Here is a 72,089-nt window from a genome sequence, read left to right on the forward strand (position 1 = left end):
AGCTTTCTTGTGAGCACAATTTTACAAGACATCGACCTATTTTAACTATTAAAATTGATCGTGCTTGGTTCTTAACCCTAAGTGAGCATGCACTTATCTTTATTATAGATTTTAACGTCTATCTCGTTTTATGACGTTGAAAATAACCTGTAACATGCATCTAACATGCTTTATATAACAATTATATAATCATCCATTCCATGCAATAATATAACAATTTATATCTATGACTCATGGAACCCTAAACATGCATACTATACATTATAACACTTATAACATACTTGGAATGCATGAAACATGCTTAGCCTATGGTGGGATTTTAAATCTATATGACATACTTTATGCATATACATGTTCTATTCAATTAAAACATACATTCATAATGCATAATTAATTAAACACACTAAAGTGGGTTGGTTTTGGCATTTTAAAGCAAGCAATTAACTAAATTATTACATTAATAATTAAAAATAACTTGAGCCGCTCCCGAGGACCACGAACTGGGCGAACCAACCTTTAAAAATGTTGAATCGGACCCCAACGGCAGAAAAAACACCCGAACCGCCTCTTCCATCTTCTTCAGTTCTATTTGATATCTCTTCCATTTTCGATCAATTACAACCTAAAATGGACTCTAATGAGTCCATAATTATTACATACCTTTTTTCATTCATTAAAGCCCATACACATTAGGCTTATTACAATAATTGTATCAAATGAAAGCATAAAAGAAAATGCCAAAACAAAAACCATCCACTTTAGCAACCACAAATTTCATTCATGAAATGATACCCACCATGATCAAATTAATGTAAATAAAGTGCCTAAAACATGCTCTGATATCAATTGATGTTATTAATATAACACATGCTGAAGCAATTTGGATCTTAGGCAGTTTTAGAACATCAATTATAGTAAATAACTAGCATGTTCATAAGTATTAAAACTTAATGAGTTTAGATACTAACCTTTTGTAGTTCAAACTCCTTTTTCCTCACAAACCGGTTTCGAACCACCACTAGTGTCTTCTCTACTATTCTCCGGCCTTAGAACGGGATTGTGGAATTCGGTGAGTGACTAAACTTGGGAGGGATTTAGTATATGTGAAGAGAGTGTTTGTGAGAGGTTTTTTTCTCAAGGTTTTTCACCAAGAAGAAGAACACCTTCCATGTACCATGATCACTCTATTTAAAGAGTCATGTTTGCATGTTCATGCAAATTTGAGATCACCAAATTTTGACACTTAAAATTCCACTCAAATGTTTGGGATGATGTGGAAAGCATGCATATTTGAGTTAACCAAATTTTGACACTCAAAATTCCACTCAAACTTGTGGGGTTTATTTGGCAAGCATGCAAGTTTGGTTAAACCAAATTTTGACACCTCAAAATTCCACTAACATGGATTTTTCCATTAAATGAAGTCAACATTTTGACTTTCTTCATTTTAATTCAACAATTAATTTGAATAATGAATTTCAAATTAAAGTAACATTAAATGATTAATTATACTATTTAATTAATTCAAATACCAATCCCAATCAATTCCGACACGTAATTGATTAAGATATTATCGAATGAAAAGAAAATCAGTCTCAACAGTAAACGACATTATAAAGTGAGAGTGGTTTTCTTCATGGTCCGATCTTATGCAATACTCATTGCATAGGACGCCCCCACTCACATGTCTCCACATGTACAATTTAGTGATCACATTGTTTATATCATATACAAAAGTGGGCCGCATCCATAGTGTCCCCAAAATAAGGTACTCAACCTTATCCTTATACTATAGATCATTTTGACTATATATACTTGAACTTGATCCACTCTTATGTCTCTACATATAGTTCAAGTAATCATACTATAGCCAGAGTGTTCTTAGTTTATTGGATTTAGATTAATGATCGTAAAATTCACTTTATTCAATAACAATCTTTACTGAATAAACAACAATAATAACTTTATTGAAATAGAATATGTTTTTGTTTACAAACTATGAGTTTTAGGACATAAAACCCAACATGGACCTCGTCTAATTTTAATTTTGGGGGTGTGATAACTATCTAAAAGGGGAGAGTGGAGAGAATGAATGCTCAAGGATGAGCAATATTTTAATTTTGGGGGTGTGATAACTATCTAAAAGTAGAGACATATCAAGTCTTTTTGGAGTTAATATTGCACTCTTATTCACCATTTTCTCATTTATAACCCCATTTATTCTACTTAGTGAGCATGAAATTATTTATTGCGGTCCAACGTGAAAAAAATATGATTTGGCATAAATCGATCTTAATTGTATTTTAATTGAGTTAGGTGGTAAAATTTCAGACATTTATGCTAAACCATGTGGGAGTAGCGAATTTGGAAACAAATGGGGGATGACATGGAAATGATAAATCCACGTCAGCAGTCCAAGTGGGTCATTGACTACCCAATGAGGAACATCCTATGTGTACTACTTATTTCTTTTCAGCCCTAAAGGGGAACCCATGCTCAATATAAAAGGATAAGGAAGACCAAGAAGAGAAGAGCCACATTTTGGGGAGAAAATCGAATTACACAGCAGCAGCTTCTGCTGCAGTGAACTGCTGTGAAACTAGAGAAGAAGAAGAAAACCCTAATCCAGCAGCTGTAGACAGCGTAAGGAAAAGGAGACCAACATGGATTGATTAGGGCAAAGAGGTGGACGTGAGAGCTCAAGAGAAGGAAACTTCCATTGACGAACGTCAACAAACCGAGATAACTCTCTATTTCCTTATTCCATCAATTTTACATGATGAAGATGCGGATTTCTTTGTTAATTTAGTTTGTATGGAAAGCTAAACTTAATAGGAGGCGATAGAGTTTTATATAGTTTAAGTATGTTGACGGTATGATTTTAGTTTATTAAAGAGTTGTTGTTAATGATTTACATGTACGTTTAATTAGCTACTTTACATACATAGTTGTTCTCTTATTCTGGAGAAGAGAGTGAGCAATGAAATCCTCTTTAATACTCTAGTTCCATAGCAAGGAGACTTGAAGGGTAATAGAAGGGTTAGGAATAATTCTTCTCCTAGAGCCTTGTTAATAGAAATTACAAAGATTATGGAAATAATCACCATTCATGACCCTCGGAAGTAGGCTTGAGAATCTATTAAAAGAAACTAAAATCTACCACAAAACTCAACAACTTATCTATTTAATCTCTCTTAGCCGAACCTTCCTCGTTATAGTTGATTTTCTCATCATTTTCTGTTTTTCGACAGCAGTGGCACTCTGTTTTAGTTTTGTTTAAATAGTTAAATCTCCAACACCCATTTAAATGTTACTCAAAAACTCACTTAATTTCCAGCGATAAAATTAACCAAAAAGATAGGTTCCCTGTGGAATCGATAATTTACTTATTACTTGCTACTTGTGATAGTGTATAATTACACTTATTCTTGTAAATTTTACATCACAAAGCATGTTGGAAAGACTACATTGGTCTATCGAGATAGTTTTCATGCCTAGAATCGAGTACCCACTACAACATTAGAAAAAAAAAAAGCGTAGGTGAAATATGTCAAGTCCTCACATATCTCATCATGTTTGTTTGTCTTCTATCTTTTGCTTTATCATTTTCACTTTTCCCACCCATTTTCATCACATTATTGATGAATATGGATTTCCACTTTCATCTAATTATTTGTATATACATTAAGAATTGTACTTTGAATATGTAAATTAAGCTAGGATGACAGAGTTCATGTAAATTGTAAGGGCTAAAGTCATTAAGAGTAGGAATGGTATCAGAGCCAGGCTCTCAATTTTTGTGAGGGAAGAGGAGTTACTCGATCTTTAAGAATGACAGTGTAAACCAGGAGGATGATAAGAGAGATTCAGAAGAATTTTGAGTATGTGATAGCTGAGCGAATAGCCCTTGTGTTCCAGGTGGTAAGACGCGGGAAGCGCAATAAGTCCGTTGGCAAGCTTGGGTGCTTAGTCATATGAAAAATTATGAAGAAAATCTTATCTACAACCTGACACCTTTATCAGAGACAAAAAAAAAAAAAAAAAAAAAAAAAAGATTGACAACTTGTCAGCCACACAGTGAAGGCTCACATGTGAATTATCAGTGTTTGTAAATTATTAGTTTGCTTTATGTCTTTTCGAAAGCAGATCTTGCAGGGTCCTGTCCTGTTAGATTTGATATTATCTCTTAGTTGGTGTTTTTCAAATTTACGTTCAAATCCGAAGTCTATAAAACGACTTCATCAATGTAAGGAGAGCATCGATCAGCCGATAGCTCTCTCTTAAATATCAATTGAAGAATTCAGAGAAAAAATATTCTACTCTATCTCTTATCTTATCTATCTTCTTATGAACGAATTTCTGCGAAAGCTCAGAAAATCAAACCATTTCAAATGTTCTACCAATGAAGAAGAAAGTTGAAATGAACATAGAAGGGGAGAAAATCTCACAATCTCAAATACAGTCAATCAAGAATATCAGATTACCAGGATCGAAGATCAACTCCAAAATTGGACTATTCCAAAGGTAGATCCTAAAACTATCTACCAAATCTCAACCTTCAATTTTACTCAAAGATCATGCATCAAATTCTCAGAGAAAAACATCCCAATTCATAGCAATCGGGAATCTCTGAATCTTTTTTCAAAATCTCTTATACTCCAACACCGTGAAGAGTTTAACTATCTTCACGTCGGTCTTGTCCAAGTCGCTGTAAAACCATTGTTCAGACTTGGGTTAGATATCCCAGTCCTTATATCCTTACGAGATAAGAGACATGAAGATTTCTCAAATTCTTTATTGGGAATGGTTCAATCCAATCTAAAGAATGGACCAGTCTATTTCAATTGTTATCCAAATTTTACTTTGTCGCTCCACGACCCACACATATTATCAGTCCTCATGCTGGACTTTCAATCAAAAAATTTGAACATCAAGGCTGAAACTCATTCTTCAGTCGTCATATTCAGGGTTTATTACAAACTCATGAATACAAATATTTCTCCAAGAGCATTAAGATCCTTGCCAAAAGAATCAACCATGCTCATAGAGGCAAATATTGGAAAGTCCTCGGTGACTGTTCCAAAAACTCTTTCTTGGGATCAAATAACCAGAAATACTCTCTGGAAAATAGAAGATGCTAATCTTCCGAGGAAAAAGGAATCTCAAAACCCATTACAAATCATCGAACATGACGATGGAAGCGTTGAAATAAAATTCAGCGAAGAACTCTCGTCAGAATCAAAAGTAAAAGAATTCTTAAGTTCTAGACCAAGTACGTCGGGAGTTTCAAGATCAACGTATGACCCCTTAAAGGTAAAAGAGGTCAGTTATGATAAAAAATGTGCATCAATCCACTATGAAGATGGCTCAAGATCTCCAACCCATACGGATATGGATACTCAATCCGTCTACGAAAGTCAGCTAAATGTCATTACGGCTGATTTATAGATAGACAAAGAATAATTGAAGGCAGATTTTATGTCAGCTGCCAACTCTTCAAAGAGAAAAGCTTTCTTCCAAACCTACAAAGAAGCTGAGCGAAGTGAATTAAGAGCTCAATGGTATTCTCATATGGAAACCATAAAAGAAAACATATCATTCTTCGAATGGTTTGAATAAAATATTTTGAAAATATGCATTTCGACTCAAAGAAGCTGGAAGACTACCAGAAAAGGCGAAGTATGTTCAAAACATCATCCGTAGGAAAAAGTCGAATTTGACAATTATTACGGAGAAAGGGTCAAACCTAGTCCTTTCAAAACTATCCCAGAAGGACTAGAAAAGGGCAATCCGACCCTAAAAGATATCAAGAATATCCAGCATCAAAATAATTATTCAAATAAGATTTTATCCACGATCTCCACCCAGCTTGAGAGTATCGAGGGGAAAATCTCAAAAAATTCTGGTACTCTGCAAGAACATGCAGGCAGCTCTGTACCAAAAGTCGATGAGTCAATCCCAATACTCAAACCGGTAAACCTCGACGTATTTACAAAGAGGATTTCAAAAGAAGAGGCCGCGATGGCCAAAATAGAAGAAAAGTTGGATAGAATCCTAGATCCTGGGATAACACATCAGGATTCATCTGTCAATGTCGCTAACAATGACCACGAAATTCAAGAATTCGAAGACGTGATTTTAGATGAGGTAGAAGAGCCTCTCCACAATTGAATTGAAACAATCTCCAGGAGAAGTCAAAATAATACCAGTAATCAGAAAAACTGGTATCCTCAACCGTCTTTTTCGGATATTCAATTCGAAAAAAAGACTCTACAAACTCAAGCTCATTACGATGGTCTAGCAATCAATGAATAGAATATTGATGGATTGTCCGACTATCTGATAATGAATGTTGTCAATGAAATGATGATGGTCGCAGGCGCGTATAAATTACAGGGCCATAAATCCGACCATCAAATAGCTCAAGTTTTAGTGACCGAATTTACCTGGCAACTCAAGGACTGGTGGGACAAATATCTTGATGAAGCAACTCGCCAACATATATTAAGCCACTATGTCATTAGGCCAACTACTCAAATCATCAAAGAGGAAGGTCCATCAACTAGGACCGAAGTACAACATGAAAGGGTAGAGGATGCTGTCAACACCCTCATTTATACCCTTATAGAATTCTTCGTTGGCGACCCCTTGAAATTCCAGGAAAGATCTGCCGAAATACTCATGAACCTGAAGTGCCCCACCTTAGGAGATTTCAGGTGGTACAAAGACATGTATTTCTGCAAAGTTCTTATTAGAACAGATAGTTCGTTGGAATTCTGGAAAGAGAATTTTGTCAATGGACTACCAAAACACTTCTCAAGAAGGATCAAAGACGGTCTTAAGACAAAGTATAATGGAAAAATTCCATGGCAGACTTTGTCATATGTGTCAATAGCATCCTTTGTCATAGAAGAAGGACTCGGACTTTGCAATGAGTCAAAGATTCAAAACAAGCTCAATTCATCGATATCAAATAGAAAAGAGCTTGAAAGATTTTGCGATCAATATGGATGCAAGGGGATAGAGGCCCCCTCAACCTCCAGAAGTCAGAAGGTTAAGACGCATCCAAAGCCTTATAATTCCTACACGCCCAGAGAAAAGTATCGGAACAAACCAATACAATCTAAAAAGCCAACATATAAAAGAAGAAAGTATACTCCTACAAAAACCCATAGAGGAAAGAAAAAGCAAACTTGCTTCAAATGTCGAGAAGAAGGACACTATGCTAACGAGTGTCCGATAAGAGGAAAGATCAATGAGTTGGATATAGATCAAGAGCTGAAAAATCAGCTACTACGACTTGCTCTAACCGACTCATAACAATCAAGCGATGGAGAAATCCTCGAACTCCAAGAAGAATCCGATTCATATTCTAGCACAGAATATGAATCAGGACAAGAAGGAAAAAGGACGTGCGAAGGATGCATAAATGTCCTTACAAAGGATCAAGAAATTCTACTCGAAGTAGTAGAAAAAGTTCAAGATCCAGAAATTCAACAGAAAATCGCTCAACGACTCAGAGATGCCATGACAATCTCTAAGCCACCTGAAAGGGAACAAAGAAATCCCTACAGACTTCAATCAGTTCTCCAAAGGTTTGAAAAACCGAGAGAACTCACTACTCAATACCTACAAAGAGAAATTAATAATCTCAAACAAGAAGTACAGGCCTTAAGTTTTGAAACCAGGTCAGAATCCTATATCCTTGCCAAGAAGTTCTTAATCTTCAGGAACGGCTGCCCGAACGAAAGGAAACGGCACAACCGAACCTGGATGAGGATGACTTTCAAAGTTTCTTCGTTTGAGCCGTCACCACTTCTCAATATCAGAAATGGTATGCTCTCGTTACCTTAAAAATTTATGATTTCAATTTCAAAAGATTATGAATGATATTTTCAATCCTTTTCAAGACTTTTCAATTATTTATGTTGACGATGTTCTGATTTTTTCTCAAAACATCGATCAACACTTCAAGCATCTTCAAACATTTTTTACAACAGTCAAAAGAAGCGGTTTAGTTGTGTCTAAACAAAAAATTAAACTTTTTCAAACAAAGATCCGTTTTCTTGGATTTCAAATTCATTTGGGTCTCATTAAATCCATTCAAAGATCCATTGAGTTTGCCTTAAAATTTTTGGACCAAATTACGGATAAACCCAACTACAAAGATTTTTGGGATGTCTCAATTATGTGTCTGATTTCATTCAAAATATCAGACTCATTTGCAAGCCACTTTTTGAAAGACTCAAAAAGAATCCAAAGCCCTGGACTGAAGAACACACCAAAACAGTCCAAAAAATTAAATCTCTTGTCAAGTCAATTCCGTGTTTACCGCTGATAAACCTAAAGGCTAGTTTAATAGTGGGACCGACGCATCCAATATTGGATATGGAGGAATCCTGAAACAGTCTCTTGACAAGAAAGAATCCATTGTCCGTTTCCATTCGGGAATATGGAATTCTACTTAAAAAAATTACTCAACCGTGAAGAAAGATATACTTTCAATACTACTTTGTCTACAAAAATTTCAAAGCGATTTAATTAACAAAAGCTTCGTTATCAAAACAGATTCAAGGGCATCTAAATTTGTTTTAGAAAAAGATGTCAAGAATCTTGTGTCTAAACAAATTTTTGCTACATGGCAAGCCATTTTATCTTGCTTCGACTTCCAAATTTTGCCTATAAAAGGGGTCGAAAACCCCTTGGCACATTACCTCTCAAGAGAGTTCATACTCTCGAAGAAAAACTCTCCCTAGCCAACCTCCTTCTCCAGTGATGACCGGTGAGAAAGCAACAAAAAAAGGGAAGAAGCCCATTGCTTCTTCAAACACACCTACTCCAATGACGTCCGATAGCTACGCAATGGATGCTGGTTTCACATTGGTGACCAGGTCTAGAGCAAAGCTTTCTAAAAAACAAGCGAAGGTTATCACTCCGACGAGGCCTTCTACCTCTTCAACACGGCCATCTACCGCTACTCCATAGAGACCTACTGTCTCTTCCACTTCAAAGGGACCTTCTGTCCCCTCAACCTACTCGGACGCGGTTGTTCCCGTTCGATTTTCTCCAGTTCCTTAAATCAGGACCTATTTTCAAAAATTTGTGTCTATACCAGAAGCCCTGGTAGAACCAGAATACGACGACCCAAAAATCAGAGAGGTCGTCAAGAAAGCCTATCCATCGGGATTCTTCTATATCCCGGAAGATCTTCATAAGACCAGACGGTTTTATGAATTTATTTTAGTCGACACAAAATCTGTCGAAATTACTCATATTCCGAGTCGCGATGATCCTTAAAAAATCGCATACTCGAAGTTAAAAATTTTCAAAGTCATGAATCCGACGTACTGGAATCAAGATCTGTACACGGAAAAGACTTTTTCAAAATCGTTTGTTCCTCACTCCTACTCATACAGAGACTATCAGATGACATGGTTCAATGTCATTTGGTATCAAAATTATGAGCACTCATGGTTTATCCAATTTTGCTAGAATGCTTATAAAATTCATTATCCATTTTGGTTCATCAAAGGGTGGAAAATCTTTGGATCAACCAAAGATATATTCCCCGTTCCAAAAGAGGAATACTTCCACTTCTTTATTCAAAATATATTCAAAACCCCAATTCCATTAACCATGCGCTTTTGTGTATACTTTCAAATTCCTTGGATTTTAACTTGGAATTTTCAAATAAAAGAAACGGAAGACAAAATAAAGCAGGTCTTCAAAACTATTAAAATCAAATGGTGGGATAAATATACTTATACCCACGCAGATATCAAAGCGGTAAAGGTCTGGCTATTAGAGAATGGCCACCTTCAGGATTTATCCAAGAAGAGGACCTCCGAATTCCTTAATTCAAAGTCAAAGCTACTCGCTGCATTAGCTCAGACAACTTCGGAAGCTGATTTTCAAAAGCTTCTTCAAGAGGCCGCATCAGTCAGTTCGACATCTTCTCCTTCTATTGTAGAAGAAGAAGAGGAAGACACAATTTATGATCTTATCCATTCTTGGATTCTCAACCACCTCCGTAAATATCATCATCAATGACTGAATAGTCGTTAAACTATTTGTAAAAAAAAAAAAAAAAAAAATTAAATTGGAGGTGAAATATGTCAGGATGAAACATATTTTCTCACATATCTCATCATGTTTGTTTGTGTTCTATCTTTTGTTTTATTATTTTCACTTTTTCCATTTTCATCACATTATTGATGAATATGGATTTCCACTTTCATCTAATTATTTAATTATTTATATGTACATTAAGATTTGTATTTTCAATAGGTAAATTAAGCTAGGATGACAGAGCTCATGTAAATTGTAAGGGCTCAAGTCACTAAACCCTCAACTCCAACTTGCTTCACCATTGGTTCCTCAGCAAGAGTCTCAGAATCTTCTTGAGTATCCGCTACAACATCACTATGTGAATCTTTCAGCAATTCAACATCAGCTCCCACTTGCTTCACCTCTAATTTCTCATCAACAATCTTAGGAGTTTCTCGAGTATCTGCTACAACATCACTCTGTGAATTGTTCTGCAACTCAACCTCAACTCCCACTGGCTTCGTTGTCCGGGTACTTTTCTTCAATTCTCTGGCAGACTTTGTGAAGCTAACTTGTTTCTGTTTCCTCATAATGCAGTTCTCACAAGGACTCATATCAACAGATTTCAGACCTTCCAAAAATATCTTCCGGCTATGTCCAATTCTATTGTGTCATATCAATTTGAAACACTTCAGCAGCAGCAGCTCTGTTCATACACCCTGCAGTAGGGTATAAAGTTTCAGATTTTGTGCCACGTGCTACCATCATAGCACCCTTCACAATCTTCCACGAACTCTTACCAAACTTTGTTGCATAACCTGTGCTATCCAACTGACCAATAGAGATCAGGTTCTTCTTGAGACTAGGAATATATCTAACATCCTTTAATGTCCACTAATTTCCTGTCGGAGTTTTTATGCAGACATCCTCTTTTACTTTGATCTTCAAATCTTTATTGTTGGAAAAATACACATCTCGAAACTTCAAGACTTGAAATTTCGAAACAACTCTTTATTTTGAGACGAATGAAAAGACACGCCTGAATCCAAAATCAGAGACTCAATCGGACTATCCACGCTAAGGATTAGAACCTCCCCAATGTCTTCTGGTAAATTTATCGAATCATGGTCATTCTCTGCTTAAAGTTGAAATCTTAATAAGAACCATACGGTGAAAAAAAACTAAACCGGGGTTAATATTTTTTGACATTATTGTGATGAGTGTAACTCTCATAGTATGATATCGTAATTGCACACTATAGAGTGTTCATGAGTTGCATTAGATTTTGTTGAGACATTTTTTAGATCCAGTTCCATTATTTGACGTAAATTTTTTAACCTAAGCAACCCTTATTAAATAATGGAATCAACCCACACCAATGAATATTTGTGTTAGGTTGGGTAAGACCGGGTCATTTGTTTAAATTTTCTTTTCAATAAAAATAAAATGTTAATTTATTAAAAAAATCTATTTATTTATTTTAAATCATTGAATTACATTTTTTAATTCAATCTCAATATATATTTTGAAAAATCACCCTCTAAATACTTCAAAAAATTATTTTAAGAGATTATAGAATAATTAATAAAAAAATTAATTGAGTTTTTTAAACACCCATAAATTGATTACTTACTCACCATTGTTTAACTCATTCATGCTACTCTCTGGTGGAGTTTCCATAAGACCCCTAACGAGTTTCAAATGTATATTTTTCAATTAAAAAATCTGTTATCAAACATGGTTCTATTTTTATTGTAAACAATGAAGGAGAACTCGTTACCAAACATGTCCATAATTGCCTTCATTCACAACAAGAATATAAAATATTGAAACGTCATCCTTGTTCATCAACTTTAAATTTAAAGGACCATTGCATTACACTTTAGAACCGGTGTTACTGCTAACAACAGATGGTTAACAATAGCTCCCATTGGTGGTTTTGAAAATAACTAAAATATTACTCATAATAAATAAAAAAATATACGAGCTTAACATGGTGGTGGTTACCCATTCCAATATAACAATAATATGTTTCTTTAGTTTTAGTGGGTGTAATTGACAATGGAACCTAATTTTACTCATATAAAAGTGGAACAAATCCTTCACAAATATTCTCATATTTACAAAATGAATTCATTTTCAACACTTTCACGGTCTCTCCTATTGTCATTGTTCTTTGCTACCCTTTTTACTAATATCGATGGAAAAATCTTCCGAAACCCACCGATTACAGTAAACATAACAAATGTTCTAAGAAGTCAGGATCAGCTCACTATTCACTGCAAATCTGGTGATGATGACTTGGGAGTCCATCATCTCCCACCTTTGAGCGGTTACGCTTTTAGTTTTCGACCAAACTTTTGGGGCTCAACACAGTTTAACTGCACCTTCCAGTGGTCTGGCTGGTCGCATTACTTTGATATATACAAGGATGATAGAGATAGAACCAAATGCAACGATACTCTATGTTTGTGGTTAGTGGTTGAACATGGTATTTGTATGTTCAACTATAAAACCAAATTGTATGATATTTGCTACACATGGCCGGCTAAATGAATATAAAAAATCGATATATCCGTGATTAGAGGGTTTTGATTATGATATTATAATAAATCGATATAAATTTGATACGGTGTATTAGTTTTAATGAATTATATTATTAAGATTTGTTAAGGTATTTCAATGCATAAAATACTTATTTATTAATTTCTTCCACTTTGATCTGAATTATTTGCCCTCATTTATCGAAATCTCCCATCATTTTTTCGAACATAAATCAAACTCAAATATGACAAGAATACAAAACCAAATTAACTTTCTTTCTTTTTTTATTAGTTATAAAATTTAAACATCTCATTAGCTTTTAATGTTATGTTACTTGTCTATATTATTTCGATGAAAATGGGTCTAATTTCAATGTTGGCGCGGTCTCGAAGAATATCATTATTTTTATTTGCTAATCTATTTACTATGGAATTATCAATTGAATTTATAGCCACCCAATCAAAATAATTCATTTTATAAGCTTGTTCAAATTGACATGATTAGTGTCACGGTCTTACATCAATCACATAATGGAATTTGTTTATTACGACTCTCAAGTGGTCCGATGGGCGACACTGCATAATAAACTCAGTTTAGTTTGACCCGCAAATGCTTCCACTAATGAGAAACTGTCGTATTATAGTAGTTTGACCCATACATTTTGACCGTTTGCAAATAAGGTATGAACTACCCTAAGCATAATTTAGTAGATACGGTATGAATTAAGATCACAAAGTTCGGTAGTTCAATTTCTTACTCCTAAAATGTTGAACTTAAAAAAAATGAAAATTTAGAGACCTTTTGGACATAGTCTTAGGTTTACGGACCAAATAGATATGAAGTTGAAAGTTTGTCGTGGACTAAATGTATAATATAGATAACTTTGAATGTCCAATACACTTTTAGTCTTACCTAATTTTAAAACTTCATCATAAAGTATGTATTCCATCTTATTGGAGGTCCTAATGATGATGAAAGAGATGTCATTCTACAAATGGGTCAAACCCTTACCTTGTTTAAGATATTTGAAGGTGGAGAATATAGGGCTTGGATTCTTTTCTCCGACTAGTCTATGAATCCACAAGTAATGAGAGTCGAGATGGTCACTGTTGAGAGTCGAGATTCGATATGGGTCAAACCCCTTACCTTGTTTAAGATCTTTGCTCCAATAGGCTGAGAGTCGAGATTCGATGGATTTTGTGCAGATGGTCACGGTTGATCATCTGATTCTTGTCATAATGGCAGTTTCGTAATTATCCATATCTTCAGGGGTCATTAGGTAGTTTGTCACGTTCAGAATATATTATTACTATTTTTCTAAAAAAAAAATCCATAATTTTCCTAACAATTCTTCATCCCTTCTTGGTCATTATTAAGACTGATGTCCTTGATCAATCCTCTCAATTTCTTTTCTTGCATTCATTGGGTCTTACATGGATGGCTTTTCTTCATTTTTTGGTGTGTTACATTGGACAAGGATAAGTAGGTAAACAAAGAAATGGTGCAAAACTATATTACCCGTAAGGATATCTAACTATGGTTCATGACCTAAATGACCTCCCAATGCTATTAAATTATGTGGTTGACCTTATTATGTGATGTCTGAAGATGTGAAGACGTTTGAAAGTTATTGGAACACGTTGATTAGCAAAACCAAGAATTACAGATAAAATAACCAACATGCCCCTAGGACTACTTATTTAAATTCAAGGTCTATATGTGCTCCAAATGACTTGCTACTTCTTTTGAAGGCCTATTCGTAAGAACAAGGAGTTATGTTCAATGGTTCATGTTTATTAGAGCAAGCTTGGAACCTAAAGCAAGTTAGGACCAAAGAAACACCTAAAGGAAACACCTCAAGACACAAAAGTCAAGACCCTTATAGAATCCTCTAAGGAATTCATTAGGAATGTATGACCTTCTAGAACAACCCATGTTTGTTATTACGATGTATTCATATATTTACGAATGCATGTTATAACTTTTGCCTCAAGAAATTATGAACCTTAGAAACTTACAAGATTGAGAATCAAGAACAATATAGCAACTTTCAAAAACTATAGAGAGGATGCTTTATTGAATCCTAGAATAAATGCAAAATCTAAGCAATAGTTGGGTAAGATAACCATTACCTCATATACTGAAAACTCTGAAAATACTTTACAGGCTCTTTCCTATTATCGATGTTACTCCCTTCCCTTTTTCATGTTAACTTCTTGACAGTAATGGCCTGTCCAGAATGCATCACTGCCTTGTATACAGTCTCGCCATAAGCACATATCTCGTGAAAAGTAATAGTGGCCTCAATTAGATCTTGGGAAGAATTTCTTTCCTTAGGTGGGAAATAGACATCCAAATCCATAGATTTTCTTTCCTTGTTTTGCTCCATTTCGAATGGATGTCTCATGCAATATAAGATTATCATAATTAGAACAATAGAAACTCCACCTACCTTAAAAGATGGAGACGATGAATCTCCATTGCAGTTGTCAAGAGGTCCACCACAGAGCCCCTCTTTGTTAATGAATCTACTAGTGGGCATGTTCTGAAAATAAGTTTTTGAAGGGATCGGATGTCTCACGTTATGCTATATTGCCATGCCGTAGCAAAATTAGTAGATTTGTACGCAAAATAGATGATTGTTCTTCAACAACGTATAGTTTTTACGACTAAAACTTCTATTTCAAATTTGTTAAATTTTATTTTTCTCTTTCCAACATTTCTTGTAATATTAACTAAAATTTTGTTTGTCAAGAAAAACATATTAGTTTGATTAAAATAATAATAAAAAAAAAAGCTTAGACAAAAAATCAATTGAGTAACTACTAAATTTATGTAATATTATATTACAATTAGTAGAACAAAAATATATTTATCCATATAATAATTAAAAAAGAGGTTAAAGTAATATTCTTGTCAATTTATCTCAAATTCCATTTTATTTTACTTTTTTTTTCTTTTTTACTTTGAATTTATTAAATTTGGTTGAAAAAGTAATTTATGAATAAGTGTGACTTCTAAGTAAATTATGGGTACATGAATCACCTAAGATCACATCCTTATAAGAGCGACCGTGAGGATAAGATGACTAAGAAATGTTTAAAAGACATGAAAGTCACTACCTATACAACCAAGGAGCACCTTTCTTTATGGTAGCTCAATCATAGTACCACATGGTTAAGCATGCTTTACTCGGAGCAATTATATGTTGGGAGACCTTTTAGAAATTTTCCTAGGATGCATGTGAATGAGGACAAAGTGATAACTATATAAAAGTAGAGTCATATCAAGTCTTTTTGGAGTTAATATTGCACTCTTATTCACCATTTTCTCATTTATAGCCCCATTTATTCTACTTAGTGAGAATGAAATCGTTTATTGCTGTCCAATGTGAAAAAAATATGATTTGGCATAAATCGATCTTAATTGTATATCTAATTGAGTTAAGTGGTAAAATTTCAGACATTTATGCTAAACCATGTGGGAGTAACGAATTTGGAAACAAATGGGGGATGCATGGAAATGATAAATCCACGTCAGCAGTCCAAGTGGGTCATTGACACCCAATGAGGAACATCCTATGTGTACTACTTATTTCTTTTCAGCCCTAAACGGGAACCCATGCTCAATATAAAAGAAAAAGGAAGACCAAGAGGAGAAGAGCCACATTTTGGGGAGAAAATTGAATTACACAGCAGCAACTTCTGCTGCAGTGAACTGCTGTGAAACCAGAGAAGAAGAAGAAAACCCTAATCCAGCAGCTGTTGACAGCAGAAAGAAAAGGAGACCAACAAGGATTGATTAAGGCAAAGAGGTGGACGTGAGAGCTCAAGAGAAGGGAACTTCCATTGACGAACGACAACAAACCAGGATAACTCTCTATTTCCTTATTCTCTTTCCTTATTCCATCAATTTTACATGATGAAGATGCGGATTCCTTTGTTTAATTCAGTTTGTATGGAAAGCTAAACTTCATAAGGGAGGCGAGAGAGTTTTATATAGTTTAAGTATGTTGACGGTATGATTTTAGTTTATTAAAGAGTTGTTGATAATGATTTACATGTATGTTTAATTAGCTACTTTAGATACATTGTTGTTCTCTTATTCGGGAGAAGAGAGGGAGCAAAGAAATCCTCTTTAATACTCTAGTTCCATAGCAAGGAGACTTGAAGGGTAATAGAAGGGTTAGGAATAATTCATCTCCTAGAGCCTGTTGGGTTTTATGTCCTAAAACTCATAGTTTGTAAACAAAGATATATTCTATTTTCAATAAAGTTATTATTGTTGTTTATTCAGTAAAAATTGTTATTGAATAAAGTGAACTTTACGATCATTAATCTAAATCCAATAAACTAAGAACACTCCGGCTATAGTATGACTACTTGAACTATATGTAGAGACATAAGAGTGGATCAAGTTCAAGTATATAGTCAAAATGATCTATAGTATAAGGATAAGGCTGAGTACCTTATTCTGGGGACACTATGGATGCGGCCCACTTTTGTATATGATATAAACAATACGATCACTAAATTGTGCATGTGGAGACATGTGAGTGGGGGCGTCCTATGCAATGAATATTGCATAAGATCGGACCATGAAGAAAACCACTCTCACTTTATAAAGTCGTTTACTGTTGAGACTGATTTTCTTTTCATTCGATAACCTAGGTAACTCGGTTTTAATCCTGAGCTAACCATGAACTCCTGTTTATTCGGAATTATCCTTAGATTTGCATGGGTGAGAGTGGCTCTAGTTCGCCGACTCAACAGGCCTCCCATTTCAGGGGTAAAACTGGGTGAATGGCTGGAGACGAGGGGTGCAAGACGGAATTCACTCCTACCCACTTTTAGGGATAGAAGAAAGGTAGTTCCCTTAAGCACTGACTCCAGGTCTTGAACAAGGGGCCCCACCCTCTCATTGGCCTGAGAGGGATTCGGTTTACTGGTTGGACCACAAACCAATTGTTTATTAGAGGATCAGTGAGACATAAGGAACAAGAAGTAACTTCAGGGGTAAAACGGTAAATTGACCCATCTCTAGTTACGAACAACCTGTGAAGGATCGACTTACTAATCATGGTTATATCAGATGGACAGAAATATATCTATAGTGAGGGGAGTGCAACTACTAGGCTATAGTGGAGTGTCCTAGTAGTTAACGAATGTTGGTTAACCAGGTTAATGAGTTTAATCGGTTAATCTTGAATCGTTGGAGCCCATGATCTATAGGTCCATTAGGTCCCTCTGCTAGCTCATATCGGACTAAACCATAGAACAATGTGACGAGTGAGTTCGAAGTGTTCGAATTCAAATTAGGGAATATGCGTTACATATATACGATATATTTAACCGCAATTTTATTTTATTTACGAATTAAACGAAAAGAGAGAATCTGAGATATTTAAATAAGATTTAAATATCTTAATCAATTATGTGTCGGAATTGATTGGGATTGGCATTTGAATTAATATTAAATATTAATTAAATAGTTTAATTAATTATTTAATGTTACTTTAATTTGAAATTCATTATTCAAATTAATTGTTGAATTAAAATGAAGAAAGTCAAAATGTTGACTTTCATCTCATTAAAATGAAGAAAGTCAAAATGTTGACTTTCATCTAATTAAAATGAAGAAAGTCAAAATGTTGACTTTCATCTAATGGAAAAATCATGTTAGTGGAATTTTGAGGTGTCAAAATTTGGTTTAACCAAACTTGCATGTTTGCCAAATAAACCCACAAGTTTGAGTGGAATTTTGAGTGTCAAAATTTGGTTAACTCAAACATGCATGCTTGCCACATAATCCCAAACATTTGAGTGGAATTTTAAGTGTCAAGATTTGGTGATCTCAAGTTTGCATGAACATGCAAACTTGACTCTTTAAATAGAGTGATCATGATACTTAGAAGGGATTCTTCATCTTGATGAAAAACCTCTCACAAGCACTCTCTTTCACGTATACAAAATCCCTCCCAAGTTTAGTCACTCACCGGATTCCACAATCCCGTTCTAAGGCCGAAGAATAGTGGAGAAGACACTAGTGGTGGTTCGAAATCGGTTCGTGAGGCAAAAGGAGTTTGAACTACAAAAGGTTAGTATTTAAACTCATTAAGTTTTAATACTTATGAACATGCTAGTCATTTACAATAATTGATGTTCTAAAAGTGCCTAAGATCCAAATTGCTTCCGCATGTGTTATATTAACACCATCAATTGGTATCAGAGCAAGTTTTAGGCACTTTATTTACATTAATTTGATCATGGTGGGTACCATTTCATGCATGAAATTTGTGGTTGCTAAAGTGGATGGTTTTGGTTTTGGCATTTTTTTTATGCTTCCATTTGATACAATTATTGTAATAAGCCTAAGGTGTATGGGCTTTAATAAATGAAGAAAGGTCTGTAATTTTTATAAAGTCATTAGAGTCCACTTTAGGTTGTAATTGATCGAAAATGGAAGAGATAAACAAGCTGAACCGAAGAGGATGGAAGAGGCGGTTCGGGTGTTTTTTCTGTCGTTGGGGACCGATTGAACGTTTTTAAGGGTTGGTTGGTCCAGTTCGTGATCGTCGGGAGCGGCTCAAGTTATTTTTAGTTATTAATGTAATAATTTAGTTAATTGCTTGCTTTAAAATGCCAAAACCAACCCACTTTAGTGTGTTTAATTAATTATGCATTATGAATGTATGTTTTAATTAAATAGAAAATATATATGCATAAAGTATGTCATATAGATTTACAATCCCACCATAGGCTAAGCATGTTTCATGCATTCCAAGTATGTTATAAGTGTTATAATGTATAGTATGCATGTATTAGGGTTCCATGAGTGATAGATATAAATTGTTATATTATTGCATGGAATGGATGATTATATAAATTGTTATATAAAGCATGTTATAGGTTATTTTCAACGTCATAAAATGAGGTAGACGTTAAAATCTATAATAAAGATAAGTGCATGCTCACTAAGGGTTAAGAACCGAGCACGATCAATTTTAACAGTTAAAAGGGGTCGATGTCTTATAAAATTGCGGTTACGAGAAAGCTCACCTGGCACTATCTTGTCTAAGGCTGAAGGTACTTAAGTTGACGGTTTACGGAACACCTACTACCTGGAGATCGGACCAGTACTAGAGCTTAGTTAGCCGAGTTTTATGAGCATGCTTAAGTGATTTAAGATTTAGAAAAATCACCTAGACTTAAGTTATATTTAATTAGCCGGAATATACTTCAGTAATGAGTATACCCAACCATCTAAAATACTTAGTGGGAGGAAAAAGGTGTATAAGATACATCGTTTTCTCTTCACGCTCTCTGTAAAATTCACACAGTGAGATTCATGCTCGGCCTCGTGTCGCCCTGGGAGCGTCCTCCATTCGAAAGATATTTGCATGAGTCAATAACAAGAGGAATTGAGAAAGTATTTATAGTAAGTGGGAGAAGGAAGTCAACACGTCCTATGGTCTCCACCACTAGGTTGCACCGTGAGATTCCCATGTTCCGCCTGCATGTTGCCCTAGAGCAACTACCCATTCGGAGGGTCGTAACATGGGAGTCGGAACAACGCAAACTCAAGAAATGGATAGGATTTCTTAGGTCCATTCCCAACTTTGGCCTTTTCATTCGATAGCGTTGTTGGGACCGATCTCTGAGGTCTGAAATTGGTGGGTCACACTTGCGAAGAATTACTATGAGTTAGTATATTCTTGACCAAAATAGCGATAACTAAAACATTATAGGAACAAGAGTTATTCTGGGATTAGTGTTTAAGTCAAGAATGTCTTGGTTTAGTGAATGAGTGATTGACTGCCCCTCGGTAGCAGTTGCTCTAACTCACTAAAGTATCGTTGCAAATTAATAATGATTTGGGTACATTATTACATTTGCTAAAACTGATTGGATTAAACAGGATTAAAGTCAAAATCACTAATAGAATTTTCTTTATATCACAGCATGACAAACTCAATAGTACAATTACTCGCTTCTGAGAAATTAAATGGCGACAACTACACAACTTGGAAATCAAACCTAAACACAATACTGGTCATTGATGATTTAAAGTTTGTTTTAACTGAGGAGTGTCCTCCAAACCCAAACTCAAATGCAAACCGAACAGCTCGGGATGCATATGACAGATGGATAAAGGCAAATGACAAAGCCCGAGTGTACATTCTAGCCAGCATATCTGATGTCTTGGCTAAGAAACACGATGTTATGGGTACTGCTAAAGAGATTATGGAATCTCTAAAAGGGATGTTTGGACAACCGTCCTTCTCCCTTAGACATGAAGCCATAAAATACATTTACAACTGCCGTATGAAAGAAGGGACCTCAGTTAGAGAACATGTCTTGGACATGATGGTCCATTTCAATGTGGCAGAAGAAAATGAAGCTGTCATTGATGAGAAGAGTCAAGTCAGTTTTATCATGATGTCTCTTCCGAAGAGCTTCTTCAAGTTCCGCACCAATGTGGTTATGAACAAAATAGAATATAACTTGACTGCTCTTCTCAATGAGCTACAGACTTATCAGTCCCTCTTAACAAACAAGGGACAAACAGGAGAAGCAAATGTTGCTATCTCCAAGAAATTACTACGAGGATCGTCCTCCAAAAATAAGTCTGGACCTTCAACTTCTAAAAGTGTTTTGATGAAGAAGAAGGGAAAAGGGAAAAATAAGATTCCTACTAACCGCAAGAACAAGGTTCAAAAAGTAGATAAAGGAAAATGTTTCCATTGCAACGAAAACGGGCACTGGAAGAGAAACTGCCCAAAATACCTTGCAGAGAAGAAAGCCGAAAAGACACAACAAGGTAAATATGATTTACTCGTTGTAGAAATGTGTTTAGTAGAGTATGACAACTCAACTTGGATACTAGATTCAGGGGCGACTAATCATATTTGTTCTTTTTACCAGGAAACTAGCTCCTGGAGAATGCTTGCGGACGGCGAGATAACACTCAGGGTTGGAACAGGAGAGGTTGTCTCAGCAAGATCAGTAGGAAATTTAAAGTTGTTTTTTGGAGATAGATTCATTATATTAGATAATGTACTTTTTGTTCCTGGAATGAAAAGAAATCTAATATCCATCTCTTGTTTATTAGAACAGTTGTATAAAGTATCTTTTGAAATCAATGAAGTGTTCATTTGCAAAAGAGGTATTCATATTTGTTCTGCAAAACTAGAAAACAACTTATATATGTTAAAACCGAGCAAAACAAAAGCTATTTTAATAATTGAGATGTTTAAAACAGCTGAAACTCAAAATAAGCGACAAAAGATTTCTCCTAATACCTATCTTTGGCACTTAAGACTAGGCCACATTAATCTCAATAGGATTGAGAGATTGGTTAAAAGAGGACTTCTAAATAAGTTAGAAGACAATTCTTTACCTCCATGTGAGTCTTGTCTTGAGGGTAAAATGACTAAACGATCATTTTGCGAAAAAGGCTATAGAGCCAAAGAAACCTTAGAACTCGTGCATACAGATCTCTGTGGTCCAATGAATGTCAAAGCACGAGGAGGGTATGAATATTTCATCAGTTTTATTGATGATTATTCAAGGTATGGCTATCTTTACCTAATGCATCACAAGTCGGAAGCTCTTGAAAAATTCAGAGAGTATAAGACTGAGGTTGAGAATCTATTAGGTAAAACTATTAAAACACTTCGATCAGATCGAGGAGGAGAGTACATGGATTTAAGATTTCAGGACTATATGATAGAACATGGAATAAGGTCTCAACTCTCAGCCCCTGGTGTGCCTCAACAAAATGGTGTATCAGAAAGGAGAAATAGAACTCTATTGGACATGGTTCGGTCCATGATGAGTTTCGCTCAATTACCCGATCCGTTTTAGGGATATGCAGTGGAGACTGCTACATACATTTTGAACATGGTTCCTACTAAGAGCGTTTCAGAAACACCTTATGAGTTATGGAAAGGGCGTAAAGGTAGTTTACGTCACTTCAGAATTTGGGGATGTCCAGCACATGTGTTGTTGCAAAATCCCAAGAAATTAGAACGTCGTTCAAAATTATGTCTATTCGTACGATACCCCAAAGAGACGAAAGGAGGTTTGTTTTATGATCCTCAAGAAAATAGAGTGTTTGTATCAATGAACGCTACATTCTTAGAGGAAGATCACGTAAGAAATCATCAACCTCGTAGCAAACTAGTATTAAGTGAGATTTCTAAAGAAGTTACTGATAAAACAACAAGAGTTGTTGATCAAGCTGGTCGTTCAACCAGAGTTGTTGATGGAGCTGACACTTCTGGTCAATCACATCCTTCTCAAAAGTTGAGAATGCCTCGACGTAGTGGGAGGGTTATAACTCAACCCGATCGTTACTTGGGTTTGATAGAAACTCAAGTCATCATACCTGATGATGGCGTTGAGGATCCATTGTCCTATAAACAGGCAATGAATGATGTTGATAGAGATCAGTGGATTAAAGCCATGAATCTTGAAATGGAGTCAATGTACTTCAATTCAGTCTGGGAACTTGTAGATCAACCAGATGGGGTAAAACCTATTGGTTGTAAATGGATCTATAAGAGAAAACGAGACCAAACCGGTAAGGTACAGACCTTTAAAGCAAGACTAGTAGCAAAGGGTTATACCCAAAGAGAGGGGGTGGACTATGAAGAAACCTTCTCACCTGTTGCTATGCTTAAATCAATTAGAATACTCTCGTCTATTGCCACATTTTATGATTATGAAATTTGGCAAATGGATGTTAAGACAGCTTTTCTAAACGGCGATCTTGAAGAGAGTATCTATATGGCTCAACCAGAGGGGTTCATTGAACAGGATCACGAGCAAAGGGTTTGCAAGCTTAAAAGATCCATTTATGAGTTGAAGCAAGCATCTCGATCCTGGAACATAAAGTTTGATACTGCGATCAAATCTTATGGCTTTAAACAGAATGTTGACGAACCTTGTGTTTATAAAAGGATAGTCAACTCTACAGTAGCTTTCCTGGTGTTGTACGTTGACGATATCCTACTAATTGGAAATGATGTGGGAATTCTGACTGACATTAAGCATTGGCTGGCGACACAATTCCAAATGAAAGATTTGGGAGAGGCTCAGTTTGTTCTTGGAATCCAAATTGTTCGAAATCGCAAGAACAAAACACTAGCTTTGTCTCAAGCATCGTACATCGACAAAATGTTGATTCGATATAAGATGCAGGACTCCAAGAAAGGATTATTACCTTTCAGGCATGGAGTTCATTTGTCGAAGGAACAAAGTCCTAAGACACCTCAAGAAGTTGAGGATATGAAACACATTCCCTATGCATCAGCGGTCGGTAGTCTGATGTATGCCATGCTATGTACCCGACCCGACATATGCTATGCTGTGGGAATTGTCAGCAGATATCAGTCCAATCCGGGACGTGCTCATTGGACTGCCATTAAGAATATCCTCAAGTATCTTAGGAGAACGAGGGACTATATGCTAATGTACGGTGCTAAGGATCTGATCCTTACAGGGTACACTGACTCAGATTTTCAGACCGATGTAGATACAAGGAAATCGACATCAGGATCTGTCTTCACTCTGAACGGAGGAGCAGTAATATGGAGAAGCATAAAGCAAGGTTGCATTGCTGATTCCACCATGGAGGCTGAGTATGTTGCTGCTTGTGAAGCAGCAAAAGAATCTGTATGGCTTAGGAAGTTCTTAACTGATTTGGAAGTCGTTCCAAATATGCATCTTCCCGTCACTCTTTATTGTGATAACAGTGGAGCAGTTGCAAATTCAAAAGAACCAAGAAGCCATAAGCGAGGAAAACATATTGAGCGCAAATATCATCTCATAAGGGAGATTGTGCAACGAGGAGATGTGATCGTCACACAGATAGCTTCAGAACACAACATTGCTGATCCATTTACAAAGCCCCTCACGACTAAAGTTTTTGAAGGGCACCTAGTGAGTCTAGGACTACGAGTTATGTAATCTAGGGCAAGTGGGAGAAAAGGCATGAGTATGTGATGCCCTAGTTTATTGTATTTCTCTCTACTCAACGTTATAAAACTCCACTAGAGTTTTAGTCCAAGTGGGAGTTTGTTGGGTTTTATGTCCTAAAACTCATAGTTTGTAAACAAAGATATATTCTATTTTCAATAAAGTTATTATTGTTGTTTATTCAGTAAAAATTGTTATTGAATAAAGTGAACTTTACGATCATTAATCTAAATCCAATAAACTAAGAACACTCTGGCTATAGTATGACTACTTGAACTATATGTAGAGACATAAGAGTGGATCAAGTTCAAGTATATAGTCAAAATGATCTATAGTATAAGGATAAGGCTGAGTACCTTATTCTGGGGACACTATGGATGCGGCCCACTTTTGTATATGATATAAACAATACGATCACTAAATTGTGCATGTGGAGACATGTGAGTGGGGGCGTCCTATGCAATGAATATTGCATAAGATCGGACCATGAAGAAAACCACTCTCACTTTATAAAGTCGTTTACTGTTGAGACTGATTTTCTTTTCATTCGATAACCTAGGTAACTCGGTTTTAATCCTGAGCTAACCATGAACTCCTGTTTATTCGGAATTATCCTTAGATTTGCATGGGTGAGAGTGGCTCTAGTTCGCCGACTCAACAGGCCTCCCATTTCAGGGGTAAAACTGGGTGAATGGCTGGGGACGAGGGGTGCAAGACGGAATTCACTCCTACCCACTTTTAGGGATAAAAGAAAGGTAGTTCCCTTAAGCACTGACTCCAGGTCTTGAACAAGGGGCCCCACCCTCTCATTGGCCTGAGAGGGATTCGGTTTACTGGTTGGACCACAAACCAATTGTTTATTAGAGGATCAGTGAGACATAAGGAACAAGAAGTAACTTCAGGGGTAAAACGGTAAATTGACCCATCTCTAGTTACGAACAACCTGTGAAGGATCGACTTACAAATCATGGTTATATCAGATGGACAGAAATATATCTATAGTGAGGGGAGTGCAACTACTAGGCTATAGTGGAGTGTCCTAGTAGTTAACGAATGTTGGTTAACCAGGTTAATGAGTTTAATCGGTTAATCTTGAATCGTTGGAGCCCATGATCTATAGGTCCATTAGGTCCCTCTGCTAGCTCATATCGGACTAAACCATAGAACAATGTGACGAGTGAGTTCGAAGTGTTCGAATTCAAATTAGGGAATATGCGTTACATATATACGATATATTTAACCGCAATTTTATTTTATTTACGAATTAAACGAAAAGAGAGAATCTGAGATATTTAAATAAGATTTAAATATCTTAATCAATTATGTGTCGGAATTGATTGGGATTGGCATTTGAATTAATATTAAATATTAATTAAATAGTTTAATTAATTATTTAATGTTACTTTAATTTGAAATTCATTATTCAAATTAATTGTTGAATTAAAATGAAGAAAATCAAAATGTTGACTTTTATCTCATTAAAATGAAGAAAGTCAAAATGTTGACTTTCATCTAATTAAAATGAAGAAAGTCAAAATGTTGACTTTCATCTAATGGAAAAATCATGTTAGTGGAATTTTGAGGTGTCAAAATTTGGTTTAACCAAACTTGCATGTTTGCCAAATAAACCCACAAGTTTGAGTGGAATTTTGAGTGTCAAAATTTGGTTAACTCAAACATGCATGCTTGCCACATAATCCCAAACATTTGAGTGGAATTTTAAGTGTCAAGATTTGGTGATCTCAAGTTTGCATGAACATGCAAACTTGACTCTTTAAATAGAGTGATCATGATACTTAGAAGGGATTCTTCATCTTGATGAAAAACCTCTCACAAGCACTCTCTTTCACGTATACAAAATCCCTCCCAAGTTTAGTCACTCACCGGATTCCACAATCCCGTTCTAAGGCCGGAGAATAGTGGAGAAGACACTAGTGGTGGTTCGAAATCGGTTCGTGAGGCAAAAGAAGTTTGAACTACAAAAGGTTAGTATTTAAACTCATTAAGTTTTAATACTTATGAACATGCTAGTCATTTACAATAATTGATGTTCTAAAAGTGCCTAAGATCCAAATTGCTTCCGCATGTGTTATATTAACACCATCAGAGCCTTGTTAATAGAAATTACAACGATTATGGAAATAATCACCATTCATGACCCTCGGAAGTGGGCTTGAGAATCTATTAAAAGGAACTAAAATCTACCACAAAACTCAACAACTTATCTATATTTAATCTCTCTTAGCCGAACCTTCCTCATTATAGTTGATTTTCTCATCATTTTCTGTTTTTCGACAGCAGTGGCACTCTGTTTTAGTTTTGTTTAAATAGTTAAAATCTCCTACACCCATTTGAATGTTACCAAAAAACTCACTTAATTTCCAGCGATAAAATTAACCAAAAAGATAGGTTCCCTGTGGAACCGACAATTTACTTATTACTTGCTACTTGTGATAGTGTATACTTGCACTTATTCTTGTGAATTTTACATCATTTTATTATATATATCGACAAGCGATCAAGTTTTTGGCGCCGTTGCCGGGGAACCTAATTTAGTTATTTTACTTGTTGTAGATTTTTGTGAGCTGGAGCCAACAAGAAGTCATAGTAAGCTGAGTTTTCCTACTGCTGTATTTACTGCTGAAGAATTGAGTTTACTGCTGTAGAATTCTGTGTATGAACCCAACTACGGGTTTGGAATTTATTTTGGATCCTGAAATAGAGAGAACATTTAGACGAAGGTTGAGGGAGAAAAAGAAAATGACAGAAGAGAATATACAGCAAATGGCCCAACTAAATCAGGAGTTTGAAAATCCAGTGATGATGGCTAATCAAGAGAGAATTACTGCCAATGCCATTCATTTAGCAAATGACAGAGAAAGAGCGATCCGAGCATATGCACACCCAGCTATGGAAGAGCTAAATCCGTGCATCATTAGACCCGAAATACAAGCAACCACGTTTGAGCTAAAACCTGTGATGTTTCAAATGCTGCAAACCATTGGGCAATTTCATGGACTACCGTCGGAAGATCCTCACCTACACCTAAAGTCATTTTTGGGAGTTAGTGACTCATTTCGATTTCATGGAGTGGATAAAGATGTGATTAGACTGAGCTTATTCCCATATTCATTGAGGGATGGTGCTAAATCATGGTTGAATACCTTAGCACCGGGAACAATTGATTCGTAGAATAGTCTAGCAAAGAAATTTTTGATCAAGTATTTCCCACCCACGAGAAATGCACGGTTCAGAAATGATATTGTTACTTTTCAACCGTTTGAAGATGAGACACTAAGTGTAGCTTGGGAGATATTTAAGGAGATGCTTAGAAATAGTCCTCACCATGGACTACCTCATTGTATACAAATGGAGACTTTCTACAATGGATTAAATATTGTTACTAAACAAGTAGTTGATGCTTCCGCCAATGGAGCTATTTTGTCAAAGACATACAATGAAGCATCTGAGATTTTAGAGAGAATAGCATCTAACAATTGTCAATGGGCCGATGTGAGAAGCAACCCAGGAAGGAAGACTCGAGGAGTACTTGAAGTTGATGCTTTGTCCTCTATCAATGCTCAACTAGCTTCGGTGACTAATATTTTACAAAATCTAGCGTTGGGGCAAGACTCCTTATATCAAAGCACCAATCCATACAGCTGCTGTAATTAACCAGACAGCAGCCGAATCTTGTGTATATTGTAGAGAGGAACACACCTTTGATCAATGTCCAAGCAATCCGACCTCAATTTTCTATGTCGGGAATCATGTTAGTCAAGGCAACCCGAAAAATAACCCCTTCTCAAATACTTATAATCCGGGGTGGAGAAATCATCCAAATTTCTCATGGAAGGGACAAGGCTCGTACAACCAACAAATGCCCCCTAAAGAAAATTACCCTCCGGGTTTTGGATTACAAAATCAATTGACATATGGTTCTCAATAAGCCACAACCCAAGGGGAAGGAACTAGCCAAGCTCAACACATACCGAGAACATCGCTTGAGAGCCTAATAAAGGAATATATGGCTAAAAATGATGTTGTGATACAAAGTCAACAACCATCATTGCGAAATTTCGAAGTTCAAGTAGGTCAATTAGCAAATGAGTTACGAAATAGACCTCTTGGTAAGTTGCCAGCAGACACCGAAATGCCAAAAAGAGAGGGAATGGAACAATGTCAAGCAATAGAGTTGAGAAGTGGGAAAGAAATACCCAGCAGAGGAGAAAAAATTAAAGAACACGGTGATAGTCGCTCTCAAGAAACTGCTGGTGCACAGCAGAGAAAGGAGAAAGCTGCTGTGCAAGAAATTATGCAGAAATTATGAAGCCTCCTAAAGCACAAACATCAGTCAGCAGTGGACAAGAAAGCAGAATATACACACCAACACTTCCTTTTCCACAAAGAATAAAAAGAAAGAAGGAAGAAGCCCACTTTGAGAAGTTCATGGGCATATTTAAGGAAATTCACATAAATATACCATTAGTTGAAGCTTTGAAGCAAATGCCAAATTATGTGAAATTCTTGAAGGATGTGCTCACCGGTACCATTGAATGAAGAGTGTAGTGCAATATTGAAAAACAAGATTTAATCTAATGCCGCTTCATTCACAATTCCAATATCAATAGGAGGGAAGAAGCTAGGTCGAGAATTATGTGATTTGGGATCAAGCATTAATCTAATGCCGCTGTCTATTTACAAAAAGTTAGGTATTGGTGAAGCTAGACCAACTACAGTCACTCTTCAACTAGCAGATCGATCTTTCAGTTATCCCGAAGGAAAGATTGAGGACATCTTAATTCAAGTTGACAAATTCATATTTCCGGCAGATTTTATCATTTTAGATTATGAAGCCGATCATGATGTTCCAATTATTTTGGGGAGGTCATTTTTAAAGACCGGAAGAACATTAGTCGATGTCTACAAAGGAACCATCACGTTAAGAATGGGTGACCAAAAAGTTGAATTTAACATCAATGACAGCATGAAATATCCAGCAGTGACAGAAGAATGCTGAGCAGTGTATGAATTGATAGAACAACCAGCGACCGAGGAATGGGATGATGGGGAAAGCGGGCAGGAAGAAGACAGCAGCTGGAATGACAGAATAGAACAGTTAGCAGTTTTAGGTGAATTCAACAGAACTTTTGAGTCACTAGCATGTGAGGGAAGAAAGAGTTCACCGATGAGACCATCTATTGAGGAAGCGCCGTAGCTGGACTTGAAACCACTACCACCTAACCTTAAGTATGCTTATTTAGGTGACAAGAAGACACTACCCATCATCATCTCAGCGACACTATCCTCGACTCAAGAGGATACGCTCCTAGAAACATTGAAGAAGCACAAGGGGGCGATAGGTTGGACATTGGCGGATATAAAAGTAATTAGCCCTTCACTATGCATGCACAAAATACAATTGGAGGAAGGAAAAGTTAAGTCCATTGAGCAACAAAGACGATTAAATCCCATGATGAAGGAGGTTGTTAGAAAGGAGATTCTCAAATGGCTAGATGCTGGAATAATTTATCCAATTGCAAACAGCAGCTGAGTCAATCCTATTCAATGTGTTCCGAAGAAAGGAGGGATAACAGTAATGGCAAATGAGAACAATGAGTTGATCTCCACTAGAATAGTGAATGGATGGAGAATTTGCATGGATTATAGAAGGCTAAACAAAGCGAAACGTAAGGATTATTTTCCCTTACCATTCATTGATCAAATGCTTGATAGGCTTGTTGGAAAGTCACATTATTACTTCTTGGATGGTTATTCGGGATACAATCAAATTACAATCAGTCCAGAAGATCAAGAGAAAACTACATTCACATGCCCATATGGAATTTTTGCTTTTAGACGAATGCCCTTTGGACTATGTAATGCTCCAGCGACATTTCAACGTTGCATGATGGCCATTTTTACAGATATGGTAGAAACATTTATGGAGATATTCATGGATGATTTTTCGGTTTATGGAGAATCTTTTGAGACTTGTTTGTGCAATTTATGGAAGGTTCTACAAAGATGTGAAGAGAAGAATCTTGTACTGAATTGGGAAAAATGTCATTTTATGGTCAATGAGGGAATAGTGTTAGGCCACAAGATCTTAAGAAGAGGAATAGAAGTTGATAGAGCCAAGATAGAAGCTATTGAAAGATTGAATCCACCTACGTCAGTTAAAGGTATAAGAAGCTTTTTGGGCCATGCAGGGTTTTATAGGAGATTTATTAAAGATTTCTCCAAGATTGCAAAACTATTGTGTAGTTTGTTGGAGTCAAATAGAAAATTTGTTTTTGACAAACAATGCATGACTGCCTTCCAAGCATTAAAGACAGCGCTGACCACAACTCCTATAATGTCAACACCCGATTGGAATTCACCATTTGAGTTGATGTATGATGCTAGTGGCCATGCTGTAGGGGCAATGTTAGGACAGAAAAAGGGGAAGTTACTTCATCCTATCTATTATGCCAGCAAAACGTTGAATTAGGCTCAAGTGAATTATACAACCACTGAAAAAGAATTGTTGGCCGTAGTATTCGCTATTGAAAAGTTTAGAGCTTATTTATTTGGAGCAAAGGTGAAAGTGTACTCTGACCACGCAGCAATCAAGCACCTAATGATGAAACCGAATGCCAAGCCAAGATTAATTAGATGGATTCTACTGTTACAAGAGTTCGAGATAGAAATCGTGGACACGAAAGGAGCTAATAACCATGTAGCGGATCACTTATCTAGAATGGAGAACATGGAAGAAAAGGTCAATAGCAAAGAAATTGATGATGCATTTTCGGATGAACAGCTGCTTGGGATAAACAGTAATTGCAGTAGCTACAGCAGTAACAGAATGACAGCAACTCCATGGTATGTAGACATAACAAATTTTTTGGCTTGTGCCATCATACCCAAAGAGAAAAATTATCAACAAAGGAAGAGGTTTTCCATGAATCCAAAAGTTACATTTGGGATGAACCTTTTCTTTTTAAACAATGTGGAGACGACATAATGAAAAGATGCATTCCAGACAGTGAAATACCAACAATTCTTGAACAATGTCATGCATCTCCATATGGAGGTCATTTTCGAGGGCAAAGAACAGCAGCCAAGGTATTTCAATCGAGTTTCTATTGGCCAACAATTTTCAAAGATGCAAAAGAATTTTGCAAGGGTTGTAATCAATGTCAAAGGACGGGAAATATCAGTAAAAAAAATGAGCTACTCCTGAATTCAATTCTAGAAGTGGAACTTTTTGATGTATGGGGCATTGACTTTATGGGACCATTTCCGCCATCTTATGGGAACTTATATATTCTAGTGGCTGTCGACTATGTGTCCAAGTGGGTGGAAGCAATAGCTTGTCCATCCAACGATGGGAAGACGGTACTCAAGTTTTTAAAAAGAAACATATTCACTAGGTTTGGTGTACCAAGAGCATTAATCAGCAATGAAGGAACGCACTTTATGAACAAATTGATGAATAGGCTTTTAGAGAGATACAATGTAAAACATAGAGTGGCGACACCTTATCACCCACAAACCAATGGGCAAGCAGAGGTCTCCAACAGAGAAATTAAAAGTATTTTGGAAAAGGTGGTACAACCCAACAGGAAAGATTGGTCGGTGAAACTTGATGATGCATTATGGGCATACAGGACAGCCTTCAAAACCTATTTAGGAATGTCTCCTTACAAGCTAGTTTTTGGGAAGGCATGTCATCTACCCCTGGGATTGGAACATAAAGCATTTTGGGCATTAAAGAAGTTAAATTTTGACTATACAACAGATGGAGACTTGATGTAACGACCCTAAATTTCCACATATCTAGAGTCGCCACTAACATCTCATGCCATCTCTAATGCAGAATAAAAATCTAATAATGCTCATCTTTATTAGCGGAAAAATTTAAAACTTCAAAACATTGGAAAACATTGCCGGACTTACGTGTTTCAAACATCATGCTGAAGTTCAAAAAGATGAAAAAAAAACGATTACAAATTAAATAATATAAATGAATGAAATGCAAACGCCCTATCCTAACCAACATTAGGAATTTTAAATATGCAACTATCATATGCACGCGCCATAGTCTCTGATCACGATCCCACCGTTAACCGTACATGGGAGCCTTGCCTTTACCTGAAAAACAATATGGCACACGACCTGAGTATTTCAAAGAAATACTTAGTAAGTGACCCCACTATAGGGGCCATGCTAATGCAAACACATGCAATCATGAATTAGGGACCTATCTTTAATCATCTTAGGGGTGGCCTCAAGTCTCGGACAAATTGGATGTGTAGTACTTCTCTACACACAACTCACACGTGAGAGTGTGAATCCCCAGGGCGCTCGCACACCCCCTAGACCCTCTGGTCAAGCTAATATATAGCGACGTCCGGAGGTCAGCGGAACCCCATAGTGTCATGCGCCTCATGAACACCCTCATCTGTGCGCATTCGCACCTATGCGAATTCGCGCTCATCCTAAGGTGCGCGTCCGCACTCATCATCTCTAGGAGAAGTAGCCCTATGCCCCTCTAAATCCATCGTAATGTTTCTTCTAACACAACCCTCTAGTCTCATCTCTTTGTTACTCTAGGTAACACATGCTCGTGGATATTTATATTAATATTATTTTCATGCTCTTAGGGTTGTGTCCTATGTCGATCTAACGACATGATGCAATATGGCACTCATCATCATCTAGCATGCTCAATATGGAAACCATCATCATATTAAGGTAAACATCATGCAATCATCATACTCATCATATTGCCACAAAGTGCGTCAAACATACCAAGTATATCATTCATCAAAATATGTATATACTGCACATATCATCAAGCATCGTAATCCACACATCATCAGAACTCATATAATTTTTTAGCCTATCATATAGTAAGGTCACTTACTTGGTTGGCCTTGGCCGAAGTACTCCCTAAATAGCTAAACGTAAGCTCCCGTTCCGTGAGAGCTGCTTCCTACGTCGTTGGGGTTTGTTTCCTATCACACCGTTTGTTGAGTTATGGAGTCTGCTTCCTATATTTATAGCTTGGTCAACGGCTATATCCAGTAAAGCTATATTTGGTAAAGCCATATATTGTAAAGCTATATATGGTACATAGCTATATATAGTAGATGGTTAAATCTGGTAAAGCTATATTTAGTAGACTGAACCATATATATATCCCGCCCAGTAAAGCTTTGAAATGTACTTTCTATTCTCTGTACTCTCTCTTGTTGTACATACCTGAAGTCATCAATAAAAAAATTCTTTTAGCCAGAGTTCTCCTTGCAATTCTCTCTATCCTTTTCTTTGTGATCATCTAGATCGAGCGTGTGCGTTGTTGTGATTTTTTTATACACTACTGCAGAGTGTATAAACATGACTGCTGCTGCTGAGAGTGCTTCCAATTCAAGTCTATGGCACAATAGACTTGGACATATGAGCGTCAAAGAAATGAAGATGCTGACTGCGAAAGGAGCTTTAGAAGGCTTAAAATCTGTTGATATGGGTCTTTGTGAGAGCTGCGTTATGGGCAAACAGAAACGAGTTAGTTTCACAATGGCTGCCAGAGAACCGAAGAAAGTGCGGTTGGAAATGGTCCATACAGACGTCTGGGGACCATCTCCAGTTTCATCACCTGGTGAATCAAGGTACTACGTCACCTTCATCGATGACTTCAGCAGGAAGGTATGGGTTTACTTTCTGAAACACAAGTCAGATGTGTTTACCACCTTCAAGAAGTGGAAAGCTGAAGTTGAAAATCAGACCGGCTTGAAGATCAAATTCCTGAGGTCTGACAATGGAGGAGAGTACAACAAATCAGAGTTTAGAACATTTTGTACAGCTGAGAGAATTAGATTAATAAGAACAATTCCCGGTAAGGCAAGACAAAATGGTATTGCAGAAAGGATGAACAGAACCTTGAATGAAGTTCAAATTGCCCGAAGAAGTATGGACAGGAAAAGAACTCAAGTACTCTCACTTGAGAACCTTTGGCTGTACTGCGTATGTTCATGTTGATCAAGAGAAGAGAGATAAGCTTGATGCTAAGGCTGTGAAATGCTACTTCATAGGCTATGGCTCTGACATGTTCGGGTACAGGTTTTGGGATGAGAAAAATATGAAAATCCTAAGACACTGTGATGTGACCTTTGATGAAAATGTCATGCAAGGACAGAGAGAAGATAAACTCTGAGACTACGAAGCAAGTGGGAGTTGAACTTGAGTGGCAAGAAAATTCACACAGTGATGGTACAACAGAAGCTCAAGAAACTCCTGATCCTATTGCTGAAGAACCAGACGTGGAGCAAGTTGCACCTGAGCAGGTGTTGAGAAGATCATCCAGAACTACCAGAGCACCAGATAGATATTCAACCTCATTACATTATCTGTTGCTGACTGACGAAGGAGAACCAGAGTCCTTTGATGAGGCCCTACAAGTGGAAGATTCAACTAAGTGGGAGCAAGCCATGGATGATGAGATGAGCTCACTTGAAAGGAATAATACGTGGGTGCTGACTGAGTTTCCTACAGGAAAGAGAGCTCTGTTGAACAAATGGGTGTTCAAAATCAAGGTTGAACCAAATGGCAGAAGGAGGTTTAAAGCTCGGTTAGTAGTTAAAGAATATTCACAAAGAAAAGGCATTGATTATGCTGAGATCTTTTCTCCAGTTGTGAAATTAATTACTATCCGAATTCTACTGAGTATTGTTGCATCGGAGAATTTGCACCTTGAGCAAATGGATGTAAAAACGGCATTTTTACATGGAGATCTAGATGAGGAGATCTATATGCAACAACCCGAAGGATTTGCAGCTCCAGGCAAGGAGCACATGGTGTGTAAGCTCAATAAGAGCTTGTATGGACTGAAACAAGCACCGAGACAATAGTACAAGAAGTTTGACTCCTTCATGAGCAAGAGTGGTTTCCACAGAAGTGAAAAGGATCAGTGTTGCTACCTCAAGAAATACACTGATTCTTATGTGTTTCTACTCCTGTATGTGGATGAATACTAATTGCTGGATCAAGTATGAGGGAGATAAACCACTTGAAGGCAAGCTTGTCTTCAGTATTTGAGATGAAAGATTTAGGTGCAGCGAAGCAGATCCTTGGGATGAGGATTTCTCGAGATAGATCTGCTGGCACATTAAATCTATCCCAAGAGCAGTACATTGAGAAGGTGTTGTCCAAATTCAAGATGAATAACGCTAAACCCAGGACTACCCCCTAGGCAAATCATATTAAATTGTCAAAGGGGCAATCTCCCAAGACAGTTGAGGAACGTGAGCACATGGCATCAGTTCCGTACGCTTCTGCAGTTGGGAGTTTGATGTATGCTATGGTCTGCACTAGACCTGACATAACACATGCAGTGAGAGTTGTTAGCAAGTACATGGCAAATCCAGGGAAGGAACATTGGGAAGCTGTGAAGTGGCTTCTGAGATATCTGAGAGGTACATCCAATACTACACTTTGTTATGGCAATGGCAAAGTAGTTCTGCAAGGTTTTGTGGATGCTGATCTGAGTGGAGATGTAGACTCTAGCAAGAGCATATCTGGGTATATCTACACTATAGATGGAACAGCAGTGAGTTGAATGTCCAAGCTTCAGAAATGCGTTGCTCTTTCATCTACTAAAGCTTAGTACGTGGCCATAGCTGAAGCTGGAAAGGAGATGATATGGATGACAGACTATCTAGAAGAATTAGGCCGGAAGCAGTGCAAGAAGATCCTTTATACAGATAGTCAGAGTGTCATACAGTTGGTGAAAAACCCAGTCTATCATTCAAGGACAAAACACATTAGAAGACGGTACCATTTCACTCGCAGGTTAGTGGAAGAAGACGATATGTGTTTTGAGAAGATAGAGGGTGCAAAGAATCCAGCAGACATGTTGACAAAATGTGTTAATGTTGGAAAATTAAAGCTATGCAAAGCCCTAATTGGTATGGTGTAGGATCAGTCTCCAAGTGGGAGAATTGTTGAGTTATGGAGTCTGCTCCCTATATTTATAGCTTGGTCAACAGCTATATCCGGTAAACCTATATTTGGTAAAGCCATATATGGTAAAGCTATATATGGTACATAGCTATATATAGTAGATGGTTAAATCTGGTAAAGCTATATTTAGTAGACTGAACCATATATATATCCCGTCTAGTAAAGCTCTATTCTCTGTACTCTCTCTTATTGTACATACCTGAAGTCATCAATAAAAAAATTCTTTTAGCCAGAGTTCTCCTTGCAATTCTCTCTATCCTTTTCTTTGTGATCATCTAGATCGAGCGTGTGCGTTGTTGTGCGATCCTAACACCGTTCACCACTTTCTGTTTGTATTTCACAATTAATTTCTCTATAATTCAATAAATGTGAAATACGGCTCTAAAACGGCCTCGGATACCTTAATCGGGGCCAAAAACAGATCCGAGAGGGTCGAAACAGTGAAACCAGGCTGAAAACAGGTGAGCCGAGCCGAACAGCCGTTTGGAGCCGCTAGAGCGTCACTAGAGGGAGCCCGAGCCGTTTGCGCCGCGCCGAGCCGAGCTGAGGAACTGCCTGCGCCGCTTTGTGACATGTGGCAGCAGTAGAGTGAGCCACGTCGTGCGGTAGCGTCGGGTCAAAGCACGGGTCGCAGTCCAGTTCGGGTCGTGGTCCGGGTCGCGGGCTACGGAGGCTACTGGGCCAAGACTATCGTTGGGCCTCGGCTTATTGGGGTAGGCCGAAAGTTTTTTTTTTTTGGTTGTAGACCAGCTCGATTGGACCGTCGGGCTGGTCTCGGGTTGGTTCAAATGAACCGTAGCTTTTGGGCTGGTCTAAGGTTTGGGTCGCTGTAGTTGGGCTGGGCCAAAGGAAGAGGCCGAGGAAAAGAATGGGCTGACTCTCTTGGGTTTTGGGTTCGGGTTGACCCGGATCCATGGACCTCGTCTTCCTTACCTGACTCTAGCCGATTTTCTGGCGAGTTTTCTCTCTCCTTCCCGCGGCATTTTCGTTGCCGATTTCGGTCCTCTTTCTTCCTCTTCCTCTTTATTTGTCGTCCTTCTTTCTTTTCTGGAAGTTTTGCGGCTTAAAGGTTCCTAAAACCACAGATCTAAGAACGATTAGGAAATACCCAATTTTCCAACCTCGGTTACCGACGACGGCGTTTACTAAAAAGCACAAAATGCACCTTGAGTTATCATGCTTTCGTTAGGGATCCTTCTCGTGGCGGTAACAGGTCGTTTGGTGTCGGTTTGAGGGTTCGTCGGATAAACTGGACACTCGCCGACTTTTTTTTTTTCCGAAATCTCTCTCTCTCTCGTAGTTTTCTGTCTTTTCTCCCTTTGGAGGTATCCTGATGGTGCTGGGAGTCGTGAGCTGAAGGCTAGGCATGCTGTGGCCGTTAACTCATATATTCATTGAGTTATATTATCTACCCCTAAAAAGAACTTTTTTTCTTTCTTTCCTGGGTCGTTATATTATCTACCCCTAAAAAGAACTTTCATCCTCGAAAGTCTCAAACTCTTGTACCAACTCAGGGTATTTCTCTCTTATTTCGTCCTCACACTCCCACGTGGCTTCCTCACTATGGTGATTCCGCCACAGTACCTTAACGAACACAATGCTCCTGTTGCATAAGGTTTTTACTTCTCTAGCTAAGATTCTTACTGGTTTTTCCTCGTAACTCAGATCTTCATTGAGTTGGAGTGGTTCATGGTCTATTACGTGGATAGGGTCCGTAATGTACTTCCTCAGCATCGACACGTGAAATACATCATGTACTCTTGAGAGGGCTGGAGGTAGGGCTAACTTATGCGCTACCGGACCAACTCGCTCTAGGATCTCGAATGGTTCAATTAATTTAGGACTTAACTTGCCCTTATGTCCAAATCTTAACACCCCTTTCATAGGTGCCACCTTGAGGAATACTAGGTCCCCTACCTTGAACAACAGGCTTTTACGCCTTACATCGGCGTAGCTTTTCTATCTACTTTAAGCGGTATGCATCCTTGCTCGAATTTTCTGGACAGCCTCATTGGTGAGTCGAACCAACTCGGGTCCTACTAATTCTCGCTCTCCTACCTCGTTCCAACATAGTGGGGATCTACACCGTTTCCCGTACAGGACCTCAAACGGTGCCATTCCAATAGTTGCTTGGAAACTGTTGTTATACGAGAATTCCATCAGGTGGAGTTTTGAATCCCAACTTTCCTTAAAATCTAGTACGCAAGCGCGTAGCATGTCCTCTAGAATTTGGTTTAAACGCTCCGTTTGTCCATCTGTTTGGGGGTGAAAGGCAGTACTAAAGTCGAGGCAGGTACCTAGTGCTTTTTGAAGTCCGTGCCAAAATGCTGATGTAAAGCGTGGATCCCGATCCGACACTATAGACACTGAGACTCCATGTAGTCTTACTATTTCTTTCACATACAGTTGTGCCCAATTGTCAACTGTATATGTAACCTTCCCAAGTAGAAAGTGTGCCGACTTGGTCAACCTATTGACAACTACCCAGATCACTGTATAGCCTTTGGGCGTTTTTGGTAAACCTACTATGAAGTCCATCGCTATGTTTTCCCACTTCCACTCCGGTATGCTTAGGGGCTGCAACAACCCCGCCGCCTTTTGTCTTGGAGCTTTCACTTGTTGACAAACTAAGCACTTGCTCACAAACCCGACCACATCCCTCTTCATGCTCTTCCACTAAAAGTGTTGTTTTAAATCTCGGTACATCTTAGTACCTCCTGGATGCATGGCAAATGGCGAGTTGTGAGCTTCCATCAGTATCTCCTTCCTTAAATCTTCTATTGCCAGAACACATAAGCGTCCCTGATACAATAGTCCTTTATCTGATGACTTCGAGGATCCATCTACCGGACTTTCATCTAGCTGTCCTAGGACTTTCTGTAAGTTAGGATCCTCTCGTTGGGAGGTAATAATTCTCTGCCTAAGCGTAGGTTGTACCGTGAGTTAGGTCAGCTGTGCTATGACTCCCTCGGTCGCTACAGCTATGTTGGCTCGCTCAAACTCTCTTTGTACCCTTACTTCCCTCGTAATGAGGGCCGACGAGTAGACCGTCTTCCTACTCAAGGCATCTGCGACCACATTTGCTTTTCTAGGGTGGTACTGGATATCTACGTCATAATCCTTCACCAATTCTAACCACCTTCTCTGCCTCATATTTAACTCTTTTTGGGTGAAGAAGTATTTCAAACTTTTGTGATCGGTAAAAATTTTGGTTTTCTCTCCATACAGGTAATGTCGCCAGATTTTCAGCGCGAACACTACAGCGGCCAACTCTAGGTCGTGGGTAGGGTAGTTCTTTTCATATTCCTTAAGTTGACAAGATGCGTATGCGACAACCTTGTCGTGTTGCATTAACACACATCCCAGTCCTTTCATGGAGGCATCACTATAGATCACATATCCTTCTGAGCTCTCGGGTACTATGAGTACCGGGGCGGTTACCAATCTCTCTTTTAGGTTTTGGAAGCTTGCCTCACAAGCATCATCCCATCTAAATGGTACCCCTTTTTTTTGTTAACTTTGTTAAAGGCGAGGATATTTTAGCGAAGTCCTGCACGAACCTTCAGTAGTATCCCGCCAATCCTAGGAAACTCCTTACTTCCGTTACTGTTGTTGGGCGTTCCCACTTTGTGATCGCTTCGACCTTGGTGGGATCTACAGATATTCCGTCCTTTGACACCACATGTCCTAGGAAAGTGACTTGTCGCAACCAAAATTCGCATTTGGAGAACTTGGCGTACAACTTGTGCTCTCTTAGGGTGGTTAGGACTTTTCAGAGGTGTTCCTCGTGCTCTAGGTCTGTTTTCGAGTATATGAGGATGTCGTCAATGAACACAATCACGAACATGTCTAGGCATTCCTTGATTACCCGATTCATTAACTCCATAAACACAGCTCGGGCATTGGTGAGGCCAAATGACATCACTACGAACTTGTAGTGACCGTACATTGTCCTAAACGCTATTTTGATACGCCTTTTTCATAATCCTAATTTGGTGGTAACCGGACCGAAGATCTATCTTAGAGAATACAGTTGCCTCTCTTAGTTGATCAAACAAGTCTTCTATTCTAGGCAGAGGATATTTGTTTTTTATGGTTCTCTTGTTTAGCTCTCTGTAATCGATGCACAGACGCATCGATCCATCTTTCTTCTTAACAAAGAACACTGGTGCACCCCAGGGGGACACGCTAGGTCGAATGAATCCTTTATCTAGTAAGTCTTGCAATTGCGCCTTGAGTTCCTTCAACTCTGCTGGCGCCATGCGATAGGGTGCTTTGGAAATAGGCCCAGTTCTCGATTCGAGTTCGATGACGAAGTTGACCACTCGAGAAGGGGGTATTCCAGGTAAGTCATCTGGAAATATAACCAGGAACTCGTTTACTATTGGCACATTAAATAGGGTCCTTTCCTTTCCTCTTACGTCTACAGCACTAATATAGCCAATCCACCTTGTTGGACTAACCTCTTTGCTTTCATCATCGATACTACCTTGGGGGTAATCCCAATACTTGTGCCTTTAAATTTAAAGGTAGGTCCTGTCGGGGGTGAAAATTTTACTTCCTTTTTGCGACAGTCTATACTACCTCGGTTTTCAGCTAGCCAATCCATGCCTAGTATGACGTCAAAATCTGTCATGTTTACCACCATAAGGTCAATGCTTAAAGTTTGGTTCCCTATGATTACTTGGTCATCCTTTACTCTATCCCTAGATACTAAGTCTACCCCCATAGGGGTGCTTACAGACATTTCATGCAATAAGGGTTCTAATTCGAACCCTACTTGTACAACAAAAGGCATGGAAATAAAGGAATGCGTGGAACAAGAATCAAATAAGGTAAAAGTGAAATGACCTAAAATGAATAGTGTACCTATCACCACGGCGTCAGACCTCCCAGTGTCCTTGCTGGTTGACGCGTAGGCCCTAGCTTGAGCTCGCAGTGGTGCTGGTTGATTCGTTTGCTCTACTACTCTGGGTGGGATTGCTTGTGCTGCAGCATTTTCGGCCTTGCAGTTCACGGCGATGTGCCCCTCTTTACAACATCTATAACACGCTCGGCTGCCAGCCATGCACCTCCCATCGTGTAGTCTTCCACAAATAGTGCACCCTTCCTCTCTCCTCCCTCTGGCCCCATCTTGATTCCTGGGGTTCCTGTCAGTACGTCAGGGAGGGCGTCGCTCATCCCATCTAGGAGCGGGTCTGTTATTGGAACGGTGCCTACGTGCTGGTGGTGGACAGTCAGAGCCTCCTGATTCATGTGGATGCTTCTGCCCAATTATGACTGGCTCTTCACGTCGTTTCTCATCATTTGGTTTCTCTAAAGCCTTGGCAGTTCTCAAGGCTTCCTCATAGGTCTTTGGGTTGAACGCCTCCAACATGCGGCAGATTCTTGGTTCCAAACCCAATACAAACTTCTCTGTCATCTTTTCCTCAGTTTCCACCATGGACGGTGGAAATCTCTTGAGTCTCTTAAACTCTCGGTTGTACTTCTCCATTGTGAGTTCGCCCTGTACCAGGTGGGCGAACTCCTGCTGTCTTTTAAGTCGCTCTGACTTAGGATAATATTCCTTAAGGAAGGCCTTCTTAAATCGTTCCCAGTTCATCGGTCCCCCTTTTGGGTTAAAAAGGGTTTTGTTATCTCTCCACCATATCTCTGCGTCCTTTTGTAGGACGAAGGTTGCACAGGCGCTCTTTTGGTCCTCTGGGCACTCCATAGTCTCAAAGGTGGTTTCCACTGCTGCAATCCACATTTGGGCTTCTATGGGGTCTACTAAGGAACCAGTGAATGGTCGAGGGTCGTATCTCTTGAAATCCCTTATCCAGTTTGAACAACTAACAGGTTGTGGAGGGTTTATTGGGGCATTGGCCTGAGCATTGGCTTGTGCCTGTGCCTGTGCCTGTACCTGTGCCAGTGCCAGTGCCAACACCTGTGCTAGGGCCTGTGCTTGGGCTTGTTCCTGAGCCTGTTGTAGATTAGCTTGCTGAGTGGTTACCAAGGTTTGAATTAGGGCTTGGATGGAGTCACACATTAACCTAGTATTAGCATCTACTCTACCCGCTGGGGGTGCAGCTTCAGGTGCGACTTGGAGTGGTTGGGTAGGCTGGGGTGGAGGTTCTACTTGTGGTAGAGGCTCTACTGGTGGTGAAGGCTCAGCTTGTAGTGGAGCTAGAGGAGGTAGCTCAACTGGTGGTAAGACTAGGGGCGGTGTAACTGTTACTAACCCAGTCTCTGATCTTTCTTGAGGTGGGCCCTCTACTGCCACACCTCGTCCTACTTCTCTTCAATGGGGTCGCCCCAATCCTCGTCTTCCTCTTCCTCTTCCCCTTTCTCTTCCTCGACCTCGTCCTCTAGGCATGGTTCTATAAACCAATATAAGGTTGCTTAAGTCTAAGGCCCTAATACTATGCATATATATAAATAACAATACACACACTATACAATACATCGTAATGCCAAAGAAGTAAACATTCATCATGTTAAACATCATATCATACCACCAACAAAATAACTCAGCATGCAACACATGACATCATACTCTTAAATAATAAATACGTGAAATATCACAACCATTTCAGTAATGTCCACATAAAAAAAATGCATGCGAGTTTTAAAACGTTTCTCTTTTCTTATCTTATGCAAGGCATACCTGATGGTGACGGGGCATCGACGTTGGGACCGTGGAGTGTGCCAAGCCTACATCGTAGGCTAGTCTACAGAATCTAAAACCTAGAGCTTTGATACCAACTGTAACGACCTTAAATTTCCACATATCTAGAGTCGCCACTAACGTCTCATACTCATCTCTAATGCAGAATAAAAATCTAAGAATGCTAATCTTTATTAGCGGAAAAATTTAAAACTTCAAAACATTGGAAAACACTGCCGGACTTACGTGTTTCAAACATCATGCTGGAGTTCAAAAAGATAAAAAAAAAAAAAACGATTACAAATAAAATAATATAAATGAATGAAATGCAAATGCCCTATCCTAACCAAGACTAGGAATTTTAAATATGCAACTATCGTATGCATGCGCCACAGTCTCTGATCACGATGCCACAGTTAACCGTACATGGGAGTCTTGCCTTTACCTGAAAAACAATATGGCACACGGCCTGAGTATTTCGAAGAAATACTCAGTAAGTGACCCCACTGTAGGGGTCATGCTAATGCAAACACATGCAATCATGAATTAGGAATCTATCTCTAATCATCTTAGGGGTGGCCTCCAGTCTCAGACAAATTGGATGTGTAGTACTTCCCTACACACGACTCACACATACAAGTGTGAATCCCTAGGGCGCTCGCACACCCCCTAGACCTTCTGGTCAAGCTAATATATAGCGATGTCCGGAGGTCAGCGGAACCCCATAGTGTCATGCGTCTCATGAACACCCTCATCTGTGCGCATTCGCACCTATGCGAGTTCGCGCTCATCATAAGGTGCGCGTCCGCACTCATCATCTCTAGAGGAAGTAGCCCTATGCTTATGAACATACAATATGCATGAGGTCCCTCTAAATCCATCGTAATGTCTCTTCTGACACAACCCTCTAGTCTCATCTCTTTGTTACTCTAGGTAACACATGCTCGTGGATATTTATATTAATATCATTTTCACGTTCTTAAGGTTGTGTCCTATGTCGATCTAACGACATGATGTAATATGGCACTCATCATCATCTAGCATGCTCAATATGGAAACCATCATCATATTAAGGTAAACATCATGCAATCATCATACTCATCATATTGCCACAAAGTGCATCAAACATACCAAGTACATCATTCATCAAAATATGTATATACTGCACATATCATCAAGCATCGTAATCCACACATCATCATAACTCATACAATTTTTTAGCCTATCCTATAGTAAGGCCACTTACTTGGTTGGCCTTGGCCGAAGTACTCCCTAAATAGCTAAATAGCTAAACATAAGCTCCCGTTCCGTAAGAGTTGCTTCCTACGTCGCCGGTGTTTGTTTCCTATCACAGCTTTCACCACTTTCCGTTAGTATTTCACAATTAATTTCCCTATAAATCAATAAATGTGAAATACGGCTCTAAAACGGCCTTGGATACCTTAATCGGGGCCAAAAACAGATCTGGGAGGGTCGAAACAGTGGAAACCAGGCTGAAAATAGGTGAGCCGAGCCGAACAGCAACCGGAGCGTCGCTGGAGGGAGCCTGAGCCGTTTGCGCCGTGCCGAGCCAAGCTGAGGGACTGCCTGTGCCGCTATGTGACACGTGGCAGCAGTAGAGCGAGCCACGTCGTGCGGTAGCGTCAGGTCAAAGCGCGGGTCGCAGTCTGGTTTAGGTCGTGGTTTGGGTCGCGGGTTGCGGAGGCTACTAGGCCAAGACTATCATTGGGCCTCGGCTTATTGGGCTGGACCAAAAGTTTTTTTTTTGGGTTGCAGGTGGGCTCGATTGGACCGATGGTCTGGTCTCGGGTTGGTTCAACTAAATCGTAGCTTCTGGGCTGGTCTGAGGTTTGGGCCGCTTTAGTTGGGCTGGGCCGAAGGCAGAGGCCGAGGGAAAGAATGGGCTGACTCTCTCAGGTTATGGGTTCGGGTTGACCTGGATCCGTGGACTGATGGTGTTAATATAACACATGCGGAAGCAATTTCGATCTTAGGCACTTTTAGAACATCAATTATAATAAATAACTAGCATGTTCATAAGTATTAAAACTTAATGAGTTTAGATACTGACCTTTTGTAGTTCAAACTCCTTTTTTCTCACGAACCGGTTTCGAACCACCACTAGTGTCGTCTCCACTATTCTCCAGCCTTAGAATGGGATTGTGGATCCGGTGAGTGACTAAACTTGGGAGGGATTTTGTATATGTGAAGAGAGTGTTTGTGAGAGGTTTTTTCTCAAGGTTTTTCACCAAGAAGAAGAACACCTTCCATGTACCATGATCACTCTATTTAAAGAGTCATGTTTGCATGTTCATGCAAATTTGAGATCACCAAATTTTGACACTTAAAATTCCACTCAAATGTTTGGGATTATGTGGCAAGCATGCATGTTTGAGTTAACCAAATTTTGACACTCAAAATTCCACTCAAACTTGTGGGGTTTATTTGGCAAGCATGCAAGTTTGGTTAAACCAAATTTTGACACCTCAAAATTCCACTAACATAGATTTTTCCATTAAATGAAGTCAACATTTTGACTTTCTTCATTTTAATTCAACAATTAATTTGAATAATGAATTTTAAATTAAACTAACATTAAATGATTAATTAAACTATTTAATTAATTCAAATGCCAATCCCAATCAATTCCGACACATAATTGATTAAGATATTTAAATCTTATTTAAATATCTCAGATCCTCTCTTTTTATTTAATTCGTAAATAAAGCAAAAATGCGGTTAAATATATCGTATATATGTAGTGCATATTCCCTAATTTGAATTCTAACACTTCGAACTCACTCGTCACACTGTTCTATGGTTTAGTCCGATATGAGCAAGCAGAAAGACCTAATGGACCTATAGATCATGGGCTCCAACGATCCAAGATTAACCGGTTAAACTCATTAACCTTGTTAACCAACATTCGTTAACTACTAGGACACTCCACTATAGCCTAGTAGTTGCACTCCCCTCACTATAGATATATTTCTGTCCATTTGATATAACCATGATTAGTAAGTCGATCCTTCACAGGTTGTTCGTAACTAGAGCTAGGTCAATTTACCGTTTTACCCCTAAAGTTACTTCTTGTTCCTTATGTCTCACTGATCCTCTAATGAACAATTGGTTTGTGGTCCAACCAGTAAACCGAATCCCTCTCAGGCTAATGAGAGGGTGGGCCCCTTGTTCAAGACCTGGAGTCAGTGTTTAAGGGAACTACCTCTCTTCTATCCTTAAAGGTGGGTAGGAGTGAATTTCATCTTGCACCCCACGTCCCCAGCCATTCACCCAGTCTTACCCCTGAAATGAGAGGCCTATTGAGTCGGCGAACTAGAGCCACTCTCACCCATGCAAATCTAAGGATAATTCCAAACAAACAGGAGTTCATTGTTAGCACAGGATTAAAACCGAGTTACTTAGGTTATCGAATGAAAAGAAAATCAGTCTCAACAGTAAATGACATTATAAAGTGAGAGTGGTTTTCTTCATGGTCCGATCATATGCAATACTCATTGCATAGGACGCCCCCACTCACATGTCTCCACATGTACAATTTAGTGATCACATTGTTTATATCATATACAAAAGTGGGCCGCATCCATAGTGTCCCCAGAATAAGGTACTCAGCCTTATCCTTATACTATAGATCATTTTGACTATATATACTTGAACTTGATCCACTCTTATGTCTCTACATATAGTTCAAGGAATCATACTATAGCCAGAGTGTTCTTAGTTTATTGGATTTAGATTAATGATCGTAAAGTTCACTTTATTCAATAACAATCTTTACTGAATAAATAACAATAATAACTTTATTGAAAATAGAATATGTTTTTGTTTACAAACTATGAGTTTTAGGATATAAAACCCAACATGGACCTCATCTTCCTTACCCGACTCTGGTCGATTTTCCGGCGAGTTTTCTCTCTCCTTCCCGCGACGTTTCCGTTGCCGATTTCGGTCCTCTTTCTTTCTCTTCCTCTTTATTTGTCGTCTTTCTTTCTTTTCTGAGAGTTTTGCGGCCTAAAGGTTCCTAAAACCACATATCCAAGAACAATTAGGAAATACCCAATTTTTCAACCTTAGTTACCGACGACGACGTTTACGAAAAAGCACAAAACGCACCTTGAGTTATCGTGCTTTCGTTAGGGATCCTTCTCGTGGTGGTAACAGGTCATTTGGTGTCGGTTTGAGGGTGGTTTGAGGGTTCGTCGGAGAAACTAGACACTCACCGACTTTTTTTTTTCCGAAATCTCTCTCTCTCTCGTAGTTTTCTGTCTTTTCTCCCTTTGTAGGTATCCTGATGGTGCTGGGAGTCGTGGGCTGAAGGCTGGCCATGCTGTGGCCGTCGTTTCGCGTGGGTTCCGTGAAACTCGGCGGTGGCCGGAAAACTCACGGGTTTTCCAGCGACTATGTTTTTTTTTTTCTCGTTTTCTCGTTTTTTTTCCTTTCTTTCCCGGGTCGTTACACTTGAGGCGAATGCAACTAAATGAATTCGAAGAATTCAGGTACCTAGCCTACGAAAATTCTAAGATGTACAAAGAAAAAACAAAAATGTGGCATGACAACAAAATTAGGCCCAAAGAATTCTACAAAGGACAAAGAGTGGAGCTGACAAGAAACGGTAACAGGTAACAAACTCCCGGGAAGCCAAGTTAGTTTTTCTTCTCCTTTTATTTATGCACTTTTAATTATTTTTAAATAGTTATCTTCACTTATCTTAGAATGATAGTTTTTTTTAGATGTTATTTTACATTTTTATCATGAATGACTGGCATGCCCCAAGAAAGTAGCTAATTCTTTTTTTTTTTGTAGATGAATTAGGTGGATTCTGATGTGGTTAACCAGGCTAATTTCAAAGTAGTAAGGAGATTAATTACATTTGGTACATACTAAGTTGTGATTAGTGTCTAAGTTATTCTTTTTCGGTGTATGTTGCCATGAAGTACCGTGTTCTTCCTCATTTGCATGAATTTGATATAATTTGTGTGCGCTTTCTCACGAAACCTCAAGTCAAAACACCAACACAAAAAGATGACATCAATTGATATCAAACAAGAAAAAGGAAAACTTTGATGAATACAGCACACTACTATGTATAAAAAATAAATAAATAAATAAAAATTACAGCAGCTTGCTGTCAACTTCACAGTAAACTGCTGTTCTACCCAAAGTACAGTAGCCTGCTGTCGAAATGACAGCATATTGCTGTTAGGGGAAAAAAAAAAAAATACAAATTGCTGTTTGTTTTTGACAGCAGATTGCTGTAGCTGCAAACAGTATAGCCTATTTTCCTTTGTGTAAAAAAAAAAAAAAAAAAAAAAAAAAAAAAAAAAAATTACTTCCCCAAGAAGTCATCCTTTGTGTTATATACAAACTACTTCCACAAGAGATAACAATTCACCTTCACACTTACAAGCAACAAGGATAAAAAAAAAAAAAAAATTAGCTTGCAACCGACAATCATGGCACCAAGAAAAAGAGGGAACAAAATGGTGCGAGGAAAGGAAGAAGTGCAGCAAGATGAAGTGCAAGAAATAAATCAAGATCTCTTCCTAATGGGCACCGGTTCGAAATGAAAAGAAAAGGGCAAGAACAAAATGGAGAACCTCCCAACACAAAAAGGAATATTCGCAAACGAGGAGGCGTACAACAGGTATGAACTCTTCAAGTTAAGAGTAGTGTTGGTGGAAAGAAGGTTCCCTGCATTTTACCTTACATTCCTGGAGTCCTTTCTTAATGCCATCAACGATCTAGGGTGGGAGATGTTCTGTCACAAAAGGGAACAAGCTATAGTGCCGATAGTGAAGGAGTTTTACGCACATATTGATCAAGTGGAAGGGTACACAACATTAGTAAGAGGAAAAATAGTTGATTGGAGCCCTAAAGCCATCAACCAACTCTTTCACCTACAATCTTTTGAGTATGCCACCTTCAACGAAATGGTGCTAGCTCCATCGGATGATCAACTTGAGATGGCCTTGAAGATGGTAGCCATAGAAGGAACATGGTGGTAACTCTCGAGAGGAGGAGCAAGGACGATAATAGCAGCAGACCTCAACCCCAAAGCGAAAGTTTGGGTTGCCTTCGTAAAAACCAACTTACTACCCACAACACATGATACTATGTGTACTACTTATTTCTTTTCAGCCCTAAAGGGGAACTCATGCTCAATATAAAAGGAAAAGAAAGACCAAGAAGAGAAGAGCCACATTTTGGGGAGAAAATCGAATTACACAGCAGCAGCTTCTACTGCAGTGAACTACTGTGAAACTAAAGAAGAAGAAGAAAACCCTAATCCAGCTGTAGAAAGCAGAAGAAAAAGGAGACCAACAAGGATTGATTAGGGCAAAGAGGTGGACGTGAGAGCTCAAGAGAAGGGAACTTCCATTGACGAACGGCAACAAACCGGGATAACTCTCTATTTCCTTATTCCATCAATTTTACATGATGAAGATGCGGATTCCTTTGTTTAATTCAGTTTGAATGGAAAGCTAAACTTAATAGGGGAGGTGAGAGAGTTTTATATAGTTTAAGTATGTTGATGGTATGATTTTAGTTTATTAAAGAGTTGTTGTTAATGATTTACATGTATGTTTAATTAGCTACTTTAGATACATAGTTGTTCTCTTATTCGGGAGAACAGAGGGAGCAATGAAATCCTCTTTAATACTCTAGTTCCATAGCAAGGAGACTTGAAGGGCAATAGAAGGGTTAGGAATAATTCTTCTCCTAGAGCCTTGTTAATAGAAATTACAACGATTATGGAAATAATCACCATTCATGACCCTCGGAAGTGGGCTTGAGAATCTATTAAAAGGAACTAAAATCTACCACAAAACTCAACAACTTATCTATTTAATCTCTGTTTTAGTTTTGTTTAAATAGTTAAATCTCCAACACCCATTTGAATGTTACTAAAAAACTCACTTAATTTCCAGCAATAAAATTAACCAAAAAGATAGGTTCCCTGTGGAATCGATAATATACTTATTACTTGCTACTTGTGATAGTGTATAATTGCACTTATTCTTGTGAATTTTACATCACAAAGCATGTTGGAAAGACTACATTGGTCTATCGAGATAGTTTTCATGCCAAGAATCGAGTATCCGCTACAACATTAAAAAAAAAAAAAAAAATCGTAGGTGAAATATGTCAGGTCCTCACATATCTCATCATGTTTGTTTGTCTTCTATCTTTTGCTTTATCATTTTCACTTCTCCCACCCATTTTCATCACATTATTGATGAATAAGGATTTCCACTTTAATCTAATTATTTGTATGTATATTAAGAATTGTACTTTGAATATTTAAATTAAGCTAGGATGACAGAGCTCATGTAAATTGTAAGGGCTAAAGTCATTAAGCGTAGGAATGGTATCAGAGCCAGCCTCTCAATTTTTGTGAGGGAAGAGGAGTTACTCGATCTTTAAGAACGACAGTGTAAACGAGGAGGATGATAAGAGAGATTCAGAAGAATTTGGAGTATGTGATAGCTGAGCGAATAGCCCTTGTGTTCCAGGTGGTAAGACGCAGGAAGCGCAGTAAGTCCGTTGGCAAGCTTGGGTGCTTAGTCATATGAAAAATTCTAAAGAAAATCTTATCTACAACTGACACCTTTATCAGAGACAAAAAAAAAAAAAAAAAAAAGATTGACAGGGGTCCTGTCCTATTAGATTTGATCTTATCTTTTAGTTGGTGTTTTTCAAATTTACGTTCAAACCCGAAGTCTATAAAACGACTTCATCAATGTAAGGAGAGCATCGATCAGCCGATAGCTCTCTCTTGAATATCAATTGAAGAATTCAGAGAAAAAATATTCTACTCTATCTCTTATCTTATCTATCTTCTTATGAATGAATTTTTGAGAAAGCTCAGGAAATCAAACCATTTCAAATGTTCTACCAATGAAGAAGAAAGTTCAAATGAACATAGAAGGGGAGAAAATCTCACAATCTCAAATACTGTCAATCAAGAATATCAGATTGCCAGGATCGAAAAAAAACTCCAAAATTGGACTATTCCAAAGGTAATCCTAAAACTATCTACCAAATTTCAACCTTCAATTTTACTCAAAGATCATGCATCAAATTCTCAAAGAAAAACATCCCAATTCATAGCAATAGAGAATCTCTGAATCTTTTTTCAAAATCTCTTATACTCCAACACTGTGAAGAGTTTAACTATCTTCACGTCGGTCTTGCCCAAGTCGCTGTAAAACCATTGTTCAGACTTAAGTTAGATATCCCAGTCCTTATCTTCTTACGAGATAAAAGACATGAAGATTTCTCAAATTCTTTATTGGGAATGGTTCAATCCAATCTAGAGAATGGACCAGTCTATTTCAATTGTTATCCAAATTTTACTTTGTCGGTCCACGACCCGCACATATTATCAGCCCTCATGCTTGACTTACAATAAAAAAAATTGAACATCAAGGTTGAAACTCATTCTTCAGTCGTCATATTCAGGGTTTATTACAAACTCATGAATACAAAGATTTCTCCAAGAGCATTAAGATCCTCGCCAAAAGAGGATCAACCATGCTCATAGAGGAAAATATTGGAAAGTCCTCGGTGACTGTTCCCAAAACTCTTTCTTGGGATCAAATAACCAGAAATACTCTCTGGAAAATAGAAGATGCAAATATTCCGAGGAAAAAGAAATCTCAAAACCCATTACAAATCATCGAACATGACGATGGAAGCGTTGAAATAAAATTCAGCGAAGAACCCTCGTCAGAATCAAAAGTAAAAGAATTCTTGAGTTCTAGACCAAGTACGTCGGGAGTTTCAAGATCAATGTATGACCCCTTAAAGGTAAAAGAGGTCAGTTATGATAAAAAAAAAAAGTGCATCAATCCACTATGCAGATGGCTCAAGATCTCCAACCCATAAGGATATGGATACTCAATCCGTCTACGAAAGTCAGCTAAATGTCATTACGACTGACTTCTAGATAGACAGAGAATTATTGAAGGTAGATTTTATGTCAGCTGCCAACTCTTCAAAGAGAAAAGCTTTCTTCCAAACCTACAAAGAAGTTGAGCGAAGTGAATTAAGCTGGAAGACGAGATTTTAGATGAGGTAGAAGAGCCTCTCTACAATCGAATTGAAAGAATCTCCAAGAGAAGTCAAAATAATACTAGTAATCAGAAAAACTTGTATCCTCAACCGTCTTTTCCGGATATTCAATTGGAAGAAAAGACTCTACAAACTCAAGCTCATTACGATGGTCTAGCAATCTATGAATGGAATATCGATGGATTGTCCGATTATCTGATAATGAATGTTGTCAATGAAATGATGATGGCCGCAGACGCGTATAAATTACAGGGCCATAAATCTGACCATCAAAGAGCTCAAGTTTTAGTGACCGAATTTACCGGGCAACTCAAGGACTGGTGGGACAAATATCTCGATGAAGCAACTCGCCAACAGATATTAAGCCACCATGTCATTAGGCCAACTACTCAAATCATCAAAGAGGAAGGTCAATCAACTAGGACCGAAGTACAACATGAAAGGGTAGAGGATGCTGTCAACACCGTCATTTATACCCTTATAGAATTCTTCTTTGGCGACCCCTTGAAATACCAAGAAAGATCCGCTGAAATACTCATGAACCTGAAGTGCCCCACCTTAGGAGATTTTAGGTGGTAAAAACACATGTATTTGAGCAAAGTTCTTATTAGAACAGACAGTTCGTTGGAATTCTGGAAACAGAATTTTGTCAATGGACTACCAAAACACTTCTCAAGAAGGATCAAAGACAGTCTTAAGACAAAGTATAATGGAACAATTCCATGGCAGACTTTGTCATACGGGTCAATAGCATCCTTCATCATAGAAGAAGGACTTAGACTTTGCAATGAGTCAAAGATTCAAAACAAGCTCAATTCTTCGATATCAAATAGAAAAGAGTTTGGAAGATTTTGCGATCAATATGGATGCAAGGGGATAGAGGCCCCCTCAACCTCGAGAAGGAAGAAGGTTAAGATGCATCCAAAGCCTTATAATTCGTACAGGCCCAGATAAAAGTATCGGAACAAACCAGTACAATCTCAAAAGCCAACATATTCAAGAAGAAAGTATACTCCTACAAAAACCCATAGAGGAATGAAAAAGCAAACTTGCTTCAATGTCGAGAAGAAGGACACTATGCTAACAAGTGTCCGATAAGAGGAAAGATCAATGAGTTGGATATAGATCAAGAGCTGAAAAATCAACTACTACGACTGGCTCTAATCGACTCAGACTAATCAAGCGAGGGAGAAATCCTCGAACTCCAAGATGAATCCGATTCATATTCTAGCACAGAATATGAATCAAGACAGAAAGGAAAGAGGACGTGCAAAGGATGCATAAATGTCCTTATAAAGGATCAAGAAATTCTACTCGAAGTAGTAGAAAAAGTTCAAGATCCAGAAATTCAACAAAAAATCGCTCAATGACTCAGAGATGCCATGACAATCTCTAAGCCACCTGAAAGGGAAGAAAGAAATCCCTACAGACTTCAATCAGTTCTCCAAAGGTTTGAAAAACTAAGAGAACTCACTACTCAAGACCTACAAAGAGAGATTAATAATCTCAAAGAAGAAGTACAGGCACTAAATCTGAAACTAGGTCAGAATCCTATATGCTTCGCCAAGAAGTTCTCAATCTTCAGAAACGGCTGTTCGAACGAAAGAAAACGGCGCAACCAAACCTGGATGAGGATGACTTTCAAAGTTCCTTCGTTGGAGCCATCACCACTCCTCAATACCAAAAATGGTACGCTCTCGTTACCTTAAAAATTTATGATTTCAAAATCACACTAAAGGCTCTCATACATACCGGAGCCAATCAAAATTGCATTCAAGAAGGCGTAATACCTACAAAGTATTTTGAAAAAACTACTGAGGGCCTTAGAGGTGCAAATAACAATAGACTCAAAAATAATTACAAATTATCTAAAGTCCATGTTTGTAATCACGAAATTTGCTTCGTAAATTCCTTCCTTTTAGTAAAGAACTTAGGACAAGAACTAATCCTAGGTACTCTTTTCATTACTCAATTATACCCTTCTAAAATAAATGAAAAGAGTCAAAAGCCCTAGGAAAGAAGATAAAATTTAATTTCTTCCTCAAGGATTAATGAAATAAATAACCTTCAACAAAATACAATTATTCCATCAATAAATGTATTAAATTATAAAGAAAAACAAATTTCTTTTTTGAAGGAAGAAATTTCATTTAAAAGAAGAGAAGAACAGATTCAAAGTAAGACCGTCCAGTCTAAAATCAAAACTTTACAAACTCAAATAGAAAGGGAGATTTGTTCAACTATCCCTAATGCCTTTTGGAATAAGAAGCAACACATAGTTAATCTTCCTTATGTCAAAAATGCAAAAGTATTTTCAAAATTTGATATGAAATCAGGATTTTGGCAAATCCAGATTTCAGAAAAAGACAAGTACAAAACGGCTTTCAATGAACCTTTCGGACAATACGAATGGAACATTATGCCATTTGGGCTAAAAAACGCTCCATCCGAATTTCAAAAGATTATGAAATATATTTTCAATCATTTTCAAGACTTTTCAATTGTTTATGTTGACGATGTTCTGATTTTTTCTCAAAACATCGATCAACACTTCAAGCATCTTCAAACATTTTTTACGACAGTCAAAAGAAGCAGTTTAGTTGTGTCTAAACCAAAAATTATACTTTTTCAAACAAAGATCCGTTTTCTTGGATTTTAAATTCATTTGGGTCTAATTAAATCCATTCTAAGATCCATTGAGTTTGCCTCAAACTTTTCGGACCAAATTATGGATAAAACCCAACTACAAAGCTTTTTGGGATGTCTTAATTATGCGTCTGATTTCGTTCAAAATATCAAACCCATTTGCAAGCCACTTTTTGAAAGGCTAAAAAAGAATCCAAAGCCCTAGACTGAAGAACACACCAAAACAGTCCAAAAAATCAAATCCATTGTCAAGTCAATTCCGTGTTTATCGCTCATAAACCTAAGGGCTAGTTTAATAATGGAGACCGACGCATCCGATATTGGATATGGAGGAATCCTGAAACAGTCTCTTCACAAGAAAGAATCCATTGTCCGTTTCCATTCGGGAATATGGAATTCTACTTAAAAAAATTACTCAACAGTGAAGAAAGAAATACTTTCAATAGTACTTTGTGTACAAAAATTTCAAAGCGATTTAATTAACAAAAGCTTTGTTATCAAAACAGATTCAAGGGCATCTAAATTTGTTTTAGAAAAAGATGTCAAGAATCTTGTGTCTAAACAAATTTTTGCTAGATGGCAAGCCATTTTATCTTGCTTCGACTTCCAAATTTTGCCTATAAAAGGGGTCGAAAACCCCTTGGCAGATTACCTCTCAAGAGAGTTCTTACTCTCGAACAAAAACTCTCCCTAGCAAACCTCCTTCTCCCAGTGTTGACCAGTGAGAAAGAAACAGAAAAAGGGAAGAAGCCCATTGATTCTTCAAACACACCTACTCCAATGACGTCCGATAGCTACGCAATGGATGCTGGTTTCACATTGGTGACCAGGTCTAGAGCAAAGCTTTCTCAAAAACAAGTGGAGGTTATCACTCCGACGAGGCCTTCTGCCTCTTCAACACGGCCATCTGCCGCTACTCCATCGAGACCTACTGTCTCTTCCACTTCAAAGTGACCTTCTGTCCCCTCAACCTACTCGGACGCGGTTGTTCTCGTTCGATTTTCTCTAGTTCCTGAAATCAGGACCTATTTTAATAAATCTGTGTCTATACCAAAAGCCCTGGTAGAACCAGAATACGACGACCCAAAAATCAGCGAGGTCGTCAAGAAAGCCTATCCATCGGGATTCTTCTATATCCCGACAGATCTTCATAAGACCAGACGGTTTTATGAATTCATTTTACTCGACACAAAATCTATGGAAATTACTCATATTCCGAGTCACGATGATCCTTCAAAAATTTCGTACTCAAAGTTAAAACATTTCAAAGTCATGAATCCGACTTACTGGAATCAAGATCTGTACACGGAAAAGACTTTTTCAAAATTGTTTGTTTCTCACTCCTACTCATACAGAGACTATCAGATGACATGGTTCAATGTCATTTGGTATCAAAATTATGAGCACTCATGGTTTATCCAATTTTGCCAAATGCTCATAAAATTCATTATCCATTTTGGTTCATCAAATGGTGAAAAATCTTTGGATCAGCTAAAGATATATTCCCCGTTCCAATACAGGAATCCTTCCACTACTTTATAAAAAATATATTCAAAACCTCATTTCCATTAACCATGCGCTTTTGCGTATACTTTCAAATTCCTTGGATTTTAACTTAGAATTTTCAAATAAAAGAAGCGGAAGACCAAATAAAACAGGTCTTCAAAACTATTAAAATCAAATGGTGGGATAAATATACTTATACCCACGGAGATATCAAAGCGATAAAGGTCTGGCTATCATTGAATGACCACCTTCACGATTTATCCGAGAAGAGGACCTCCAAATTCCTTAATTCAAAGTTGAAGCTACTCGCTGCATAAGTCCAGACAACTTCGGAAGCTGATTTTCAAAAGCTTCTTCAAGAGGCCGCATCAGTCGGTTCGACATCTTCTCCTTCTATTGTAGAAGAAGAAGAGGAAGACACGATTTATGATCTTATCCATTCTTGGATTCTCAACCACCTCTGTAAATATCATCATCAATGACTGAATAGTCGTTAAACTATTTGTTAAAAAAAAAAAAAAATAGTAAGTGAAATATGTCAGGATGAAACATATTTCCTCACATATCTCATCATGTTTGTTTGTGTTCTATCTTTGGTTTTATTATTTTCACTTTTCCCACTTTTATTATTTTCACTTTTTCCATTTTCATCACATTATTGATGAATATGGATTTCCACTTTCATCTAATTATTTGTATGTATATTAAGAATTGTATTTTGAATATGTAAATTAAGCTAGGATGACAGAGCTCATGTAAATTGTAAGGGCTAAGTCACTAAACCCTCAACTCCAACTTGCTTCACCACTGTTTCCTCAGCAAGAGTTTCAGAATTTTCTTGAGTATCCGCTACAACATCACTATGTGAATCTTTCAGCAACTCAACCTCAGCTCCCACTTGCTTCACCTCTAATTTCTCAGCAACAGTCTCAGAAGTTTCTCGAGTATCTGCTACAACATCACTATGTGAATTGTTCTGCAACTCAACCTCAACTCCCACTGGCTTCATTGTCCGGGTACTTTTCTTCAATTCTCTGGCAGACTTTGTGAAGCTAACTTGTTTTTGTTTCCTCATAACGTAGTTCTCACAAGGACTCGTATCAACAGATTTAAGACCTTCCAATAACTCCTTCCGGCTATGTCCAAGTCTATTGTGCCATATACTTCAATTTGAAACACTTCAGCAATAGCAGCTCTGTTCATACACCCTGCAGTGGGGTATAAAGTTCTAGATTTTGTGCCACGTGCTACTATCATAGCACCCTTCACAATCTTCCACGAACTCTTACCAAACTTTGTTGCATAACCTGTGCTATCCAACTGACCAATAGAGATAAGGTTCTTCTTGAGACTAGGAATATATCTAACATTCTTTAATGTCTACTAATTTTCTGTCGGAGTTTTTATGCAGACATCCCCTTTTACTTCGATCTTCAAATCTTTGTTGGTCGCAAGATACACATCTCGAAACTTCCAGACTTGAAATTTCGAAACAACTCTTTATTTTGAGACGAATGAAAAGACGCACCTGAATCAAAAATCAGAGATTCAATCGAACTATCCATGCTGAGGATTAGAGCATCCCCATTGTCTTCTGGTAAATGTATCGAATCATCGTCATTCTCTACTTAAAGTTGAAATCTTAATAAGAACCACACGGTAAAAAAAACTAAATCGGGGTTAATATTTTTTGACATTATTGTGATGAGTGTAACAATCATAGTATGATATCGTAATTGCACACTATGGAGTGTTCATGAGTTGCATTAGGTTTTGTTGAGACATTTTTTAGATCCAGTTCCATTATTTGACTATAAATTTTTTAACCTAAGCAACCCTTATTAAATAATGGAATCAACCCACACCAATGAATATTTGTGTTTGGTTGGGTACGACGGGGTCATTTGTTTAAATTTTATTTTCAATAAAAATAAAATGTTAATTTATTAAAAAAAATCTATTTATTTATTTTAAAACATTGAATTACATTTTTTTTTAATTCAATCTCAATATATATTTTGAAAAATCACCCTCTAAATACTTCAAAAAATTATTTTAAGAGATTATAGAATAATTAATAAAAAAATTAATTGAGTTTTTTAAACACCCATGAATTGATTACTTACTCAGTATTGTTTAACTCATTCATGCTACTCTCTGGTGGAGTTTCCATAAGACCCCTAACGAGTTTCAAATGTATATTTTTCAATTAAAAAATCTGTTATCAAACATGGTTCTATTTTTATTGTAAACAATGAAGGAGAACTCGTTACCAAACATGTCCATAATTGCCTTCATTCACAACAAGAATATAAAATATTGAAAGGTCATCCTTGTTCATCAACTTTAAATTTAAAGGACCATTGCATTACACTTTAGAACCGGTGTTACTGCTAACAACAGATGGTTAACAATAGCTCCCATTGGTGGTTTTGAAAATAACTAAAATATTACTCATAATAAATAAAAAAAATATACAAGCTTCACATGGTGGTGGTTACCCATTCCAATATAACAATAATATGTTTCTTTAGTTTTAGTGGGTGTAATTGACAATGGAACCTAATTTTACTCATATTAAACTGGAACAAATCCTTCACAAATATTCTCATATTTACTAAATGAATTCATTTTAAACACTTTCACGGTCTCTCCTATTGTCATTGTTCTTTGCTACCCTATTTACTAATATCGATGGAAAAATCTTCCGAAACCCACCGATTACAGTAAACATAACAAATGTTCTAAGAAGTCATGATCAGCTCACTATTCACTGCAAATCTGGGGATGATGACTTGGGAGTCCATCATCTCCCACCTTTGAGCTGTTACGCTTTTAGTTTTCGACCAAACTTTTGGGGCTCAACACAGTTTTACTGCACCTTCAGTGGTCTGGCTGGTCGCATTACTTTGATATATACAAGGATGATAGAGATAGAACCAAATGCAATGATACTCTATGTTTGTGGTTAGTGGGTGAACATGGTATTTGTATGTTCAACTATAAAACCAAATTGTATGATATTTGCTACACATGGCCGGCTAAATGAATATAAAAAATCGATATATCCATGAATGGGAGGGTTTTGATTATGATATTATAATAAATCGATATAAATTTGATACGGTGTATTAGTTTTAATGAATTATATTATTAAGATTTGTTAAGGTATTTCAATGCATAAAATACTTATTTATTAATTTCTTCCACTTTGATCTGAATTATTTGCCCTCATTTATCAAAATCTCCCATCATTTTTTCGAACATAAATCAAACTCAAATATGACAAGAATACAAAACCAAATTAACTTTCTTTCTTTTTTTATTGGTTATAAAATTTAAACATCTCATTAGCTTTTAATGTTACGTTACTTGTCTATATTATTTCGATGAAAATGGGTCCGATTTCAATGTGGGCGCAGTCTCTAAGAATATCATTATTTTTATTTTCTAATCTATTTACTATGGAATTATCAATTGAATTTATAGCCACCCAATCAAAATAATTCATTTTATAAGCTTGTTCAAATTGACATGATTAGTGTCACGGTCTTACATCAATCGCATAATGGAATTTGTTTATTACGACTCTCAAGTGGTCCGATGTGCGACGCATAATAAACTCAGTTTAGTTTGACCCGCAAATGCTTCCACTAATTTGAAACTGTCGTATTATAGTAGTTTGACCCATACATTTTGACCGTTTGCAAATAAGGTATGAACTACCCGAGCATAATTTAGTAGATACAGTATGAATTAAGATCACAAAGTTCGGTAGTTCAATTTCTTACTCCTAAAATGTTGAACTTAAAAAAATGAAAATTTAGAGACCTATTGGACATAGTCTTAGGTTTACGGACCAAATAGATATAAAGTTGAAAGTTTGTCGTGGACTAAACGTATAATATAGATAACTTTGAATGTCCAATACGCTTTTAATCTTACATGATTTTAAAACTTCATCATAAAGTCTGTATTCCATCTTATTGGAGGTCCTAATGACGATGAAAGAGATGTCATTCTACAAATGGGTCAAACCCTTACCTTGTTTAAGATATTTGAAGGTGGAGAATATAGGGCTTGGATTCTTTGCTCCGACTAGTCTATGAATCCACAAGTAATGAGAGTCGAGATGGTCACTGTTGAGAGTCGAGATTCGATATGGGTCAAACCCCTTACCTTGTTTAAGATCTTTGCTCCAATAGGCTGAGAGTCGAGATTCGATGGATTTTGTGCAGATGGTCACTGTTGATCATCTGATTCTTGTCATAATGGCAGTTTTGTAATTATCCATATCTTCAGGGTCATTAGGTAGTTTGTCACTTTCAGAATATATTATTACTATTTTTCTAAAAAAAAAATCCATAATTTTCCTAACAATTCTTCATCCCTTCTTGGTCATTATAAAAACGGTTGTCCTTGATCAATCCTCTTAATTTCTTTTCTTGCATTCATTGGGTCTTACATGGATGGCTTTTCTTCATTTTTTGGGGTGTTACATTGGATAAGGAAGGATAAGTAGATAAACAAAGAAATGGTGCAAAACTATATTACCCCTAAGGATATCTAACTATGGTTCATGACCTAAAAGACCTCCAAATGATATTAAATTATGTGGTAAACCTTATTATGTGATGTCTGAAGATGTGAAGATGTTTGAAAGTTATTGGAACACGTTGATTAGCAAAACCAAGAATTAGAGATAAAATGACCAAAATGCCCCTAGGACTACTTATTTAAATTCAAGGTCTATATGTGTTCCAAATGACTTGCTACTTCTTTTAAGGCCTATTCGTAAGGACAAGGAGTTATGTTCAATGCTTCAAGTTGATTAGAGCAAGCTTGGAACCTAAAGCAAGTTAGTACCAAAGAAACACCTAAAGGAAGCACCTCAAGACACAAAAGTCAAGACCCTTCTAGAATCCTCTAAGGAATTCATTATGAATGTAAGACCTTCTAGAACAACCCATGTTCGTTATTACGATGTATTCATATGTTTACGAATGCATGTTATAACTTATGCCATAAGGAGTTATGAACCTTAGAAACTTACAAGATTGAGAATCAAGAACAATATAGCTCCTTTCAAAAACTATACAGAGAATACTTTATTGAATCCTAGAACAAATGCAAAATTTAAGCAATAGTTGGGTAACATAACCACTACCTCATATACTACAAACTCTGAAAATACTTTACAGGTTCTTTCATATTATCGATGTTACTCCCTTCCCTGTTTCATGTTAACTTCTTGACAGTAATGGCCTATCTAGAATGCATCACTGCCTTGTATACAGTCCCGCCATAAGCACATATCTCGTGAAAAGTAATAGTGGCCTCAATTAGATCTTGGGAAGAAATTCTTTCCTTAGGTGGGAAATAGTCATCCGAATCCATAGATTTTCTTTCCTTGTTTTGCTCCATTTCGAATGGATGTCTCGTGCAATATAAGATGATCATAATTAGAACGATAGAAACTCCACCTACCTTAAAAGATGGAGACGATGAATCTCCATTGCAGTTGTCAAGAGGTCCACCACAGAGCCCATCTTTTTCAATGAATCTACTAGTGGGCATGTTCTGAAAAAAAGTTTTTGAAGGGATCGGATGTCCCACGTTATGCTATATTGCTATGTCGTAGCAAAATTAGTAGATCTTGTACTCAAAATAGAATGATTCTTCTTCAACTACGTATACTTTTTAGGACTAAAACTTCTATTTCACATTTGTTAAATTTTATTTTTCTCTTTCCAACGTTGTTAATGATTTACATGTATGTTTTATTAGCTACTTTACATACATAGTTGTTCTCTTATTCGGGAGAAGAGAGGGAGCAATGAAATCCTCTTTAATACTCTAGTACCATAGCAAGGAGACTTGAAGGATAATAGAAGGGTTAGGAATAATTCTTCTCCTAGAGCCTTGGTAATAGAAATTATAACGATTATGGAAATAATCACCATTCATGACTCTCGGAAGTGGGCTTGAGAATCTATTAAAAGGAACTAAAATCTACCACAAAACTCAACAACTTATCTATATTTAATCTCTCTTAGCCGAACCTTCCTCATTATAGTTGATTTTCTCATCATTTTCTGTTTTTCGACAGCAGTGGCACTCTGTTTTAGTTTTGTTTAAATAGTTAAAATCTCCAACACCCATTTGAATGTTACCAAAAAAACTCACTTAATTTTCAGCGATAAAATTAACCAAAAAGATAGGTTCCCTGTGGAATCGATAATTTACTTATTACTTGCTACTTGTGATAGTGTATACTTGCACTTATTCTTGTGAATTTTACATCATTTTATTATATACATCCACAAGCGATCAAGTTTTTGGCGCCGTTGCCGGGGAACCTAATTTGATTATTTTACTTGTTGTAGATTTTTGTGAGCTGGAGCCAACAAGAAGTCATAGTAAGCTGAGTTTTCCTACTGCTATATTCACTGCTGAAGAATTGAGTTTACTACTGCAGAATTCTGTGTATGAACCCACTTACGGGTTTGGAATTTATTTTTGATCCTGAAATAGAGAGAACATTTAAACGAAGGTTTAAGGAGAAAAAGAAAATGACAGAACAAAATATACAGCAAATAGCCCAACTAAATCGGGAGTTTGAAAATCCAGTGATGATGGCTAATCAAGAGAGAATTACTGCCAATGCCATTCATTTAGCAGATGACAGAGAAAGAGCGATCCGAGCATATGCACACCCAGCTGTGGAAGAGCTAAATCCGTGCATCATTAGACCCGAAATACAAGCAACCACGTTTGAGCTAAAACCTGTGATGTTTCAAATGCTGCAAACCATTGGGCAATTTCATGGACTACCGTCGGAAGATCCTCACCTACACCTAAAGTCATTTTTGGGAGTTAGTGACTCATTTCGATTTCAAGGAGTGGATAAAGATGTGATTAGACTGAGCTTATTCCCATATTCATTGAGGGATGGTGCTAAATCATGGCTGAATACCTTAGCACTAGGAATAATTGATTCGTGGAATAGTCTAGCAGAGAAATTTTTGGATCAAGTAATTCCCACCCACGAGAAATGCACGATTCAGAAATGAGATTGTTGCTTTTCAACAGTTTGAAGATGAGACACTAAGTGAAGCTTGGGAGAGATTTAAGGAGATGCTTAGAAAGTGTCCTCACCATGGACTACCTCATTGTATACAAATGGAGACTTTCTACACTAGATTAAATATTGCTACTAAACAAGTAGTTGATGCTTCCGCCAATGGAGCTATTTTGTCAAAGACATACAATGAAGCATGTGAGATTTTAGAGAGAATAGCATCTAACAATTGTCAATGGGCCGATGTGAGAAGCAACCCAGGAAGGAAGACTCGAGAAGTACTTGAAGTTGATGCTTTGTCCTCTATCAATGCTCAACTAGCTTTGGTAACTAATATTTTACAAAATCTAGCGTTGGGGCAAGACTCCATGATCAAAGCACCAGTCCATACAGATGCTGTAATTAACCAGACAGCATCCGAATCTTGTGTATATTGTGGAGAGGAACACACCTTTGATCAATGTCCAAGCAATCCGGCCTCAATTTTCTATGTCGGGAATCAAGTTAGTCAAGGCAACCCGAAAAATAACCCCTTCTCAAATACTTATAATCCGGGGTGGAGAAATCATCCAAATTTCTCATGGAAGGGACAAGGCTCGTACAACCAACAAATGTCCCCTAAAGCAAATTACCCTCCGGGTTTTGGATTACAAAATCAATTGACATATGGTTCTCAACAAGCCACCACCCAAGGGGAAGGAACTAGCCAAGCTCAACACATACCGGGAACATCGCTTGAGAACCTAATAAAGAAATATATGGCTAAAAATGATGCTGTGATACAAAGTCAACAAGCATCATTGCGAAATTTGGAAGTTCAAGTAGGTCAATTAGCAAATGAGTTACGAAATAGACCTCTTGGTAAGCTGCCAGCAGACACCGAAATGCCAAAAAGAGAGGGAAGGGAACAATGTCAAGCAATAGAGTTGAGAAGTGGGAAAGAAATACCCAGTAGAGGAGAAAAAAATTAAAGAACACGGTGATAGTCGCTCTCAAGAAACTGCTGATACACAGCAGAGAAAGGAGAAAGTCGTTGTGCAAGAAGAGCACAACAAAAATGATGCAGAAGCTGCTGTATAGAAAGAACACAGCAGAAATTATGCAGAAATTGTGAAGCCTCCTAAAACACAAACATCAGTCAGCAGTGGACAAGAAAGTAGAATATACACACCAACACCTCCTTTTCCTCAAAGAATAAAAAGAAAGAAGGAAGAAGCTCACTTTGAGAAGTTCATGGACATATTTAAGGAAATTCACATAAATATACCATTAATTGAAGCTTTGAAGCAAATGCCAAATTATGTGAAATTCTTGAAGGATGTGCTCACCAATAGAAGAAAGTTTGAAGAATTCAAGGTGGTATCATTGAATGAAGAGTGTAGTGCAATATTGAAAAACAAGATCCCGCTAAAGGAGAAAGACCCCGGTTCATTGACAATTCCAATATCAATAGGAGGGAAGAAGCTAGGTCGAGCATTATATGATTTGGGATCAAGCATTAATCTAATGCCGCTGTCTATTTACAAAAAAGTTAGGTATTGGTGAAGCTAGACCAACTACAGTCACTCTTCAACTAGCAGATCGATCTTTCACTTATCCTGAAGAAAAGATTGAGGACATCTTAATTCAAGTTGACAAATTCATATTTCTTACAGATTTTATCATTTTAGATTATGAAGCCGATCATGATGTTCCAATTCTTTTGGGGAGGCCATTTTTAAAGACCGGAAGAACATTAGTCGATGTCTACAAAGAAACCATCACGTTAAGAATGGGTGACCAAAAAGTTGAATTTAACATCAATGATAACATGAAATATCCAGCAGTGACAGAAGAATGCTCAGCAGTGTATGAATTGACAGAATAACCAGCGACCGAGGAATGGGATGATGGGGAAAGCGGGCAGGAAGAAGACAGCAGCTGGAATGATAGAATAGAACAGTTAGCAGTTTTAGGTGAATTCAGCGGAACTTTTGAGTCACTAGAATGTGAGGGAAGAAAGAGTTCACCGATGAGACCATCTATTGAGGAAGCGCCGCAGCTGGACTTGAAACCACTACCACCTAACCTTAAGTATGCTTATGTAGGTTACAAGAAGACACTACCCATCATCATCTCAGCGACACTATCCTCGACTCAAGAGGATATGCTCCTAGAAACATTGAAGAAGCACAAGGGGGCGAGAGGTTGGACATTGGCGGATATAAAAGGAATTAGCCCTTCACTATGCATGCACAAAATACAATTGAAGGAAGGAAAAGTTAAGTCCATTGAGCAACAAAGACGATTAAATCCCATGATGTAGGAGGTTGTTAGAAAGGAGATTCTCAAATGGCTAGATGCTGGAATAATTTATTCAATTGCAAACAGCAGCTGAGTCAGTTCTATTCAATGTGTTCCGAAGAAAGGAGGGATAACAGTAATGGCAAATGAGAACAATGAGTTGATCTCCACTAGAATAGTGAATGGATGGAGAATTTGCATGGATTATAGAAGGCTAAACAAAGCGAAACGTAAGGATCATTTTCCCTTACCATTCATTGATCAAATGCTTGATAGGCTTGCTGGAAAGTCACATTATTACTTCTTGGATGGTTATTCGGGATACAATCAAATTACAATCAGTCCAGAAGATCAAGAGAAAACTACATTCACATGCCCATATGGAATTTTTGCCTTTAGACGAATGCCCTTTGGACTATGTAATGCTCCAGCGACATTTCAACGTTGCATGATGACCATTTTTACAGATATGGTAGAAACATTTATGGAGATATTCATGGATGATTTTTCGGTTTATGGAGAATCTTTTGAGACTTGTTTGTGCAATTTAGGGAAGGTTCTACAAAGATGTGAAGAGAAAAATCTTGTACTGAAATGGAAAAAATGTCATTTTATGGTCAATAAGGGAATAGTGTTAGGCCACAAGATCTCAAGAAGAGGAATAGAAGTTGATAGAGCCAAGATAGAAGCTATTGAAAGATTGAATCCACCTACGTCAGTTAAAGGTATAAGAAGCTTTTTGGGCCATGCAGGGTTTTATAGGAGGTTTATTAAAGATTTCTCCAAGATTGCAAAACCATTGTGTAGTTTGTTGGAGTCAAATAGAAAATTCGTTTTTGACAAACAATGCATGACTGCCTTCCAAGCATTAAAGACAGCACTGACCACAGCTCCTATAATGTCAATACCCGATTGGAATTCACCATTTGAGTTGATGTGTGATGCTAGTGGCCATGCTGTGGGGGCAATGTTAGGACAGAAAAAGGGGAAGGTACTTCATCCTATCTATTATGCCAGCAAAACGTTGAATTAGGCTCAAGTGAATACAACCATTGAAAAAGAATTGTTGGCCGTAGTATTCGCTGTTGAAAAGTTTAGAGCTTATTTATTTGGAGCGAAGGTGAAAGTGTACACTGACCATGCAGCAATCAAGCACCTAATGATGAAACCGAATGCCAAGCCAAGATTAATTAGATGGATTCTACTATTACAAGAGTTCGAGATAGAAATCGTGGACACGAAAGGAGCTAATAACCATGTAGTGGATCACTTATCTAGAATGGAGAACATGGAAGAAAAAGTCAATAGCAAAGAAATTGATGATGCATTTCCGGATGAACAGCTGTTTGGGATAAACAGTAGTAGCATAATGACAGCAACTCCATGGTATGCAGACATAGCAAATTTTTTGGCTTGTGCCATCATACCCGAAGAGAAAAATTATCAACAAAGGAAGAGGTTTTCCATGAATCCAAAAGTTACATTTGGGATGAACCTTTTCTTTTTAAACAATGTGGAGATGGCATAATGAAAAGATGCATTTCAGACAGTGAAATACCAACAATTCTTGAACAATGTCATGCATCTTCATATGGAGGTCATTTTGGAGGGCAAAGGACAGCAGCCAAGGTATTTCAATTGAGTTTCTATTGGCCAACAATTTTCAAAGATGCAAAAGAATTTTGCAAGTGTTGTGATCAATGTCAAAGGACGGGAAATATCAGTAAAAAAAATGAGCTACCCCTTAATTCAATTCTAGAAGTAGAATTTTTTGATGTATGGGGCATTGACTTTATGGGACCTTTTCCACCATCTTATGGGAACTTATATATTCTAGTGGCTGTCGACTATGTGTCCAAGTGGGTGGAAGCAATAGCTTGTCCATCCAACGATGGGAAGACGATACTCAAGTTTTTAAAAAGAAACATATTCACTAGGTTTGGTGTACCAAGAGCATTAATCAGCGATGAGGGAACGCACTTTGTGAACAGATTGATGAAGTCTTTTAGAGAGATACAATGTAAAACATAGAGTAGCGACACCTTATCACCCACAAACCAATGGGCAAGCAGAGGTCTCCAACATAGAAATTAAAAGTATTTTGGAAAAGGTGGTACAACCCAACAGGAAAGATTGGTCGGTGAAATTTGATGATGCGATATGGGTACACAGGACCGTCTTCAAAACTCCTTTAGGAATGTCTCCTTACAAGCTAGTTTTTGGGAAGGCAAGTCATCTACCCCTTGAATTGGAACATAAAGCATTTTGGGCATTAAAGAAGTTAAATTTTGACTATACAACAGATGGAGACTTGAGGCGAATGCAACTAAATGAATTGGAAGAATTCAGGTACCTAGCCTACGAAAATGCTAAGATGTACAAAGAAAAAACAAATGTGTGGCATGACAACAAAATTAGGCCCAAAGAATTCTACAAAGGACAAAGAGTGTTGCTATTCAACTCAAGGCTGAAGTTATTCCCTAGAAAATTAAAATCAAGATGGTATGGTCCGTTTATAGTTGAAGAAGTCACTCCCTACTGGGCAATAACGATAAAACATGGAGACGAAAGGAGACCTTTCACAATGAATGGACAGAGACTGAAGCCATTTTTGGGTGGAGAATTAAAAAGAGGCATTGCCTCTTTAAGCTTAAAAAGCTGAAAAATAAAACATTTTGGAGCAAACGGGAGCTGACAAGAAACGGTAACAAGTAACAAACTCCCGGGAAGCCAGGTTAGTTTTTCTTCTCCTTTTATTTATGCATTTTTAATTATTTTTAAATAGTTATCTTCACTTATCTTAGAATGATAGTTTTTTAGATATTATTTTACATTTTTATCATGAATGACTCGCATGCCCCAAGAAAGTAGCTTTTTTTTTTTTTTTGTAGATGAATTAGGTGGATTCTGATGTGGTTAACAAGGCTAATTTCAAAGTAGTAAGGAGGTTAATTACATTTGGTACATACTAAGTTGTGATTAGTGTCAATGTTATTATTTTTCGGTGTATGCTGCCATGAAGTACTGCGTTCTTCCTCATTTGCATGAATTTGATCTAATTTGTGTGCGCTCTCTCACGAATTATATATCAAACAAAAAGATGGCATCAATTGATATCAAAGAAGAAAAAGGGAAACTTTGGGAAAAAAAAAATATATATATTTACAGCAATCTGCTGCATTAAAAAAAAAAAATTTGTCAGCAGGTATTCATTGAATACAGCAGATTGTGTTAATAAAAAATAAATAATAAATAAAAAATTACAGCAGCTTGCTGTCAACTTGACATCAAACTACTGTTCTACCCAAAGTACTGCCTGCTGTCATTGACAGGAGACTCCTGTTAGAAAAAAAAGAAAAAAAAAAAAAAAGAAAAAAGAATACAAACTGTGCTGTTGGGAGAAAATAATAATAATAATAATAATTTAAAATTAAAAAAAAAAAAAAAAATTACTTCCCCAAGAAGTCATCCTTTGTGTTATATACAAACTACTTCCACAAGAGATAACAATTCACCTTCACACTTACAAGCAACCAAGGAAAAAAAAAATTAACTTGCAACCGACAATCATGGCACCGAGAATAAGAGGGGAAAAATGGTGCGAGGGAAGGAAGAAGTGCAGCAAGATGAAGTGCAAGAAATAAATCAAGATCTCTTCCTAACGAGCACCGGTTCGAAACGAAAAGAAAAGCGCAAGAACAAAAGCGAGAACCTCCCAACACAAAAAGGAATATTCGCAAACGAGGAGGCGTACAACAGGTATGAACTCTTCAAGTCAAGAGTAGTGTTGGTGGAAAGAAGGTTCCCATCATTTTACCCTACATTCCCGGAGTCCTTTCTTAACGCCATCAACGATCTAGGGTGGGAGATGTTCTGTCACAAAAGGAAACAAGCTATAGTACCGATAGTGAAGGAGTTTTACGCACATGTTGATCAAGTGGAAGGGTACACAACATTAGTAAGAGGAAAAATAGTTGATTGGAGCCCTAAAGCCATCAACCAACTGTTTCACCTACAATCTTTTGAGTATGCCACCTTCAACGAAATGGTGCTAGCTCCATCGGATGATCAACTTGAGATGGCCTTAAAGATGGTAGCCATAGAAGGAACACGGTGGCAACTCTCGAGAGGAGGAGCAAGGACGATAATAGCAGCAGACCTCAACCCCGAAGCGAAAGTTTGGGCTGCCTTCGTAAAAACCAACTTACTACGCACTACACATGATACTACATTGTTAGCTGACAGAGTTTTACTTGTCTATGCAATCATAATGAATTTGAGCATCGATGTGGGCAAGATTGTAGCAGATGAGATTGTCAAATGTGCAAGTAAGAAAGTGGGTTGGCTGTTTTTTCCACAGCTGATAACCATGCTGTGCCTGGAGGCTGCATTCCCTTTTGATGAGGAAGAAGAAAGACTTGAGGCAAGGAATGTGATGGACTACATAGAAACCCATAGGGATGGCGCCAGTAGTGGCAAAAGGAGAGACAGCAGAGCAAGAGACGATATGGATCAACTGCTGAAACAACAAGAGGCTTTACTTAGCTGGTGTGAAAACAGTGAAGGGAGTTGTAAGGCGTATTGGTCTTATGTCAAAAAGAGGGATGAGGAAATACATAAAGCCTTAAGAACCAAGTCCAAAAATTCAGCATTCCCAAGTTTTCTAGATGAAATTTTTAAAGAGTGGAGCCGCAAAGAATCATCGCATGCGGTAGAGGAGGAAGAGAACACTTCCTCTAATGATGCCTAAAATCAAGGGAATTCTCTTACCACACCTTTTATAACCTTGCTGCCTGATTTAGAAGCATGCATCCTTATGTTGTGTTTGTTTTGTTGTATTGACTGCATATAATTTTGAATCATGCTCATGCATTCAACCTAGAAGCATGAAGTTCTAGAAAGGGTAATAGATCATGCATATTTTGTTTCATATGTAGCCTGTTAGGATCGATACCAGTTGTTAGGATCGCACAACAACGCACACGCTCGATCTAGATGAACACAAAGAGAAGGATAGAGAGAAGTTGCAAGGAGAACTCTGGCTAAAAGGATTTTTTATTGATGACTTCAGGCATGTACAACAAGAGAGTACAGAGAATAGAAAAGTACATTTAAGAGCTTTACTGGACGGGATATATATATGGTTCAGTCTACTAAATATAGCTTTACCAGATTTAACCATCTACTATATATAGCTATGTACCATATATAGCTTTACCGGATATAGCCATTGACCAAGCTATAAATACAGGGAGCAGACTCCATAACTCAACAATTCTCCCACTTGGAGACTGATCCTACACCATACCAATTAGGGCTTTGCATAGCTTTAATTTTCCAACATCAACACATTTTGTCAACATGTCTGCTGGATTCTTTGCACCCTCTATCTTCTCCAAACACATATCGCCTTCTTCCACTAACCTGCGAGTGAAATGGTACCGTCTTCTAATGTGTTTTGTTCTTGAATGATAGACTGGGTTTTTCACCAACTGTATGGCACTCTGACTATCTGTATAAAGGATCTTCTTGCACTGCTTCCGGCCTAATTCTTCTAGATAGTCTGTCATCCATATCATCTCCTTTCCAGCTTCAGCTATGGCCACGTACTCAGCTTCAGTAGATGAAAGAGCAACGCATTTCTGAAGCTTAGACATCCAACTCACTGCTGTTCCATCTATAGTGTAGATATACCCAGATGTGCTCTTGCTGGAGTCTACATCTCCACTCAGATCAGCATCCACAAAACCTTGCAGAACTACTTTGCCATTGCCATAACAAAGTGTAGTATTGGATGTACCTCTCAGATATCTTAGAAGCCACTTCACAGCTTCCCAATGTTCCTTCCCTGGATTTGCCATGTACTTGCTAACAACTCCCACTGCATGTGTTATGTCAGGTCTAGTGCATACCATAGCATACATCAAACTCCCAACTGCAGAAGCGTACGGAACTGATGCCATGTGCTCACGTTCCTCAACTGTCTTGGGAGATTGCCCCTTTGACAATTTAATATGATTTGCCAAGGAGGTAGTCCTGGGTTTAGCGTTATTCATCTTGAATTTGGACAACACCTTCTCAATGTACTGCTCTTGGGATAGATTTAATGTGCCAGCAGATCTATCTCGAGAAATCCTCATCCCAAGGATCTGCTTCGCTGCACCTAAATCTTTCATCTCAAATAATGAAGACAAGCTTGCCTTCAGGTGGTTTATCTCCCTCATACTTGATCCAGCAATTAGTATATCATCCA

The 72,089-nt window shown here is 37.8% G+C and overlaps 1 protein-coding gene, 2 non-coding genes and 1 pseudogene across 3 annotated transcripts; 2 read left to right on the forward strand and 2 right to left on the reverse strand.

Moving 5' to 3' along the window:
* The first annotated feature begins 27,356 nt into the window (after nucleotides 1-27,356).
* Nucleotides 27,357-27,764, forward strand: LOC147790186 (uncharacterized). Its single transcript, XM_087128620.1, has one exon. It carries the CDS (start codon nucleotides 27,357-27,359, stop codon nucleotides 27,762-27,764), a length of 408 nt encoding a protein of 135 aa, XP_086984746.1.
* A 55-nt stretch (nucleotides 27,765-27,819) lies between these two features.
* On the reverse strand, nucleotides 27,820-27,925 carry LOC111799339 (small nucleolar RNA R71). The gene has a single exon (XR_002815808.2). It is a non-coding gene; the product is annotated as a small nucleolar RNA R71 (small nucleolar RNA).
* A 35,608-nt stretch (nucleotides 27,926-63,533) lies between these two features.
* LOC111784633 (small nucleolar RNA R71) lies at nucleotides 63,534-63,638 on the reverse strand. Its single transcript, XR_002813567.2, has one exon. It is a non-coding gene; the product is annotated as a small nucleolar RNA R71 (small nucleolar RNA).
* Nucleotides 63,639-63,654: 16 nt separating this feature from the next.
* LOC147790187 (uncharacterized) lies at nucleotides 63,655-68,498 on the forward strand (annotated as a pseudogene).
* The last annotated feature ends 3,591 nt before the right edge of the window (nucleotides 68,499-72,089 follow it).

The sequence above is a fragment of the Cucurbita pepo genome, chromosome 11, assembly GCF_057944985.1.
Source record: "Cucurbita pepo subsp. pepo isolate OVF chromosome 11, ASM5794498v1, whole genome shotgun sequence".
NCBI classification, from domain to species: Eukaryota; Viridiplantae; Streptophyta; class Magnoliopsida; order Cucurbitales; family Cucurbitaceae; genus Cucurbita; species Cucurbita pepo.

Coding starts and splice junctions, on each gene's coding strand:
- LOC147790186 (XM_087128620.1), top strand. CDS start 27,357: ATGGCCCAACTAAATCAGGAGTTTGAAAATCCAGTGATGATGGCTAAT.